The sequence below is a fragment of the Amblyomma americanum genome, chromosome 7 (assembly GCF_052857255.1).
Source record: "Amblyomma americanum isolate KBUSLIRL-KWMA chromosome 7, ASM5285725v1, whole genome shotgun sequence".
NCBI classification, from domain to species: Eukaryota; Metazoa; Arthropoda; class Arachnida; order Ixodida; family Ixodidae; genus Amblyomma; species Amblyomma americanum.
The window spans coordinates 97191051-97262872 of record NC_135503.1 but is presented as its reverse complement, the minus strand read 5'-3'; the positions used below and the strand labels follow the sequence as shown (position 1 = coordinate 97262872).

The window sequence follows — 71822 nt, the reverse complement described above, 5'->3', positions numbered from 1 at the left end:
CGAGGATACACCTCCCGCTTGCATCGAGGATATGGACGCGGTTGAACTGCGGACCGAATTGAAAGCTGCTGGCATTTCAACGAAAGTAAAATCAGTTCCCAAACTGCGTGAAATGCTTCGCAAAGAAAGAGAAAAACGATGTTTTCAGCAGTCGACTTGACTTCTATTAGCAAAAATTGCCTGCAATTAGCAATTGCCTGCTTGCGATGTTCCACAAGTCTGTATGCCTCAGCTTTTATCATTTCTTACTTTTTTAATGAAATATTCATCAAAAATTTTTGTAGTGCAGTATGTGCACACTTGCAGCTTGAACGGTTTACTATATATGTCTCTTCACTCAATGCTAAAACTCGCATTCTCGCTGGTACGACTAAACGAGAGTGAAATGCTTTGTTTGTGCTTGTGGCGACTTAGATGTGCAGTAAATGTTCTTCGTTCTTCGCCATATTTGTGATAATTTTCCTTGATGTGCAATATTTACACGCTGTATCTGTATTCATGTATGATATGTTTATATTTTTTGTATCGCGCCACGCTGTGTTGTTTTGTGTTTTTTGGGTTTCATCAAGATTAGGCCAATTGTGTTTTATAATTACTGCAGTGCACGCTTGAAATGCCTTCGCAGTGCACCTCTGGCTGCCTATGTTCCCTGCGAAACGGCGCGGTTCATGTGGCTGACCTCATTGTAGCGCGAATGTTGCACCTCTCCTTTCCTCACAACCAGCCTAGTGATGTGTGGCGGTTGCAAGTGGTACACGTCTATGCAGAAAGTGTAAAGTTTTGCCATACTTAATATTTACTACCGACACTTTCTCAAGCTGGTTCTGTGCATAAGTGCATTGTATATTTCTAGCAAACTGTCGAAATGTATAGTTTAGACTTTTTCTGCGCCATGATGTGATGCGATAATAAATGTATTCTGTCATGTCAAGTAAACTGCCGCTTTGATTTTTTGTACGAGTTTTTGTAGCGATTATTACGGCAGCATTTTGAGCCTTCAACGTGGCGGCGCCGTGGTGGTGGCGGCACCGCCACCCTGTGGCTGCGTTGACACCCTGTAGATGCGCCGCCACCCTGTCACGTGGTTGGTCACGTGGTGCGGCTGATCACGTTGTTGGTCACGTGTTTGGTCACGTGACCAAGTTCCACTCGGGCAGCTGTAGCTATCGCGTCACTCCAGGTTTAACCAAAGCTAAACCACCCTTATTTTTTTTTGCAACTTGCACAAAAGGACAGGAGCAAAGAATTGAGCAAAACACTCAACAGGGTAGGAAATTCGGTAGGCTGAAGAAGTTAAACTGAATGTACGCATTGCTACATTTAATTTTCGCTATTTTCAACTTCACTCCTGAACCTAATATGGCCTCCTTTTGGAGATTCTCATTTGCGATGGCATGTTCTATCTGCGGCCGCCTCAGCATTCAGAGTTGACGGCGAGGGAACCGAATTCCCGGGGGTATTCAGCGTCGGTCGTAATCGAGTCACGTCACCATGCTGGTGAGTAACGTCATGTATATCCGGGCGTCAGGGTACGTTAGTAAATTTCAGCTTTAACATAAGTGATATGTCTCCACTTGGATCCCAATTTAGATCAGTTACGAAAAACAACAGAAGGAACAAAGAGGACCGGGTGGGACGCATTGCTGCCGTTATATGATCTCTAATCGTCTTTGAAACATTTGTCAGGCAGTGCTTTCAAATACGTGAAAAGGTATGTTTGGCGCATCACAGCTCCAGCTGCCGCTGAGCGAGTTCTTACAACGTGAAAAAGCAATGCTTGCTTTCCGATCCCTCATAGTTATGTCACACCCAAAAATAATTGTGGAATCTCCTTCATCACGCTTTTCCATAAGCCGTATAATATTTCCATGCGTTTTGGTTTATGGTTTATCGTCCCAAAGCGACTCAGGCTATGAAGAACGCCGTAGTGAAAGACTCCGGAAATTTCGACCAGCTGAGGTTCTTTAACATGTACTGAAATCGAACAGTACACGGACCACTAGCATTTCGCCTACATCAAAATCCAAGCGCTCCATAACTATCGCAAAGTACAACATTGATGACTTGACTACACAACTCCTCATTGCGGCAGCACTATGAGCAGTACTTGTGAACAAAGAAAAGAAATCGCGCTGAAATTAAGAAACTTGGGGAACACTTAGCTCCGCCTTGTTGGTATGATGCTATAGCATTAACAGGTCTTTTCTGCGGCTTGGTGTCCTCTGCATATTTTGTATTCGAAATTTCAGGCTATTTCGCATGGTCTCATGACGTAACATTTAGCCCGGCGAGCAATGAGCACTCGACCGTATAACCAGCCAACAGCCACCCGCTAGTGCACCTCCCATCTCGGACATGTGACGGCGCTTGGTCATGTCACCAGGTATCGTAATCTAATATCTTAACCCCGCTCAGCCACAGCGTTTAATGCCGGGATGCATGAGGCGTTTTTACGGCGTGAGGCCGGCGATTTTCACCCGATGGTGAGCGCCGCCACCAATGTGGACCTACCAGATAATTTTTGCACGTCGTCCGACGACGGTTGATGAGGCGGCGGCTGACGCGAGCGAATAGGTGCGCAGAAAGCCCGCTCTTTTCCGATATGACTGCTTGCGCACGTCGCCGTCGACGAGGCCGCCATGGCCGACGAGCACGTGGCGACTTGGGGGGCGGGCATGGAAACGTGACTGTCTTGAAGATAAACGATTCATCAAGCATAGCATGTCTTTTTTTTTTATGGGGACATGAATTACTGTCGTATGAAAATGGGCGCGCGCGTTTCCTCAAGGCCGGTGGAAGAAAACCACGCGCGCAAAAAGCCTGTGTTGTCTCGAGCGTGTGGTTCTCGATATCTGGACATGTTCATGCGGAGTAATGTGATGAAAAAAAAAATCCGAGGGATCTGGTTGCATGTTACATTCTCGAATTTCCTGTTTACATTATCCCTACGTCATAAGACAGGCCGGTGATCCGCCATGGAACTTAAAAGCTTCACATCCTGAGCCGGCCCTCGCCCTCCTAACCAAGCCAAACTTGCGACAAGCCAAGTGGGAGCTCCGCGTTTTTGCGCCACTGCATGCAATGGACTCTACCGTGGCGCGCGCGCGCACACCCACACACTCAGCCCAACACACACACACACACTCACACACACACACACACACACACACACACACACACACACACACACACACACACACACACACACACACACACACACACACACACACACACACACACACACATGCAGAAAAAGGCAGTGAACTAGGGCGCCAGAAAGTCACGTGCATGCAGGTACAATTCCTATACAAGCGCATCCCGAAAATGGTTACACGTTTAAATGGTATTATTCAATAATTTGTACGCTGAGCAACCTGTCACCATACTTGTGTATAAATGCAGGAAACACATGTTGTGTGCAAGCAGCCTAGGTAAAATGATCAGCGCCGATCGTAAGTAGAAGGCAGCATATTTTCATTTTTGCGAAAGCATAGCAGCTCATAAGGAGGAAAATCAGGCGTTGTCCTCCCCAGAGGTTTGGAAAAACCACGTGACCTAATCAGAAAAAGAAAAATTAAGTTTCGTAAATAAAATAATTTCCGAAGTGGGTTCCGCACCCAGGAAGGGAACCCGCCGCATTGGCTCAGTGGATAGGGCGCGATGTCAGTGCACGCTAAAGATCCCCAGGTGGTCTAAATTATTCCAGAACCCTCCACTACGGCACCTTTTTCTTCTTTTTTTTTCACTCCCTCCATTTTCCCTTTACGGCGCGGTTCAGGTGTCAGCCGATATGAAAGACAGATACTGCGCCATTTCCTTTCTCAAAAAACCAATTTTCAATTTTTACTTTCAAGGTTAGATTCTAAAATTGGTTTTGAGGAAAGGAAATGGCGCAGTAACTGTCTCACATATATCGGTGGACGCTCGAACCACGCCGTTAGAGGACTGACCCCTGGCCCAATTGAAGGTCAAAACCGTAAGCACCGCGAAATCGTTACGAGGTAGCATAGTGAAGCTTTCGCATCAAAAGTGAAGGAAAATAATGTTGCCGGCCGTGGCAATTGCTATCTAATATCTTAACCACCCGAGCTGCAGCCGGCGGAGGAGAAAGGGAAATGATATCAAGGAGAAATATAAAGGGGAGCGATAGCAAGGAAGCACAGGATCGAGTATTCGGGTGTGGCTCAATCCCCGGTCCGCTTTCGAAGGGGGATGCCATTCACATACCTGGCTTAATATCTCATATGGGCCCTTGAGGCTTGGGTGTTACGCATATTTTTGAAAGTATAGCGGAGTGCTTGGCGTAACGCACTCTGGCACAGGTCAGCCCGGTATTGCACTGCCTCCGGGATTGGCCCGTGGCCTACGGGCTATTGCGCGCGCTTTTCTTCTGTCTCTTTACTCCCATCTTTCACCTCCTACTATCAGCACGCAGGCAGCTGGGCGTGGCTCCGCATTGAGCCAGTAAGCAAGCCCGTGCTTTTCCTTTCGTCCTTCTGTCGACAACTCAACTCAACTCGAAAAAAGGAAGCACAGGGGCTCGAGCTGGGTTTGGGTATCGTCGCCTTCATCAACTTCCATTCGGGCGGCGTGAACTGATCAGATTGGCTGGCCATTGCATTAGAGCAGCACGCCATCGCCGCAGCCGAACACCACGCTGCAAGCTTTCTCCTTCACAGCTCGTCAGTAGACTTAATTGTTGTCCGTAATTTTTTTCCCCGTTGCGAAAAAACTTGACAATTATGGTGAGTCAGGTTATAACTGCAACCTCTTTTGAAAAAATAAAAACACTGACGTGTAAACAAATGCTCAACACAAGGTTCTTACTGATGCTTATATGGCCGCTAGTTCTGTTCTGTCACCAGTCATCAGATTTTCTGTACAGCAAAACACCATTTACCATGAAGACACAGACCGCCCACGGGGAGAAGTTGGGTGCAGCGCTAAAAAAATTCTATTCCACGCATTATGCTCTGGACTCACTGAGTGATAGCTCGGCCTTGGCACAATTCTGGAACGTTTAGCCATATCTTGTGTGATGTGCATATATACCGCCAGTAGTTTTTGACAAATGGCCCCTCAAAGTCGGACAAAGACGGGGCGTGTACACCGCTTCAACCCCAACCCGACTTCTTTCTTTTCTTGCGCCGCTGTAAAGAAACAGACTAGGGGAGCCGCACAGTCAGCCCGTTTCGAACACGCTGGGTGAAAAAAAAAACAGAAACGCGAAGGGTGCCCCCCTCCCGAGGAGCTTGGCTTGAGGGGAGGACACACAAAGCGGACAATGGGCGAAGCTTACTAGCGTCTCTCTCTCAAACCGGGAGGAAGAATGTAAGAGAAGGAGGAGGAGCTCAACTTCATGCGGCCCGTGGTGGCGGCGTTGTGAACTAGGAGCGGATGGACCAGAATCCTGGCCATGGCTTATCACGATGATCCTACAGCTCGTCACCTTGGCTACAGCCGAACACTTCCACGTATTCTAGAAAAGTATTATTCGCCGCAACTTCCTAAGTACCTCCGTCAGTACGTAAAAACTTGTCGAGAGTGCTAAAGGCGGAAAAAGACCTTCTACTCGACCAGCTGGACTTCTCCAGCCGCTCGATCCACTGCATGCTCCGTTCCACACAATCGGAAGGAATTTTCTTTGCCCATTTCCAACGTCGAAGTCGGGTAACAGGTACATTATCATAGCGACCGACTACCTAACCAGATACGCCGAGTCCCGAGCACTTCCGTCAGCGACGGCTGCTGTGGCAGCTCAGTTTTTTATTGAGTGTATTGTGCTGCGTTATGGTGCCCCTGCCATTTCGGTCACTGACCGGGGTGCCGCGTTTCTGGCACAGCTCACACAGGAGACCCTGCGTCTCAGCTGCACCAGCCTCCGCCGAACTACGGCGTACCACCCGCAAACCAATAGGCTGACGGAGAGGCTGAACAAGACGATTGCTGACATGATCGTCATGTATGTGGACGTCGCCCATCGCAGTTGGGACGAGTTACAGCCCTATGTTACGTTCGCGTATAATACCGCTGTCCAGGAGACGACAGGTATGTCCCCTTTCCAACTGGTGCATGGCAGACAGGTCACCACGATGCTTTACGCTATGTTGCCACACGAGCCCTCTATCGACGTAGTCGATGACGCCCGTCTAGTCGGCGAGCGTGCGGAGGAAGCTCGGCAAATCGCTCGACTCCGCCTCCAGAACCAACAGCATACAGACGCTCGTCGGTACAATCTCCGTCGACGTGACGTCCATTTTTACCCTGGGAACAACGTCTGGGTGTGGACGCCGGTACGCCGTCGAGGTGTCTCCGAGAAACTCATGAAGCGCTACTTTTGCCCGTATACGGTTCTTCGCCGCATCGGTGACCTGAACTACGAGGTGCTGCCCGAAGGAATGCGACCGTCATCTCGTCGTTCCCCTCGCCCTGAAATTGTGCACGTTGCCCGGTTTAAGCCGTATTACGCGCGATAATCGCCTGCATTTCCCACTGCCTTCTACATCGGCCAGCAAGATTTCTGGGCCCCTGTGTGGTTTTCCACCAAGTGTTTCTTTTTCTCGGGTTAGCATCGGGACGATGCTTCATTATAGGGGGAGGTAGCGTAGCGACGAGAAAGTTGAAGCGCGATTGCCGCGTGCCGACGACGACGCTGCTGCTGGCGGACCTGTGTTCTGGTTCGTGTGTTCTTGTGCTCCGGCTGTCATCACCTGTGCTCCCCGACGGCCTCTACGCCAAGCAAGCCGTGATAATATTAAAAGGTAATGGTGTGGAAATATTCCGACGAGTAGAAAATATCTTTTTAAACTTTGTCGTCCGCTCGCATCCAGTGTCAAGGCTGTCTCAGAAAAGCTATAGGGAACGTTTTAGACGAAAGCGAAAAAGTTGATACCAAAAGCTAAAAGCCTGCCGAAGAGAGATCTCTGGATGTCTTGATTCTTATATTGGAATCTTACGATATGTGAAAAAATTACGCTCATCAACAATTCGCTGTTCAAAAGTGCGCTTGTTCTGGGTTTCGTCGGGTGGTCAGATCCTAATTCTTAACGAAGCTCTTTTTGAAAATGGAATGAAAGAGGCGGAGGAATTTCATAAGATGAAAATGCAAAAAGAATATATTTAGATCACCAATTTAACAAAGAACACGGCCTTCCGCACGAAAATAAAAACATTGAAAATTGTTAGAAAGAATAAATGATTCCGGGCCGTCAGGTTTCATCATCATCATCATCACCCTGACTACGCCTGCTGCAGGGCAAAGGCCATGTCTTTCCAATTAATCCTGTCCTTTGCCAGCTGTGGCTACCGTGTCCCCGCAGACTTTTTAATCTCAGCCGCCCACCTAACTTTCTCCCGCCCCCTGCAACGCTTGCCTTCTCTCGGAATCCACTATCTTACCCTTAAGGACCAGCGGTTATCTAATTTCCTTCACAATTCATGCCCTGCCCAAGCCGATTTCTTCCTTCTTGATTTCGACTAGGATGTTGTTTACCCGCGTTTCTTCTCTCACCCACTCTGCCCGATTCCGGTCTCTCAACATTACACCTATCATTTTCCTTTCTATAGCTCGCTGCGTTGTCCTTAACTTAATCTGACCCTTTTTGTTAGCCTCAACGTTTCTACCTCATAGTTGAGTACCGGTAAGATTCAGCTATTGTATATTTTTCACTTGAGAGATATTGGTAAACTGCCATTCATGATTTAAGAGTACCTGCCATATGAGCTCCAGCCCATTCTTGGGCTTCTATTTATTTCCCTCGCATGATCCGGATCAGCGGCTCCTACCTCCCCTTGGTAGATGCATTCCTTTACCACTTCCAGCACCTGGCTACCATATGTGAACTCCTATTCCCTTGCGAGACAGTGGAACATTACTTTCGTTCTCTGCATGTTAATTTTAAGACCCAGCGTTTTGCTCTGGCTGTTTAACGTAAAGGAAATACACAGGCGCTAGTTTAACAAAATACCCACCTTGATTCTAAAAGAAATACTTTTTTTGTGGCAGAGGTAACATTCTCTAACTGCACAAAGTTAATCTCGAAGGAGAAGAACAATTTTAATGGATAAATTCACTATGGATTGTTGATATGGAATTACCAAATGCCTTCAGAAGTTTCGGTGGGGAGCTGAAAATGGTCTGCATATGCTGGTTCTGAAGAGAATGTGCACTAAGAGAGACCTCCATTCTGTGGTTACTCCAGCAAAGAAAATAAGCCTCTCCATGCCATCTTTGTACCGACACTAGCTGCATCACGCCCGAGTGCGGTTTGTGGCCCGCGAATCTGGTCATACAGCAGGTTGTGGAGCTAGGTGCATGCCTCTACCCAATGGCTCTTCGGGTTCACCTGCACCTTCGCCTTCTACTTTATATAGTTCCAATTTTGTAAATGCGCATTCATGAGCTATTATTTTTATTAGCCAGGCTCTTAAGGTCGCATTTACTGAACAATTACTCTCACGCATTCTCATTATAATGCGGTGACCAGCGCGGCCATTCCCGATTTTGAGATTCGTGCATTTGTAATGCGAGCACTGTGACTAAATCCTGATACTCGCACCACCAGGATGGCGCCAGGAGTTGCTCTGTAATATGCCTGGTATGGTAAAGAGCGTACTGTTTCGAGAACAGGGAAATCAGGATATGGTGCCGGATAGGGGAAGCAGGTGGGGTACTACGCACGGGGGCCAGCGTACTGGGTGTCGCGGACCCTAACGACGCCACTGTTTGCAAACAAGTTTCTCATATCGCTGGCTTCGGTTGACCAGTGACACTGTGCAATAGTTTCACTTTCAACGCTGCCCTTGCCTCGTGCAAACCATGTACGCTCCTTGTACCACGATGCTTTGCACATCAAGCATTCACCCGCGCACAGTCGCGAGCAATGTTGTTGTTGTTGTTGAAAACTTTTATTGTCCAACAGAGAAAGACCACACCACCTGGGCCGCTCTGTCGCACCCCCCTTTACAGGGGAGAGGACTTAGGAGCGGCCCAGCCGCACGGGATGATCGCATTCGATGCTGGCCGGGTTGGTTTCGCCGGCGGCCTCTTCTGCCAGTTGGACGGCGGTGAATTGGAGCTCAGGGTCCGAGCTCCGCAACAAGGTTTCCCAGGCTTCCCTACTGCTAATGTTTTGCGCCCTGACTGGGAAGTAAGCGCACTTCCAAATTATATGGTCGAGGGTTCCTCTCGCTCCACACTTTTTACATTTATCGTCCTCGCAGTCCGATCGGATATGTTTGTTTAGTACTGGGTTTGAGTATACTCCAGTCTGCAGGCGTCTCCACGCCGTCGCCTGACTCCTATTTAACGCCGTGTTTGGTGGGGGAAAACACCTCCGGCATTGCTTGTAGTGTTCTGTAATCTCTTGATACGAGATTAATCGCCCTTCTCTATCATGTTCGGCGTGAGCCGACCCATCCTCTACAGCACGGAGGTAGAGATCTCGAGCTGCACTGTGGGCCGCCTCGTTACCGCTGACAGATTCGTGCGCCCGGGTCCAGATGATGTTGATCGTCCTATCAATCACTCCTTGTGTTAAAATTTTGGTGGTGAGGGGGTTTATCCTCCCTCTGCTGAAATTTTGGATTGCAGTCTTACTGTCGCTAATAATATATCTAGCTTTGGTGCCAGCGCAAGCGATCGCTATCGCGGCTTCCTCCGTTATCTCGGTTTCTTTCTCTAGTGTGGTGGCCGCCGTGATGAGAGTGCCCTCCCCATCTACCGCCACTATGGTCATGTATCGACTGTGTCTGTCCTCTGCCGCATCTACGTAGGCGACTTCATTTCGGGGTTTACCCCGATATATTCTTTCTATCGCTTCCGCCCTTTTCTGTCTCCTTTCCTTATTAAACTCAGGGTGCATATTCTTGGGTAGGGGAGGGATTCTTAGGTGCGCCCTGATTTCCCTGTCAATGTCGACCCTTTCCTTTTGCCCCCTGTCTGTGGCCATTCCAAGATTACTTAGCGTAGCTCTTCCCACTCGCGTCGTGCTCAGTCTTTCAAGTTGCGAGGTTTTAATTGCTTCCGCGATTTCTGCAATCGTAATATGCAGTCCTAGGGCCAGTAGCTTCTCCGTCGATGTACAGATTGGGAGCCCTAGGGCCTTTTTTACGCATTTCCTGATGAGCGCGTCTATCTTGCTCCTCTCATCTGCCTTTAGGTTCAGATATGGCGTGGCGTAGCCCACTCTACTAATGATGAAGGCCTGTACCAATCTTAGGAGGTTTTTTCCTTGAGGCCGCCTCCCTTACGTGAGACCCTCCTAATGAGGTTTAATGTCTGGGTCGCGTGATTTTCTAATTTGTTAATTGTGATCGTGTTCCTCCCGTGTGTTTGTAAGTGGAGGCCCAATATTCGTATTGTCTCTACCTTTGGTATTTCCCTTCCTTCCACGTACACCTGTGGGTCAGAGGGAGGTTTGTTCCTGAGTGCCTTGTCATTATACACGAAGATTTCTGATTTTTCAGGCGAACATTTAAGTTCTCTGTCCTCCGCGTACTTTGAGATGACGTCTGCTGCCGCCTGCAGCGTTTGATTGATCTCTGCGTCGCTCCCTCTGTTGATCCAGAGGTTGATGTCGTCCGCGTACAGGCTGTAGTTTAAGTTGTAGTTCCCAATTTTTCGCTATTCCTTCGGGAGCCCTCTCATGGCCATGTTGAAAAGAGTGGGTGACAGTACCGATCCCTGAGGTGTCCCCCTGTTACCCAGCCTGATCACGCCGGATTGTATTTCCTGGAACGTTATAACCGCCGTGCGGTTATAACGGACCGCCGTGCGGTCCGTTAAAAAATTTCTGATATAACGATAGGTTTAGAGCCCTATTCCTGCCTGCTGGAGCCCCTCCAGAATGGCTTCGTGCTTGACGTTGTCGAAAGCCTTTTTTAGGTCTAGTCCCATAAAGACTTTCGCGTCTTTGGTTCTGGAATGAATTATGTCTTGCTGCAGCCGCAGCATGACGTCCTGTGTGCTCAGATGGGGCCTGAAGCCATACATCTCGTCTGGCCATTTCTCTGTTTCCTCCATATAATTTGAAATTCTGGTCTGAATGATGTGTTCCATTAACTTTCCGACACACGACGTGAGTGATATAGGCCGGAGGTTTTCCAGCTGCGGTTGCTTCCCGGGTTTTGGAATCAGGATCACGGTAGCCTCTTTCCACAGCGGTGGGATCTCCCCTTTTTCCCAGCAATCCTGCATGTAGCTGGTAAGGGCCTCTATCGAGTTGTCATCTAAGTTCCTGAGCATCTTATTCGTGACTCCATCTGGCCCTGGAGCCGGCTTGGTTTTGAGTTTCGCTATCTCCGCCCTTACTTCAGCTCTCGTGATGGGCGCGTCTAACTTCTCATTTGGAATCCCGTGGTAGACGGGTAGCTCTCTAATTTCCGTGTCGCCTATGTATGTCTCGACGAGTTTTTTTCATGAATATGTCGTCGTCCTGTTCTTCGCATGCGTGTCTAACCTTAGCCATTTTGACTCGTGCTTGTGTTTTGGACGTGTCAGGGTCTAATAAATGTCTTAGGATATTCCACGTCTGGGGGAGATTCATATTCCTTTCCATGTCAATACATTTGTTAGTCCAATTTTGTTCACACAGCTTAAAGGCGTAATCTTCTATTTCTTTGTTATGACGCGCCAGCCTTCTTCTGAGGTTTTTGTTGTTTCTACCTTGCCTTTTAAGTCGACGTTCCATGCCCTGTTTGGCCTCCCACATGTGTAAGATTCGGGCATCCGCTATTTCCGGAGCTTTTTCTAATTCTAGAGTCTTAGTTGTTTTCCTGGTGTCTTTCTTTACCGCTTCGCACCAGTCCTCTATATTTCCTATCTTTGTTATGTCTCTGTTCCCCCTAATCTCTCTAAATCGGTCCCAGTCTGTGATTTTCGTCCGGAAACACTTTTTTCCTTTGACATTACTCCTGATTTCAACCTTGGTTTCCACTATTGAGTGGTCGCTCCCCAGATTGAGTTCCGTATTTATCCATTGCGTCATTTCTACATTTTTAATCAGGGTCAGGTCCGGTGAGGTATCGGCGGTATAATGCTGTTCCCCGCCCGCGTGGGGTGTAACGGGTCAGTCAGCAATGTTATCCCCAGGTTATGCGTGTCCTCCCACAACTGTCTCCCCTTTGCGTCTTCCTTAGTGAACCCGGGTGATGGGCGTTAAAATCCCCTACTATAATTAGCGGCTGGTTCCCCGCTATTTTAAGTGCCTTGTTCATTATCGCCCTGAAGCGGACCTTCCGTTGTCGCGGTGGGCTGTAAATATTGAGTAGGAAAGCGTTTGATTCCTCCTTTTTACCTGTGAGAATTTCTACAAAGACGTTTTCTATGACGTTGTCTTCTAATTCGTGTTCGATCGTTGCTGCGTTTCTCTGCACCAGTGTTGTAACTCTCGATTTGTCCCCTTTCCCACTGTGGAAGGCGCGATACCCTTGTAATTTGGCCGGGCCACCGGTCTCCTGCCACGCTATAGCAAGGGGGGCTCATTCGCGGAGCGACAGCGTGCTCTGCAATACCGGTCGCTTGCGCCGATACCCGCGACAGTTCCACTGCCAAATTTGGATGTTATTGGGCGGTCTGTCCATTATTCAACTTTGTCATGTTCTCCTCAAGTAGAGTCACTCTCGCATTTAGGTTGGCGGTTTCCCCCATTAATTGCTGGAGCGCCTCCGTCATGAGGTGAAAGTGATTTTGCATCTGTATCTGCATTTGTTGAATCTGATTGGCTAAGTCCTCAAGTTTACTGTCTCTTTCCTTAGCAAAATTCTTAAAACTTCTCTCCAGTTTCGCATTTAATTTCTCTAGCTTTTCATCCACTGTCAGGTCTGAGTAGTTTTCCTCCCTGACTTTGCGTTTAGATGGGGGTGGAGAGTTACCCTCGACCATCATATTAATCTCCGCACCCTTGCTGTCGGCTTGAGCGCTAAGAGGGTCGCCTTCGATTTTTTTGGGCGCCGCTATTTTAGATCCGCCTGCTTTTGTTTGAGATTGAGGCGTCACTGTATTGCGTTCTGTTTTTAAATTTTGTATGTCCTCCTTTAAACTTAGGATCGTTGCATTCATGCTCTTAGTAATGTTTGTCAATTTTTCTATTTCCTCGTCTTTTTTGTCCTTAATATTTCCGCCCTGGGTAGCCGTGCTTGCGAAGCTCACGCCTTTGCTCTCACCATTATGGGTTGTTGATTCGCCTCGGGCTCGACTGGGGGCCCTGGCTCTCGAGCTCGACAGTCCCCTGGATTGGCTCCTTCCCCTGGATTGGTTCCTCCCTCTGGAAGAGCTTCGTCCCCTGGAGGCTGTCCGCTGCTCCTCTCCTAGTCTAGGGAAGGAACTCGTCCTGGGCTTGTATCCTTCCTTCTCCCCGTCTGCTCTGGCCCTTGGGCGGCTCTGGTGTTCTTGGGTTTTTGCGATGCGGTTGGTTGCTCGCCCCGTGTCCGCTTCTTCCTTCATCTTCTTTTCCCAGTGTCTCTTTTTGATTTCGTACGGTGTACGATGGATCAGCTTGCATTTGCTGTCCCCCAGCATGTGAGCTTTCCCGCAGAGTTGGCACTTCAGCTTGCAGGTGTGGTCCTCTGGTGGATTTTCCTGTCCGCAACCACGGAATTTGATGTTTGCCGGGTTTGGACACACGTCGATTCTATGGCCAAGTCTTCCGCATGCCTTGCATACCTCGTATTTCTTCTTATACAGGTAGCATCTGTGCGGGGCTCCCCCAAGGATGACTGTCCTCGGTACTCTCTCCTCCTTGAAGAGTATTAATATAGTCGTGGAATCTTTCCCGAGTCTTCTTACCCGATAATCTCCGGGTTTGCCTTGTGCCTTAGCATCTGCATGATCTCCTCTTGGGTGAAAATCCTATCCACCCCGTGCACCACTCCCTTGCCGCAGCCGTCCGGAATGGCCACGTAGGCGAAGACTGGCACCTCTTCTTCCTCCCCTAGCTTGATTAGGTTTATGCTCACGTATTGCATCTTCCTTTCCCCACTTGTGGTAGCGATGAGGATGGAATGTTGTTTCGTGTTGGGTATCACGATGTCTTCCTCTTCCGTTTCTTGAATATTCACGCCCGCCGACGCCTTGATCATTCTTGTTAAGTATGCAGGTCCACGTTTAAGGAGTCTATCTAGTCCACCTTTGGGTCGGAGAATAATCTTGTCCGCTCCCTCCGGTATTTGTGCCTCCTGTTTCTCTACTTAAAATGCTGCCAGTTTTCTTCCGGCCTGCCGGAGCCTGAACTGCTCGGCCTCGATTTCCCTGCTGCTCTTCTCGAGCGGGACAACCTTCTTCCCTCTGCACTGGAACCACTGTCCCGGCGCCGTGAACTCCAGCGGGTCCACTTCGTCACCTTCAACCACCTCCATGATGGCTGCCCTCGTTTCAAATTTCCCGCGCGCTTCGTGCCGCACGCCCTGGCGCTGCTGCTCCTCACGCTAGGGGCGCCGCTGCGCCGCTCCTGCTCCCTCGGCTCCCCCGCCGGGGCTCCGACCATGTATCGCCCGGGTTAGGCTTAGCTCGCTGCGCCTCAAAAATCCTGGATTTTTCGAAAAATCGGACACACTTGGTGGAAAACTTGGTATCCTTGTATTCCCGGCGGGTTCCGACATCCGATTCTTCACTTCTCAAGCAAAAACGATTAGCACAATGACGTCACCGGTGCGGTGCGGCGCGTGCTTTCCGAGCACACGTGACACTTTTGTCATCGGCGTGTTCGTAACCATAGCGCCGAGCGTTGCTAACTGCCGCTCCTGTGGCACATCACTAGTGCTAATCTTTTTTACTTGCGACTGTGCGCAGGCCTTGAAGCCCCTCGGCACTCGCTCAGTCAGTATTTGTCTAGTTTTTAATGCATCCTTTTTAATGTATTCGTCGGGCTGCCACGTTATTTAAGCGAGTGAGGGTATAAAGTGTGCCTGGGAGGCACTCTCCGATATCCGCGTACATGCGACAAAAGCAAATTTACGGCCCCTCGTCGTCCGTTCTAACCGAGTGATGCGGCCACAGTTCGTTGTATCTGAGACGCAGGGCCATTGCTCCAATGCCTATTTTGACGATAGCACCGCCCTCGTTCGTAATAAACGAGCGTTCGTTATAATTGTGGCAAATATAAGTGGGCCCGAGGTATATGCTTTCAGAGCTAGACATGACCCTTCTGGATCCGGCCCGTCGTATTCACGTTATGGTGGATTCTTGGGAATGCAGAGACTGCTAGAAATGAATTGTGTAATCAGCTCGTCGCTGGGATTTTTGAGCGGCTCCAGCGGCTCACTGGTCCAGTCCATCACTGTGCAACGAAGGCATGCCGATTCATAAAATTTATAAAAGCACACTTAATATAACTACAAGAATATATATACTGCTTCCACTGCGGCCCTCTACCGATCTCTTGCACTGTCCTGTCGCTCTTCGGTCCGTTCAGTTCCTTCAGTCGCTCCCTCATACAATGTCATCTCCAAACATACCTGGCCGCGAAGAGGATCAGCTAGGCATTGTGTGGCAAGTGAAGCACATTTTGAACTCTTTATCTGTGTTCAGCAAGAATGGCTTCTGCTATTTCTAATGAAAACACGCATACAAATTGGAGGGGCCACATCAGCTCCGCGTTAAGGGTATGACGCTACAGCGTAATGGGCTAATTGATGCCCATATAGCCGAAATTGGTTATTTTCTGCGTTACGTACATAGATTCCTTGCATTCGCTATACCCCTCCTCGCACATTGGTGCAGCGGTTAAGCTATGCTCCACTGCCCAGCGATGGCACGTGCTGCCACCGTTGGGGCTTGTGCGACCCTGGAAGCTCTTCCTGGATGACCAGTAAAAAATGGCCGCCTGCCGTTGCGGTTAGTTTGTTCACAATCGGGTAAGCAGGTTGTCATGACGACACAAGGTCACATGACCTAGGTGGCCCACCTGGTTGATTCTCCGGGGATTTCTCGCTCACAACGCCGACGACGAGGCCGGATGTTCTGCTGAACGAAAGCCTTAACGCTGTCGCGTTAAAAATTGACAGGACGGTTGGCTATAAGTGTGTAAGGCGAGATTCAGTCGCCGTTAAGTAATTTATATTTTGCGATATGTTGTAATAGAGAATATGACAGCGACTTCATAGCTGCATTGCTCTCCTTTCCTTTCCGCCGCTCTGTAGGCGCTTTCGATAACCCCCCCTCGGGCAGCGCGTTTTGCAGCAGCTGCGGCAGACGAACTGCACTACATTCCCCCTGCCAAGCCATACTCTTCCTCCCCCTTCCACGGAAAAATTTAATAATAATAATAATTATTGGTTTGGGGAGAAAGGAAATGGCGCAGTATCTGTCTCATACATCGTTGGACACCTGAACCGCGCCGTAAGGGAAGGGATAAAGGAGGGACTGAGAGAATAAAGGAAAAAGAGGTGCCCTAGTGGAGGACTCCGGAATAATTTCAATCGCCTCGGGATCTTTATCGTGCACTGACATCGCACAACACACGGGCGCCTTTTCGTTTCGCCTCCATCATTTCGTTTCGCCTCCATCTCCGGAGTCCCCGGGTTCGAACCCGACCGCGGCGACTGCGTTTTTATGGAGGAAAAACGCTAAGGCGCCCGTGTGCTGTGCGATGTCAGTGCACGTTAAAGATCCCCAGGTGGTCGAAATTATTCCGGAGCCCTCCACTACGGCACCTCCTTCTTCCCTTCTTCTTTCACTCCCTCCCTTGTCCCTTCCCTTACGGCGCGGTTCAGGTGTCCAACGATATATGAGACAGATACTGCGCCATTTCCTTTCCCCAAAAAACCAATTATTATTAAAGAAATTCGCCTCCATCGAAAATCTGCCGCCGCGGTCGTGTTCGAACCCGGGTACTCCGGATCAGTAGCCGATCGCTTTAACCACTGAACCACCGCGGCGGGTCTTTCCACGGTAACCACCTTACGGTTACATATTCCAGCGCACTCGCCATGTCGTCCTCCTTTCACAGTAGCCCTATTCTTCCCAGTCTATGTACCATCAGTGCGGTTCCTGTGGCAACCACCCTCCACGTGCGCCTTACGCTCTCGCCAAAGCATCCTCCTTCTACGGTAACCACACCCCGGTTGAAGTTTCCTGTATTGTTGTTGCAGTACCCTCCTCCTTCTGCATTAACCATCCTCCGTTTGGAGACGCCGCCGCTCTCACCCCGTCCTCCACCTTCCACGGTAACCACACCACCTTCCGGACGGTTCCCGTGGTAGCCGCCATCAGGTTACGCCTTCCAACGCACTCGCGATACTCTCCGCCATTGGTAACCCCCTGCTTTCTCCAGGGTAACTACGACGGGGGGTGGAGGTGTAAATGTACAAGCGGGATAAGCCTTACAATGACCGGTCGGCAGTCGCTCCCCTTGAGTAATTAATTTAAGTGGTTGAGTCTCTACCACTGTTCCATAAGGCCGCTGTCCTCTAAAAACTGCAAGAGTGATTGTGACACTAATTAGCCCTCAGTTCCGGAGCCCTCAGGAAACACGATGCGAGAGACGTCTTCCAAGGGAACTTTCAGCCTCCTCAAGCTTCCTGGGAATTCCTCACGCTGGGCTTTATAAAAAATACGGGCATGCTAAATAGAAATGGTTCACATCACTCTCAACTTCATAGTGTACACACATAGGTGAGGTGCTGCGGCGAACCCTCTGCATCCATCCGGCGTATATCCTGAGCTCGTGCGCAGTCGATAGAACAGAGCCGCTCGGTCGTGCGACAAGCCTCGCGTAACGCAAGCGAGGTGCAAAGGTGGCCAGAGTGCAGAAAAGTAATGAACCAATAGCCTCCTATAGCGAAGGTCTCGCCACCTCGCTCCCCGTGCGCGGCTCCCGATAGCGGCTGACGATAAGATCTTGCATGCGGTTACCTTTTAGATGGTGTTGCCTCAAATGATCTCACAACTTGATTCCTACCAGCGTTTTTTTTGTTGCTTTTTAAAGAATGAAATGCTGCAGGAACAGTCTCACTTCTCGCTGGCCGACGTAAGGTAAGAGAGGTAGGTGGGAGTGAAGCAAGAAAGAGAGAAAGAGGTGCCGTAGTAAAGGGCTACGGAATAATTTCTACCACCTGGGGATATTTAACATGTACTTGCATCCCAAAGCATACGGGCGCCTTTTATGTTTCGTCTGCATCGAAACACTGGCGCCGCTGCCAGGTTCGATCCAGGGTATTCCGGTCAGGCTAGAAGAGCGCTAACCACTGAGCTACCGTGCTGGGTACAGGCCGCTGAAGGACCCGCTGGCACTATCGCGCCATAATATTAGAGCGGGGCTTACGCGTCACCTCAACGTTTATTTTTTTTTAACAGCCTGCATTATACTGAAGATATATAATACATCGGCTGAGGTGCTCCTTAACACGATCCAATCAACGAAATGATGTTCCCCGAGGCGCCGTTCCCGCTACTGTTAAAAATACAGAGCACGCTGTTTATCCGTTAGCGCACACATTTTTTTGGGATGACTCTGTTACAGGTGCGGCCAACGTGGAAATCTTGGCCAGATGCTTAGCCCTCCCGCGTCCGATACACGTCAACATCATCGAACATAATAAAAATAATTGGTTTTGGGGGAAAGTAATTGGCGCAGTATCTGTCTCATATATCGTTGGGCACCTGAACCGCGCAGTAAGGGAATAAAGGGGGAAGTGAAAGAAGAAAGTGGTGCCGTAGTGGATGGCTCCTGAATAATTTCGACCACCTGGGGATATTTAACGTGCACTGACATCGCATAGCGCACGGGCGCCTTAGCGTTTTTCCTCCGTAAAAAAGCAGCCGCCACGGTCGGGTTCGAACCCGGGAAATCCGAATCAGCAGTCGAGCGACCTAACAACTGAGCCACCGCGGCGGGCCTCATCAAACATCACCATTCTGAACATCAGCGCAAGCGACCAGATTCCTGAACTAAGCAGTCAGCCCATCTTATTCGCCCAACCTTTAAAAAGCTTATAAACTTTTATCTTTCTCTTTCTTTCTGACATACGTAGCGTTCATCTTAGCTCCGCGTTCCGCCTCACGTACTGCAGCTGGATTTTGCCGCGGCTGACACTCCTTACGCTGATCAGTACGCCGAATCTAGGCTGCTCACTGAAGATGATTCGATGCTCCAACGGCTGCCACGGCGCATCACGCCGGACCTCCAGTCTGAGACACAAAGACGACGAAGAGGCCACGGGCACGTGAAGTGCGCTCGGCATAGCCTCGTGGTCTTTGTGCAACGCCGCCGCTAGACCTACACTACAGCCACTGCACCTTGCCCCCCCCCCCGTTCGTATGTGTCACCCCGTTCGTATGTGTCATGTTTTAGGAGAAAAAGAAGAAGATGAGCAGCGTTCTTGCTGCGTTATCTGGGGCGTTTCCATGGCTATACGCTGAGGCCTTGCTCGGGCTAGGCCTCCTGTATGAGCTCTTATGGGTAAAATTAATAGTTCATAATTGCTACCACCGCTGACTTTAGCGCAAGTAATTTTGACAAGAACGAAAAAGAAAAGGAAGAAAAGGAATGTAACCAGTGTCTACCGCGCGGTGTCCTTCCGCGTTTGCGGTTTGAAAGCACATCTAATCACAGGTTCTTCAGAATGCTTTCCGAAAGAAGAAATAGTTCCTCTTCCATTTCACATACCCTTTCTTTTTCGTTAGCTACGTCAAAGAAAATTTCCCAACATCGTTAAACTCCGATGAAAAGAGCTGAAGTGTTTTTTTTCCTTCAGTAGCAACAAAATTTCAACTTCACCGAATGCGAACAGAAATGAGGAAGAGGTGCGGCGGCGCGCGCCTATAAATATTCCAGCTCCTTCTCGCAGGCCTCACTCTGCGTTCGGGGAGCTTGCGTTTTGTGTGGCGTGGTATTCCAAGTACACAATGAGGGAGATCGTCCACGTCCAAGCGGGCCAGTGCGGCAACCAAATCGGCGCCAAAGTAAGTGACCGCTTTACGATGCATAATATTTGATGACACATTGCTTTCCCGATGCCCACAGCAGTATTCCACTCTGTGTTTTGTGCTCACGTTTTGCGTTGTGTACTTGGCAGCATTTTCGAGATTCTCGTTGCAGGCTACGCGCTTACGTAAGTAATGATCTTTGCGCAAGAGTCAATTGCGGGCAGTCGCAGTTCTCCCCTCCTTAGTCGCGGCTTCTTCTAGCGAGAATGTTAGGCCCAACCACACATCTGACCTTCGGGGCTTGGCCGCCGTTTCCTATGCTTTTGTTTGAAGGCTGCTTTCACTGGCTCAGATTTACGATAGGAGAATTCCACAAGCTTCCGATTGAGTTTTTCGCTGTACAACTAAAGCTGTGGCAATATTCCGAGAGGGGCGAGCTTCTTAGCTGGTGCGTCCGAGCTGGTTGAGCTAGCGTTCCCTCCTTGACTGCGGCACCCGGCAGCAGCCATATTATGTCTGAAACGTGTTTTCGCACCATATCGTGTTTTGCATGAATTCTGGGCTTTAAGTGGTTTGGGGGTCATGGCTGTTTGATGTGACCTCACGCCAGTTATGACACCTTTCCTGCTCGCAGTTTTGGGAAGTCATATCGGACGAGCATGGAATCGATCCTTTTGGCGCCTATCATGGAGACTCTGACGTTCAGATAGAGCGTATAAATGTATATTACAACGAAGCGTCTGGTAAGTACCTGTCTGCATTTCGGCTGATACTTTCAGTGTAGAGTTGTCGCGTCTTTGAATGTCCTACTGCTTTTTCAAGCTGCTAAGACCCCGAACTAGGCTTGCTGATTTTGAACACGCGCAGTGCGTAGACAGCCCCCTTATGAGATGTAAAAGACTGTAGGGGACGCTCTAGGTCCTCCCCAAGGGTATGACGTGTTAATGTAAATAGGTCAATGCCCTTATACGCGTAATTAGGCATTCTCTACATTCACAGATCCCTGGGCGCAGTGGTGTAGCGGTTAAGCGATGCGCCACTGCCCTGCGATGGCCGGTGCTGTCACCGGTGGGGCTTGTGAGACGCGGGTTCCTGCTACCTGCCAAGGTTGGGCAGCTCGCTCACAATGCGGTTTCTTTCTAGTGATGACGCCACAGGGCCACGTCACAACGTCAGCACCGACGATGACGCCGGCTTTTCTGCAATAGGAGAACCTTAACGCCATCACATTAAAATTCTTGAGTCATGTGCCCCACGATAGTCAATTAAATTCAAAAACCTCCTCCGTTGTCCGCCCAGCAGAGAGAAAAAGGGCACCACGTGACGCTTACGGACCAGAGAATGTCGTCGGTCGATCACGGTGTTGACAGGTGAAGCTGTTCCCTGGCGTCTGGTCGTTTGCAGCAGGTGACCACGTTCTTTCCAGGCGTCTGCCATTTTCAATCGTGAAGGAGCGAACGCACAATGGACACCATGTTCGCTTATCCGGCCCAATGACGCGTGGTCAAATCGCGACCGCGGCAGACGTGTTTCGCAGGAGGCGGAACGATCAAGGCGTCCGTGTTTTCTAATGTCAATGCATGTTAAACGACCTCCAAGCAAACGAAAAAATTCGGCATACTTAAATTACCCGCCGCGGTGGCTCAGTGGTTAACGCGCTCTCTACTGAGCCAGAGTACCCGGGCTCGTACCCGACTGCGGCGGCCTCGCAAAAGGCACCCGTGTGCTGTGCGATGAAAGATCCCCAAGGTGTCGAAATAATTCCGGAGCCCTCCACTGCGGCCCCACTCTCACTCCCTCATTTCTCCTTTCCCTGACTGCACAGTTCGTATGTCCACAGAGATACGCGAGAGAGTTACTGCGCCATTTCCTTTCCTTAAAACCAGCTTTAAGGCAACCACGTGACGAATGCAAGACGTGGGCGTTTGGATGCGGTTTGCAAACTTTATTTCAGGCGATCATTTTTTTTCTCGAAGTATGGCACTACCCACAAACACGCGCGCATATGACACAACCCGCGCATATGACATCATCCGGAACGCAATACGAAGAATTCTTTAATCATACTTTTGATGCAAAATTCTACAACGCATGCAGTTCAATATGCGTGTCATCGATATACAACAGTTGTATGTTACAGGTAGTCACCTACGAGGCAGAAACGCGAAGGCTAACGAAAAAGGTTCAGCTCAAGTTAAGGACAGCGCAGCCAGCTATGGAAATATAAATGATAGCTGTAACGATAAGGGATCAGAGGCCGGCAAGTTAGCTGAGGAAAAAAAACGTCGTGGGTTAGTGACCTCCTAGTCGAAATCAGGATAATAATAATAATAATTCGTTTTTGGGGTAAAGGAAATGGCGCAGTATCTGTCTCATATATCGCTGGACACCTGAACCGCGCCGTAAGGGAAGGGATAAGAGAGGGAGTGAAAGAAGAAAGGAAGTAATAGGCGCCGTAGTGGAGGGCTCCGGAATAATTTCGACCACCTGGGGATCTTTAACGTGCACTGACATCGCACAGCACACGGGCGCCTTAGCGTTTTTCCTCCATAAAAACGCAGCCGCCGCGGTCGGGTTCGAACCCGGGAACTCCGGATCAGTAGTCGAGCGCCCTAACCCCTGAGCCACCACGGCGGGTCGAAATCAGGAAGAAATCGGCGTGGTCACGCAAGAGAAGGTATGCGTAGCTGGGGGCGGCAGAAAGTTAGTTGGGCGTATGAGATAGTTTGCAGGCATACCGTGGGTGCAGCTGAAAAAGGAAAGGTTTAATTGGAGACATGGGAGAGGTCTTTGCCCTGCAGTGGGCCTAGTCAGGGTGATGATGATGATGTCGTTGGTTGAAAGCCCCTGTCGCAAACTTGCCTGCGGTTTGACTTGCATGTGTAAGTTATATGGAACTAGAAATGATATAACTCCCGGAACGCTGTTAGACAAACGGTTGCGTCGCAACTTTGATACGAATGTCGGGAAAAGTGGCGCCACATGTAGGTCGGCCAGTGCCGAGCGCCACATGTAGGTCGGCCAGTGGCGAGTATATATATACAAATGAAATGCGCATGTGTGTGTGTGAAGTGGTGAGTTTCGACTTGCTGTCTGCGTTATACGGCCTCTGGATGGTGCCACTCTTTTTGCTCGCCATCGTTCCTATATCCTCTAGTGGTAATCTCGAGCGCGCACGCAAGCAGGCGCGCACACGCATGTACCCGCACGTGTAAGAGACACTGCGCCTTCCTCAAAAATCAGTTTTGAAGCTTGAGAGCACGCCGCAGTCAACGCCGACTTTGGCATTCGTTGGCTCAGTGGTTAGGGCGCTCGAGTACTGGTCTGGAGTTCCCGGGTTCGAACCCGACCGCGGCGGCTGCGTTTTTATGGAGGAAAAACGCTAAGGCGCCCGTGTGCTGTGCGATGTCAGTGCACGTTAAAGATCCCCAGGTGGTCGAAATTATTCCGGAGCCCTTCACTACGGCACCCCTTCTTCCTTTCTTCTTTCACTCCCTCCTTTATCTCTTCCCTTACGGCGCGGTTCAGGCGTCCAACGATATATGAGACAGATACTGCGCCATTTCCTTTCCCCCCCAAAATCAATTATTATTATTATTATTATTCGTTGCGTTTAATAGTATCCTTCGTTGCCACTTTTGATTATTTGCGGCGTCTATGGGGAACATGTACTATCCAACTGCTGCAGCGACTGTTCAACTGTGGAACCAAAAAGTGGCTCCGAGAGCTTTTGGGTCGGAGCAAAACCGAGACCAATTCTATAAGCGAAAAGCAGTACGCCAGCGTTTCGAGCCGTCATCGGGGCCTCAAGTTAGACTTCGTATATAGCTACAGGTCACGGTGGCCGCAAGTTTCACCTTGAATGTAGGTAGAAGTCAAACGATGAGCATAACTGGTGGTAGTCAGATTCGACACACGACCAGCAGCGACACCAGCGGTTGTTACACCGTCTCGACTTTGACATTTGACCTTGACCTTTGATTTTGACCTTGATCTTGACCTCCATTCAAGCGGGAAAGCGTCTTCCGGCATCGCATGCGCAGGTCTTGAAAGTGGGTTGTGCATAAAACGCCGGTGAACTTTGATGCATTCAGCGGTACGCTAGGTGTGATTGATGCGGCGCCTGCCGTGGAGACCGATACCCGAACCGCGCCGTATGGAAAGGAAAGTGAAATGAAAGTTGGTTTTAAGGAAAACAAATTACGCATCTCTCGCATATCTCGGTGGACACACGAACCGCGCAGTAAGCGAAGGAAATGAAAGTTTGAAAGCGCCAGTCGCTGGACCGTAAACGTAGCCAGGGAGATGCATCTTTTCGGTTCCGACCAGGATTAACTTGTGCTAAACCACCAGCAATATTTTTAAGCAAAAGCTTCATACGCTAGGTAAAACAGATTTCGCCGTGCGTTGCCCGTTCACCTTCAAGTGAGCGAGAGGTCAAGTGTGGCTGCAGGCCTTAACATATGTGGTCCACCATGGTGTCGCAGCACTTGACCTTTGACCTTTCGATTCACCGGTAGAGGGCGGTAGAATGGGCCGCAGCGTTCATTGGGTGACCAACCTCTCGCGATGAACCGTTGACTGCCACCTGCCAGGGTGGCAGGCTGGGCGCGCTGTATATCCAGTGTGCGGAACGCACTCAACGTTTTGCAGACGCCTAGCCGCGTCTGCTTGCCCGATACACCATAGCTATCGCTCTCTAACCAGGTTCAGCAGTAGTTAAACCGCAGCTATTTTTTCCGATTAGAGACGCGTGGCCGATTGATGGCGTACATCGTTTTGGGGCTCCATTAAGCGGCCTCACGACGCAGATGCCCTCTGTGCCTTTGGTAGAGACCGGGGGCTCGAAATGCGGTCGGACATGAGGCGTCGTGAGAGCGCTGCAACGATCATTTATCCTAGGCACACTACGTTCCTCCGCTCACCAGCCTCTTTGTGTTAAGAGCCTTATGATCTCCAAGGAAAGCGGCGCAGCTTCCCTGATGTGTTTTCGTATGTTAACTCCTTTCAATTGTGTCTTTTTTGCAGCGATTGTTGCCAAATTATCGTCGAAATATTACCGTTGTACTGCGTCACACTCTATTCACAGCGAAGGCATGGGCATCCTCCCTCGGACGTAGCCCAGTATGCGCGCGTCTGTTTGGGGTTTGCAAACACTGAAAATTAAGGAAAGGCGAGGTAGCAGTCTTACAGGGGCTGAACACTTGATCAAAGAACGTATGAAAAGTGCGGCGATTTAAAAAATAAAACGAAGTTTTATTTATGGAGGAAAAATGCTAAGGCGCCCGTATGCTATGCGATGTCAGTGCACGTTAAATATCCCCAGGTGGTCGAAATTATTCCGGAGCCCTCCACTACGGCACCTCTTTCTTCCTTTCTTCTTTCGCATTTCGTTTCCCCAAAAACCAATTATTATTATTAGTTCAAGCTGCAAGCGTAAACATTGTCATTTTTTTATTTTCTGCAGCAGTATCGTAACTTGCTTTGCGTGGTCCCCGTAGTGCGTGCATTAAATCCACCGTTGTGGACTGCTCGCGCCCTGCATTGCAGCTGTAATAATCATGTTTTAGTGTACAGCGCAACGCGGAGTAGTAAATAATTGTGAGTTGCTGCGTCCAGCTAGCTGGTGTCGGCGTACGCCTGCCACGATGCAGACAGTTGTGATTTTCACTTCTGACGCTGCTTGACGCCGATATGTATACGTGTGGAGGAAGGAAACAATGCGGTTATGGCGAAAGGAACGGTGCAGTACACCATACGGGAAGGTACGAAGGATGAAGTGCAAGATGAAAAAAATTAGCCGCGGTTTAACTATACTGCTGCACGTCGTTAGAGAGCGAAAGCTGTGGCTTATCGGGCAACTAGACGCGGCTTGGCGCATACAACGGTTAGTGCCTTCTGCACAGTGGACACGCAGCGCGCTCATCCAGGCAGGCGTCGATGGTTGATCGCGAGAGGTGGCTCCCCCATCGAACGCAGTGCCGCGTGTGTCCGCCGCAACGTTGCCAGCGCCAAAGAATGCACCCCACACCTCTCTCTCGCCACCACCACCTAGTACCTCAAAGCGAGAATGAGGCATCCACTGACCCAGAGAGCCAGTTATGCGCCCTTCCTTTCCTCAAAATCGGACTCCAGAACGTTGTCAACGCCAAGGCTAATGAACGAAATGAACGCCGGCCGCCTATCGCTCAGTGCCGCGTTTCTGCCACAGCGTTGTCGATGCTAACGCACGCTGCGCGCAACTGTCAGTATAGCGTCACGTAGCTTAAATGTTCCGCTCTTTATCGGTTTCGGCGCAGCTCCGGAACTACTGAAGGTCGCCTAAAGACCAAGCGACGGAGTCAACGAAACTCGCAGAACATGACGTAACGAAGTTTTCGCTTTAAAAGAGAAAGCGGTGCCGCATTAAAAAGCTCCTGGTTAATTTCACCATGATGAAAGTCTTTTAGGTGCAGTCGTTCGCAGTCATAACAGACCCGAGAAGTGAAGACGCTACTAAGCAACCAAATAAAAAATGGCAGCCTATCCTGCGATGAGATGCAACATATCGATTACATTTATCGCTTTCCCATTTCGTATTTGAGTTTGGGTTCGACGCCGCTTTCATGTTTCATTGCCACGTATTCTTCGAGAGGAAGAATTCTCCTGTCTGTAGCATTCTCTATAACAGCACCCGCCAGGAGATTAAGTTATTAGTAATAAGCGTACGGCATCTTTTCTTGCACTGTGTGTGACTGAGTTTTCTTTTCATGAAGGAGGTAAATATGTGCCTCGGGCCATCCTGGTTGACCTGGAACCGGGAACCATGGACTCTGTGCGCTCGGGACCCTTTGGGCAGCTCTTCCGTCCGGACAACTTTGTGTTCGGTAAGCTGCTGCTCCTCGTTGTCGGAAGGAACTTCTGCGCTTTTGCGTTTTTCATTCTTGAACGCGGAAAACCAGCGGGACTAAAGCGCGCACTCAAGTGAGCGCATTGTCCACTGCCATGTTTCAGCCGTTTCAGTCGCTGCGTAACGTCAGTGTGAAATCAAACTAAACAAAATAACTGAAGCGCCAACACAAGAAAACAGAATAGCGGCTGAAGATTTCAGGTCATGTAACCATTCCACCCAGCAGTCTTCGAGCCCTCCAAGAATATACGAAATGCTCTAAAGGCTCTGGGGATACGGTATTTGGACTGTTGAGGTCTAACAACTCGCTGAGAAGCACTAGACATTTTTTGTACAGATTAAGCGTCTACCGGTAGACTACGTGTTTAGCGCATATGGCGGTGATCGGCCCGTTTTTGCAGGCTTAAAACTTCAGGCCAACCAATCCACCTGTTTATTGTGGAAGTTTACTAATTTCCACTCCCTGGTTTCAGGAGTTTAGGCAGTTTTCAAGCAGTGCGAAGGGACACCTCTTTTATTCCTCAGATGACATTCATGGATACGCAGTTGTGTCAGCTGGATATCTGAGGCACTGACCAGCTTCCGTGGATGTCACTTAACCGCGTGGCTGAAAAGTTCATTGAATCTCGCGACGTTTTCTATCGCATTTGTCAACAAACTCGCCTCGCTCTTTCGTCCTTCTCTGTCTCAAAAAAAAAAAAAGCGAAGACGCGTGTATTGAAGGGCGTTAATTTTTGCTCTCTTTCTTGTTTACTGTTTTGTTTGCGTTTTTCCTGTCTTCAGGAGCTCACGCATAATTGTACCTTTCGATAAAGCGCGTTCCCCTGTTCGTTCGAGCTACACTCCGCGCTCATTGTGTGCGCACCTCTTTGTAAGGTAAATTGTCACCTTGAATTTTCATGATGTTTTTATACTTGCAGTACGCCAGCTCTTTACTCAATGTTCGTAACGGCCGTTGCCTCAAGTGTTTAATAGCAACACCTATATACGCCATTATATACTGCCATAGCCGAAAACCACTAAGTTTCCCTTGTAGCCGTGAGACTGTTAATGAGTTTCACCAGTAGTACAAGAGAGCATGCTGCCGGGCTAGTTGCTGCCGCATGGTGTGAAGAAACCGGCACGAAAGCGAGACGAATGACACAAGAAAAGACACACAAGGCATAAGCATTGGTGACTGTCTTATGTATCTTTTGTGTGTCCTTCGTCTGCTTTTCTCACAGATTTCACATTTTGGCCATTACATTCGCTCTCAGCAGCTCTTCTAGGTTCCATTACGTCCTCTCAATCGCCGTGACGGGGAAAAGAAGGGTGCATGTGTCCTCACTTCTGGGACATTTGAAATATTTCCATTCATTCGTTTCAGCATTTAATCATTTGATTGCTTCACAAGACACACTGCATGTAAGGTTAACTCTGCATCTAAGGTTAACATTAAGCTATTAAGAGTGCTGGGGCCTGAGAAAGACTCCTGTTGCCAGGAGGCAGCAAAAGCAGCCTTAATTAGAGCGTTTTATCTGCAGAAAATAAGTCAGTGAGTTCTTTTCTGGCGCCCTTGTGACTGCTGTCAGCAGTAGGTTTAGTTTTTGCCCACATCTGAGCGTTGATTCCCCGTCTGAATCATTTCGTCAAAAGTATACGCCTTTCACTATCTGCCCTTTCAGGACAGAGCGGGGCTGGCAACAACTGGGCCAAGGGCCACTACACGGAGGGCGCCGAACTGGTGGACTCGGTGCTCGACGTCGTCCGCAAGGAAGCCGAAGACTGCGATTGCTTGCAGGGTTTCCAGCTCACGCATTCCCTGGGCGGCGGCACTGGATCTGGCATGGGAACACTGCTGATCTCGAAGATCCGGGAAGAGTACCCCGATCGCATTATCAACACATTCAGCGTTGTTCCATCCCCCAAGGTTTGTGACTATTCTGAAGTCTGATGACCTTGTTGTACATTGGTGGCATTTTTGCCTTCCTTTAAGCTGACTGCACTGGCTTTCCCTGATGCCTCGCGTGTGTGGTTCTGATTGTCTTTCTGCCCTTTTCTGTAGGTTTCGGACACCGTCGTCGAGCCTTACAATGCCACCCTCTCAGTTCACCAGCTTGTGGAAAACACAGACGAAACCTTCTGCATCGACAACGAGGCGCTCTATGACATCTGCTTCCGAACGCTTAAGCTCACAACCCCAACCTATGGAGACCTCAACCACTTGGTTTCTGCGACAATGTCGGGTGTCACTACATGTCTCAGGTGGGTGACGGACTTCCGTCTGTACTTTTGCAGCAAAACTGGTATGCAAATGGAACCTGAGTCCGAAATGCGATTTAAAACTTAAATATCTGCTCACAGCACAGGGATTTTCGATGGGAACATCCCGACAGTTCGGGCAGGTGTGCATGAGCGTAGGATACTTACTTGGTGGAGGGCGGCAGGACGAGGAAGCAGCAAACTAGCGCCGAGAAAGCCGACAATCTAGCGCGCTCAAAAACTCTGCATATGACAGTAACGTGCACGTTCCAGACGGCCGATAATGACGATAGTCTTTTGGCCACGCAGGATTATAACGCTACTCTGTGCTTCTTCGTGAAAAGTTCGAAAGCAGTTCAACCTTGCTTGAAGTTAATCGTACTTCGGTTCGTGAATCTCCTGCTCATGATCCTGACCGCTCAGCCTGATATAATTGCAGTTGCCATGAAGGAATGGCACCAGAAGGAGTGGCACCAGAGTATACACGAACTATTAGCCTTTCTCGCGCATTGGCATCCACATTCACGAAGGCTCTTCAATTCTCTTTCAGGTTTCCAGGACAGCTGAACGCCGATCTTCGCAAACTGGCCGTGAACATGGTGCCCTTCCCGCGCCTCCACTTCTTCATGCCTGGCTTCGCTCCACTCACTTCCCGCGGAAGCCAGCAGTACCGGGCTCTGACGGTGCCGGAACTGACACAACAGATGTTCGACGCCAAAAACATGATGGCTGCTTGCGACCCCCGCCAAGGCCGTTACCTGACGGTGGCTGCTGTGTTCAGGGGCCGAATGAGTATGCGCGAAGTGGATGAACAGATGCTCAACGTCCAGAACAAACACTCGGGCCAGTTCGTCGAGTGGATCCCGAACAACGTAAAGACTGCCGTGTGCGACATCCCACCTCGCGGTCTCAAGATGTCTGCTACCTTCATTGGTAACAGCACAGCCATTCAGGAGTTGTTCAAGCGGATCTCTGAGCAGTTCACTGGTAAGTACTGCTTGTTCTAGAACTGCCTATTTGACACTGTGCGGGGCAGCTGGAAACATGTGTACCCCTTGCTTCATGTGTTGGAAAACTGGGAATGGTGCCCCTCCGTAGAATATTTTTTCCGTGGTGAATACTACCGAACTATCACAGAAACCGTTTAGCGTGATTTTAGTGTGCTATATTCGGATACCACAAAGCGGCAAATTCCCATCGAAGGAAACTCCAGCCCATGACGTCGACCAATTCTTCCTCTTGGCCGATTCTGCCCCTCTCCCCCTTGACAGATCCCCTTGGTAGGCTGGCGTGAAGTCTCAGGGGGTGGTCGATAAATGGGGAATAACCATAGCTTAATTGGATTAACCACGGCGTCATGTACATACATTGACGACCTTGGCTGAAGGCCCTTCATTGGTAGCCATTTGCCGCTTCGTTCTTGAGTTGTATCCGACTATAACACTAGATGCCTAGCTAGCCAAACAAAAACGCCGTCTGCGGATGAAGCGTCCGCCTGCCAGCTGCCACGGTTGGTAGATGGCAGTGTAGACAGTGGAAATGTCCCTCACCACTTTGAACGAAGAGGAAACTGCTAGTGGGAGAGCGAAAAAAAAGTGAAGGTGTCAGGTGACGGGTTTCGGGTGGCAAAGTGGAGAGAGGGAAATCTTCCTTTCCTTTCCGTGCGCTAGCACTAGCACTCGTTGTGTCTTTACTTTCATACCCGTCCTTATTCGCGCTGTTGTTTCATAATGGCCCGATACCAACTCGCCCAACTCACTCTTCTACTAGCAATAGGGTTGGTCACCAGCAAGATAGTCATGTGTCGTGAAGCGAGGTGGTGTCCTGGTGAAGGAGACACCGGTTTCGTGACAGCTGCATTCACGTGGAAGAGACAGAACCGATGCATACCAGCTGCAGACTAGTGAAGAGGAGGCCAACCGGTTTCGCAGCCAACAGGAAAGTCTGAAAGGCGTCGCGTCAGCATGCCGCCTACAATGTGTGTAAAACCTTCATAGGTAACCTATGCAAAGGGTTCGTACATTTACTGCTAGCTTAACTATTCCACATTTAGTTTAACGAATTAAATCAGGGGATAATGTTTTTTTACATTTCTCTGATAGGCCTGCTTTTATCAGCGCAGGTCTACAGTCGAGGACGCCGTTTAGCGGTGATAAATGAGGACTGGTTGAGCTTTTGCCGAGGCTAAAGAAAAAGGATTAACTTAAAATGAGGACAACCCAGAGGCATATATGGAAAGCAAAGTGATAGATGTAACGTTAAGACTCAGGAAGGGAGCAGAGCGGGCAAAGGAACACATGCGGGTTGATTAAATCATTAAATCCTAGTAGAAACCGAAAAGAAATGTGCTTGGGCATGGCACATAATGCGACGGCAAGGCGGTAGTTAATGGTAACTGACTGGATTCAAAGAGAAGGCAAGCCTAGCGGGAGGCAGCAGAAAGTTAAATGAGCGGATGACATTACGAAGTTAACTGGGGGTAAGGGGGTCACGGATTGCACAGGATAGGCTTCATTTGAGAGATACGAGGAAAACCTTTGTCCTGCAGTCAGGCTGATGATGATGACCTTTCGAGCCTTCTTGATCTATCAACTGGCTTACAGTATTTCTTGAAGCGATTCCCAATTATATACAAGCAATGTTACAAAACTGGCAGACTGAACGAATACGTACTCATGTGAGGGTTTTTTACGAAGTCATTAGTAGAACTGTGTTCTCTCTTTTTCTGAAAAACCGGTGGTCGAAGTTGCTTAAAAATCATGTCATTCAATTCCATGAGCCATCATAAGTGCAATTTTATTATTTGTATGCACATGAAGCATGAGCTACGGCTTACAAAGGGTTAAAAAGCGTGCCTCCACTTCCTGAACAGCGTATGGTAAGCTATACACTCGCAGGCAAAATATTTACGGGATGCGGATTTGCGGAAATTAATTTATTTCATCGTCATCGTCGAATCGCTAGCCAGTCAGCTTATACTGGTTCCAGCGGATGAAGGACTCGTGTCCCCTCACTGTTCAGTGCTTTTCTCTGACCTCTTATGCTTGTTTTTTCGGCTACCCGTATCCCGCACACTTCTGTTCATGACTGTACTTGTGAGCCATGTTTTGTGATGACGTTATTTACATTTTCGCAGCCATGTTCCGTCGCAAGGCGTTTTTGCACTGGTATACCGGGGAGGGAATGGACGAAATGGAGTTCACCGAGGCAGAGTCCAACATGAACGACCTGGTTTCAGAGTACCAGCAGTACCAGGAGGCCACGGTTGACGACGAGGGAGAGTTCGACGCGACACTGGCAGAGGATTTGTGACTGAAACATTTCTTTTTCTTTGCTTTCACTTTTCAATAAAGGTGTGTTTCCTGTGTTGGCCCTCGTACAGCCGCAATCGATATTCCGCTCAGCCTTTCCTCAGGTTGACAGAGGAATGTATTCCTGAGAATCATAATTACAACAGGCTAGCATCTAGCAAATATTACATTAATCTGCGGTACGGCTCAGCAGGCGTCGCCAACAATAACGCTTATCTGATCTTGCGCCGTGTACAGGCTCACATTCATCCCGAACAAGTGCAACTGTGGACTACTTGAGTACCCTCGCATTTCATTATAGAATAACAGCCCTATCACCCGAGCAAGCAACAAATTTGGTGTTCAGTAAAAATTGGTTTGGATTTGGACTGGTTGGGCTTCGCGGGGTTTGAAGTTCCAAAGCAACTCAGACTATGAGGGACGCCGTAGTGGAGGGCTCCTGGAATTTCGATCAAGTATGGGGGGGGGGGTGCACTGGTATCGCACAGTACACGGGCCGTGTACGGTGCTCGCACTGTGAGGAAGTGGCTGATACCTGTCATATGGTGTTGGCCTGCCGGCCTAACACAGCCCTTTCGCCATACCGCCACCTTGCCCTAGAGGACTGGGAGGCGGCCCTGCTTTGGCTGCTCGGACCTCCAGGCCCAGCGGATCTTGGTCCAGAGGGCCAGGACGGCTGCTTCTGCCAATGGGGTCCCAGACTAGGGACTCCACCTGGTATGTAAGGAGGCTTCCCACTAAGGGATGCCCCCGAATACCTCTTTCTGTATAGGTATTATATATCGAATAAATGCTTTTCACCGCCACCACCATTTCCTTCGGTTTAACTACTGCTGAACTTGGTCAGAGAGCGAAAGCTGTGGTGTACGTATCGGGCAACTACACGCGGCTTGGAGTCTCCAATGTTGAGTGCGTTTCGCACACTGGATAGGCAGCGCGCCCAGCCTGCCACCCTGAGAGGTTGCAGTTAATGGTTGATCGCGAGAGGTTGGTCACCCAATGAACGCTGCGGCTTATATATTGATGATTATGATGATTTTAACAACTTCAATATTCCACCAGATAAGTAGGCCCCCTACTCCCCGACCCCGGCACGTAGGCCTTGAGGACGGGGGCGGGGACCTCCGCGATCACAAGCAGGCAAAGAGGTCTTGACTCTTCGCGGCTTCGGTCGCCGGGCGGATGGCTTGTTGCTGTTGAGCAGAGACCTCGCGCCGCAGCAGGGCTTCCCAGGCTTCTGTACAATTTGTTTGCTTTAGCCCCTGGGGAGCTAGCGCATTCCCAGATTATGTGGTCGAGAGTCCCTCTCTCCCCACAATGCTTGCACTTATGGTTTATTCTATCACCAGTCTGATTATGATAAGCCCAGACCGGGTTTACGAAGTTCCCAGCTTGAAGGCGCCGCCATGCGACTGCTTCCCTATTGTTTAGATTTTTGTCCGGTGGTGGCACCAGTCTCCTGCATAACCTATAATTTTCAACAATCTCCGTGTAATTTTGCAGACGCTCGTCCATATTCCGGCAGTCGGGCGGCTCCACAGCCACCCGGAAGTAGAAAGCTCGGGCTAACTCGTGGGCCGCCTCGTTGCCAGAAACGGAGGCATGTGCGGGGGTCCAAATTAGACTGATTTTTCTGTTGAAGCGTCTACCGGCCAGAATCCTTGCCGCTTCCGGCGTGATCCTACCCTTTCCAAAATTCCACATGGCTGTTTTGCTATTGCTGATTATTAAATTGGCTTCCGTTCCAACGCAAGCGAGCGCTATCGCAACTTCTTCCGCAGTTTCCGTGTTTCGGCTTCTAATGGTGGCAGCCGATACGGGGGCACCTCGGCCGTCGACCACCGAGGCGACCGCCGCACCCGACTTGCCACTTGCCGGGTCCACGTACGCAACCGACTTGCTGTCCATCGAATCGAAGCGTCTGATTAGTGCTTCTGCTTCCTTCTCCCCCCTCCCCGTGTTGAATATGGGATGCATGTTACGAGGGAGGGGGGAAATGATTAGATTTGCTCGGCAGTCCTGCGGGATGCTCGATTTGCCTTGTAGTCCCCTATCTGCTTGCAGGCCAACCATTTCGAGGATAGCTCTGCCCGTGGTCGTTCGGCTTAATCTTTGGAGCTTCGAAATTCTGACATCCTCCGCTATTTCGTCCCAGGTATTGTGCACTCCCATAGAGAGGAGCTTCTCTGTGGGGGTGCTAATTGGTAATCCCAGGGCCCTCTTTATGCACCGCCGAATGACGGAGTCTTATTTCCTCCTTTCCTCCGACCTGATGTTTAAGTAAGGCGTGGCATAGCTCACGCGGCTTATTACGTATGCTTGGGTTAGCTTAAGCAAGCTTCTTTCCTTCAGACCTCGTCCTTTCAGCGCGACGCTTCTAAAAATGCAAGGGCTCGGGTGGCAAATCCCTCTAGCTTTTTGATTGCCCCATCATTATATCCATTCTTATGAATGAATAGTCCTAAGATTCTGATTTTATCTACCTCGAGAACTGGTTTCCCCTCTACTTTAATGTTATATCTCCAGCTGCGCTTGCATCGGAGCGATGTTCGGTTATAGACGAGTAATTCCGATTTTTGCGGAGAGCATGAGAGACCCCTACTGGCAGCATAGTCCACGACAGTGTCCGCCGCCGCCTTCAGGCGTTCCTCGATGCCCGCATCGCTCCCCTGGTTAATCCAGAGGTTGATGTCATCCGCATACATACTGAAATTTAGCCCCTCTATGCCCCTCAGGGCTTCGGGGAGGTTCCGCATCGCCACATTGAAGAGGAACGGGGAGAGAACCGAGCCCTGCAGCGTGCCCCTGCACCCTAAGTTCAGTGTGGGAGACTCAGTGTCTTGGAACCACACGCAGGCAATTCTGTCTGACAGAAAGTCTTTGATGTAGTCGTATGGTCGCGCGCCTACTCCGATATCCTGGAGACCGCGGAAGATCGCTTCGTGTGTAACATTATCAAAAGTCTTTGTCAAGTCCAAGCCGAGAATTACTTTGGCGTCTCTAGAACGAGAGTCGATTATGTCATGTTGGAGTCGGAGCATCACGTCCTGCGTGCACAAGCCCGGTCGGAAGCCGACCATCTCGTGCGACCACAGGCCGTTTTGATCCATAAAGCGCGTCAGTCTTGTCTGACTACGTGCTCCAACAATTTCCCCTTGCATGAGGTTAGGGAAATTGGTCTTAGATTTTCTAGTTTAGGAGGTTTGCCAGGCTTTGGAATTGAAATTACGTTTGCCGCCTTCCACTGCGGAGGCAAGTGGCCTTTGGCCAAAATTTCTTGCATATGCTCCGTCAGAGCGTTGATGGAGTCATTCTCCAGGTTTCTTAAAGTTTTGTCAGTTATCCCGTCAGGGCCCGGGGCCGATTTCGTTTTCAGTCCCAATATTTCAGCCCTGACCTCTGCCGCCGTGATGGGTGCGTCGAGCTCCTCGTTGGGAGTTCCGTCGTATGCTGGAAGGGGGGTACTATGGGTATCGCCAATGTACATGTTGATGAGTTTGTCCATAAATTCCTTGTCTGTACCATCAAACGCGTGCCTAGCTTTTGATAATCTAATTTCTGATTGCGTTTTCGAGTTGGTCGCGCCTAATAGGTGTCTCAGCAGACCCCACGTTTTGGAAAGGCTCATGCCCCCTTCTTCTCGTCGCATCTGCTGCACCAATTCTGTGCGCATAATTTGATCGCATAATTTTCAATTTCTTTGTTGTGTCTAGCGATCCACCATCTAAGATTTCGGTTCCATTTTTGCTTCTTCTGTCTGCGCTTCATACCGTGCTTTGCCTCCCACATGTGAAGTAGTCTGCTATCGACTATCTCCGGGGCGTCGTCCCCTTCAAGCGTCTTTGTTGCCTCTCCAACGTGACGCCTGAGGGCCTCCGTCCATTTCTCTATGTTTGTGATCCTCCCTGTGGCAGCTTTCTCTCGCTTCTCCCTAAATAATTCCCATTCCGCAACCCTCGGTTGACGCGCACGACGCGTCTTCACTCCTTTTTTAAGGATCGAGGCCAGAATTAAATGATCGCTGCCCAAATTTTGTTCCGAATTTTGCCAATTCAGATCTGTCACATTTTTGGAGAAGGTCAGGTCAGGAGAGGTGTCTGTGCAGACGCTGTTACCCACCCTGGATGGACTACTAGGGTCCGTGTGTAGGGTGAGTCCCAGCTCGTGCGCGTCCTCCCATAGCTGCCTGCCTTTAGGGTCTTGTTTAGAGTAACACCATTCTGGGTGCGCTGCATTAGTCACCGACTATTAGCAAGGGGTTAATTCCGGCTGCCTTCATAGCTTTGCGAAAGAGGGCCCTGAACCTCACCTTTCTCTGCTTAGGGGTACTGGACAAATTTAATAGGAACACGCTCGGTTCCTCTTTTCGCCCCGTAAGAATTTCCAATAGCACTGCCTCAATTTCTCTCGAGTTGATTTCGTGCTCGATTGCCACAATGTTCCTCTTAATCAACGTTGTGACGCGAGATTTCTCACCTCTGTCACTTGGAAAAGCTTGGTACCCCGATAGTTTTGCTGCTTTGCCCATCTCCTTCAAGGCTATAGCTAAAGGTTTCTCATCTAATAGCGTCAAGTATTGTTGCACTAACGCCCGCTTGCGCTGGAAGCAGCGACAGTTCCACTGCCAGATTATAGTCTCACTTGGTGCGCCTGTGGCCATTTTGGAGCTGGTTGATATTTTCCTCAGCTTTTTGTTGCCATTCAGCGATGGCAACTAATTCTGCCCTTTGTCTTTGTACTTCGCCCGTAAGGGCTTGGATCTGGCTCTGAGTCTGATTTATTGCGCCCATAATTCGGGCCATGAGAGAATCGAATTTAGCTTCGATTTTGGCTTCTAATCTTTTCTCTAGTGCCACCAGCGGATCAGCGTCTTCTCCTTTGCGTTTCATTGGGGGCGGTCTAGCCAATTCTACAATCATCTTTTCCTCCTCCGGTGCCGCAGGCTGCGTGGGAATCGCAGCCCTAGGGGCCGGGGGGATTGGTTTCGATGCCAAGTTTGGTTGCGCAGTGTGGCGAGAGGGGGACCCCGTACGCGCCTGCACTTTTGGTGTATGTAGCTCTTGAGTGAGCTTATTACTTATCTCTTTAAGCTCCCTAACCTATTTCCTTAATTTATCGATCTCCTCGTCTTTCTTATCTTTTGCCTGGGAAACGCCACTGCCAAAGCTTACACTTTTTCGATCCCCGCTTGGATTCCGCCTGTGAGTCCGCGGCGTATATATTCCCCCCAGACTGACGTCACAACGGCAGTTTTCATCGCGTGAGATCACGCGATTGTCACGCGACTATTCTACCGCCCTCTACCGGCAAATCGAAAGATCAGAGGTCAAGTGGTGCACACCATGGTGGACCACATAGGTAAGGCCTATAGCCACACTCTTGACCTCTGACTCAATTGAAGGTCAACCCGCAAGGCACGGCGAAAACTGCTTTACCTAGAATATTGAAGCTTTCGTTTCAAAAGCATCGCACGCTGTGAGGAGTTCGCTGAGGTGCAAGCCGCTGTTCTATGCCAGAACTTCGTTGTCCGGAGCGGTAACAGGATCCGTCAATGCTGGTGCAAACCTGAACGAACCGATGGTAGCGACGGCTGGTAAAGGCTTAGACCTCCACGCGGAGATTCGGCTGCTGCTATAGGCTGCATCGTTCGTAGCCATTGATCATGGAGTCCACGTTTACATCAGTTCACATCACTTCTCGTCTATTTCGTTATCGGAGAGTAAGGAGTTTGAATCAGAACGGCGGGAAAAAGCTTTTCAATTATCATCTTAGCAATAAATTCATCTTTCGCCGCCAGACAAGCAGCTTCAAATCCCCGAAATGCCGAAGTATCGGATTTTGACAAAAGAAAAATGTATAGCATTGGCGCAAGTGTACCTTTTACGCGCGTGGGGGTACAGCCCCATAAAGCTGCCTTGAGCCCTTGGCGCTCGGCCACCTCCGTGGCTCTTGTCACGATCCCTAATTGGACATTCGGCGCCACACAGGCGACATTCGGGTGCATATATCCAGGGTAAATCGGGGCGTATAGGGCAGTGTTAAGAAAGGTGTGGATTTGTAGTTGCCGCCAACCGTCTTTGTGTGCCTTAGTAATTAGGGAGATGTGGGGTCAGACTATCAGGCCTGCGTGTGCTTGAAAGCGCGCAGGCTCGTGCTTTAAGAGTATGCTTGGGTTTGCCATGTAAAACTTCTACATGGGGCACATTTTATGAGGCCCGCGCCTGCCCAGCACGAATTTATTTTCAACAGGAGCCACTTCGTGTGCATTTGCGGCATCTGACCAGGCATCGTCATCACCCCCTGACTAACATTAGTGCGGTGCGTCCAGGTGCAGCCTTTTCCAGAGCCCTTTGGATGCAGCGCAATGCGCTGCCTTCGAACTACGCGCCACACCAGATTGCGGAGGTGCCACTTTGGGCAGTTCCAAAACCATCTATACGGACAACAATCCCAGGGATAACAAAGAAAACGCACATTCCAACAGTCGGACTGAAACAGCTGGCGCTGTCATACATTACATCTATGTATACTAACACCCAGCATGTTTTCGTGGACGGATCCGTTACGACCACTTCTTCAGCTGCAGCGGTGATAGTGCCAGGAAATGCCTCATGTCACCGTTTCAGGCTCATGCACAAAACGTCCTCTACGGCAACCGAATTGGCAGCCATACGAGAAGCCGTCCTTTATATTGGTCACCAGCCAGCGCAGCAATGGACTATATTCTGCGACTCGAGATCGGCATTACAGGTCGTACAAACTTATCTAAAACCAAGAGCATGCAAGCAGCTGGTTCAACAGATTGTGCTTTTGTTAGCCGAGGCTTTCCACCGCGGCCATATCATAAAGTTTCAATGGATACCGAGCCATTGCGGCATAGCGGGAAACGAGCGTGCTGACGCCGAGGCTCGGATGGCACATAGTGATGGTGCTTTCATTGAGATAGCCTTTTCAAGATCAGACATTGGAGCCTTGTTGGCGCATTTAATGCAGGCGGCAATGCAGTCGCACTGGCATGATCCGAGTCATCAACAGGACCGCGTGTGTAAGCTTGACGCTGGCTCACGATTACATTTCCCATCTGTGGTGGTGCGACGTCATGGGACTTTACTCCACCGGCTACGGCTTGGCGTTGCCTACACCAAACACTATCTTCACAAGATCGGCATCGAAAGTAACCCAAATTGCGTACAGTGCAACACACCAGAGACTACTGGACACCTTCTTTGCGCGTGCCCGAAGTATACTTCTGAAAGAACAACATTGGAGGCGACCGTGAAAAACCTGGACTCTCGCCCTCTCTCTGAGGAAACTCTTCTGGGCGCAAGGACGAGACGTTCTGATTGGTGGCGTGTGACAAAAGCCCTGCTCAACTTTTTGTGTGAAACAGGCCTGGATACTCGTTTGTGACCGCCTGTGCACAACCTACATGGTTAATGACATGTGTCGGTGTTGTGTTGCAGACACCAGTTTTGAGTTTTATGTGTGTCCAGTAACCGCGATGCGAGCGCCAGCCAGTGTTGTGTGTGTGTGTGTGTGCGTGTGCATAGACATCACCCGTGAAACTCATTGTATTATGCCATCATCAGCCTTCATTCACACTTTCCTTTTCCTCCTCTTCCCTTTCCCCTGTGTGGAGTAGCAGGCCAGGGCCCTGTTACCACCGGCCGACCTCTCCGCCTTTCTTTCATTAAAATTCCCTTTCTTCTTCTTCGTGGGCCGGAGGGTATCGATATTTTCACACTACTAACTGCTCTAGTGGCACCGTATCGTGGCTAAACTGTGTTATCTGGAAGTCGGCAAGCCTTGAGCCATCTTGGGGCTAGATGATTTGTCTTCATCTCTCGGGCTGCCTGCTGCGTTGCGAGTCCCAACAGCGTCTTGCGCGTATAAGTCAAGCAAATAAACCTGCCCTGCGTACACCAACCGTTTCTCGGTGACATATTTGGTGGAGCCGCTGGGTAACGGCCCATGTACGCTGACCTCGAAGACACACTTTGCGTCAGATTTCAACGCGTGTCTACAGCACCAGTCCACAAGGCGAGCCGCCGCCTGCGAGGCCTACAACCGGAGTTCGGCCAACTCACATAATTGGCAAGGACCATGACGTCTACTACGGCTAGCGAGACTAGCCAGCATTCCTGGAATACCCGACAATTCCTCCTTCACGCACCTCGGTCGGCCCCATCGTTCCATGGTGAGAGGTTCGAGGATGTCGAGATTGGTTGGCCAGCTTTCACCGTGTGGCGGGCATCAACGAGTGGGACGGCGAGCGCAAATTGCGAACGTGTACTTCGCACCACAGGACTCGGTCAAGACGTGGTATGAGAAGCACGAAGCTTCCTTCACTAACTGGGAGGTTTTTCGCCGAGAGCTCTTAGCCACTTTCATTACCAGCGAAAGGAAGGAGAAGACTGAAATCGCCTTGCAACCTGGGTCGCAGCAGCCGAACGAGAGCGTCGCCATGTTCATAGAGGACGTGACGCGACTCTTCAATCGCGCTGATCCTACTAAGCCCGATGACAAGAATGTACGCCACTTAATGCGTGGCTTAAAAGATCAATTGTTTGCCGGACTGGTTCGTGACCCGCCAAGAACAGTGGCCGATTTTGCCAAGGAGGCAACAAGCATGGAGCGTTCTCTGCAGGAACGGGCCACGCACTGCGGTCGTCAAGCTAGTGTAACAGCGCTCACCACTGTACGCCTACATCGCTGCACACTAAGGAGCTTCGAGAGCTTGTGAGGAGCCTGGTGCGTGAAGAACTCGAGAAACTTCGCTTCGAAGCTCCACTGGCCATCGTCGAGGCCATACCGGACGTGGTCCGAGATGAAGTCCGGCGAGTTGTGAACACCTGATACTCGGTTTGGATTTCCTTCGGGAGTACGGTGCCGTCATCAACCTTCAGGAGCTAGAAGTGTCATTTTCCACTCAACCCCTTGTTGACGGCAATCCCGAGCCACGCAGGACTAAATTGCGCGTCTGTGACGACCACGTATTGATCCCTTCAAGCGCCAGCATGTTTGTTACCGTAGATTGCGATAACAGCACACGAATTCGTGGCATCGCTGAAATTAACATGTCGCTGCTCCTTGGTCAGCAAGTCTGTGTTGCTCGCGGAATTGTTGAACTGGACAACGACCGAACCGAACTGTTGGTGTCCAATTTTGGCTGTGAACATCATTGTTTGCCTGGCAGAACAGCTATTGCGTATTTCGAAGAACTCGACGAATTCACGGGACAACACGCTTTGTCCGGAGACCCAGCATCAGTGGAGGCACCGACCACTCCCATAAAAACTGACGTAATACCGAACCTCCCGTCTAATCAGAACCGCTGCCTGGAAAGTGTTATCAAGTATTTCTGCGACTCCTTTGCCTCGGCCTCCAAGGTTAGGCAGTGTTACAACTCTGCTGGGGGCACGTTGTTTGACCCCTCGTGAACCCCACGAAAAGAAAAAAAGATGTCTCGGGGAAACCACCTGTGTAATCTTTCCCCCGCACGCTCCCCTGGAGTCGGACCGCGAGACGCGACCCGCGATGGACAAGACGACGAAAGAAAGCGGGCAAAAGTGTATTTCCGAAACCACCTTGACTGACTGCTTCGGACGAAGTAGCAGCGTACCTCCGTATCCTCCCCGCCCATTCCTATGGGGCTCAGCGTGCTTGTGCGGTGACTCTTCCATTCTGTGAATCGTGCGGTGAAAGAGGCGGAGCCCAAGTGTATTTAACAAGCGTCCGGAGTACGAACGATCGCTCTGGGCCTTGGCGACAAGACTCATTGAGTCGCTCGACGCAATGAGCTTTTAATTCTTGCCTGTTTGCTCTTTCTGTTTCCTTCTAAATTATGTAATCAAGTTTCTTGAAAAGTGCCAGTAAACCAGTTTGTTTTTTTAGTTTTCACAAGCTTCAAGTTCCATATTTCTTCAACCCGAAGGCTCGGACACGCTACCTAATAGAGCCCGGGTTAGAGTGAACCCCTGCGCCACGACAACTGGTGGCAGCTGTGGGATCGGAACCTTCAATCAGCAGCAACGGTCGGTCAGCGAGAGAGCAGCTGTCTCTGGACATGATCACATTTGTGGGTGAGTGATTGGCTTTCCTCTGATGTCGACCACATTCTAAAAGAGGGTTAAAATATAGAACTGGTAGAGACCTATGCCTAAATCTTAGATGTTTGGCATTTTTGCATAGTTGTTTTGAAGATAGCCTAGACTCAGGACTATCATGAACCTATAGAAGCTGCACAAGCCGGACCTGTCGCTGTTGTGAGAGGAAGTGGGGATCGATACAAAGGGTTTGGCACGAAAACCCGTGATTATTTAGACAATCACTGATTTGGGGGAAATTGTGAGCGCAGTGAGGCGTGGAGCCTGATAGGACCAAAAAAAGAAGAGCAGATCAGACAGCACTCAAGGCGTGAGATGAAGGTGAGAAAGAAGCAAAAAACATACTGCAGCGGGCCTTAGAACTCCGTAAGTTAGAAGTGAAGTTGAGCAAGAGGTCGGGCAATTGTCCCCAACAAATGGTACCTCTTCTCAACAAGGAGGCAGAGTTCAAGATGTCTAGGCACATGCAACCATATGTGGTATCAGGGGACATCGGTCTGTATCTGGCAAATTTTGAACGAACATGCGAGAAGCTGTCCTGCAGTCGAGACACTTCGCCTCAGAGGCTACTGACAGTTCTGCCCTGCGAGGCAGCGGAGGTTATCGCGCGGCTCAGCAAGGAGGACGCGGAACACAACGAGGAGGTCAAGGCTTGCCTCCGACGAAAATACAGAGTTAGCGCCGAGGCGTTCAGGCAGCGATTTTGGGGAGCTAAGGAGTCGAGGGACGAGAGCTATCCCGATGGATTGTCCAAGTTGCAAGTGAACTTGATCGAACGGTTAAAGAGCAGAGGGTCCTATAGTGACCGGGGCGCTGTAGTGGAGAGGATTTTGTTGGAGCAGTTTTGCAACTGCCTTCCTGAAGAGAAAAAAAAATTGGCTACAGGACCGGGACAACGTGACGTCTGCGCCAAAAGCGGCCGAACTCATTGAGGAGTGCGCTTCGTGCCGGCAGTTTATCAACAACACTAGTGTTGATTGGCCCCGCCATTTTGCTATAAGTGGGAATTATCGTCACGAGAGGCACTTTGGCAGCTCTATAGTCGAGAAAGACGATAGAAAGGTTTCTTCCGATAAACCTCAAAGAAAGGAAGACAATGAGAAGGGTGCGAAATTGGTCAAAACGCAGAAAGTGAAAGTCGTGTTTGAGGCTTGCGTTCTCATATGTCAGTAACTGCGATGAAAACATGAAGCTGTTGGGACCCTACATGCATGACCTGGTAGTGAACGGAAAGCAAGGAAAGGCGCTGTGCGACTCAGCCGCAACGATGGATGTTTTCCATCCGTCTGATGTGTCGCCGTCCGATTACACAGGCCAATGTGCATGGATCTGACAGGTGATGGAGGAACAAAGCGTGTGCTTGCCAATAGCAACAGTGGTAATTGGGGGCCCTTTGGGTACGCTTATAACCGAAGCCGCAGTGTCAGCAAAGCTACCCAAATGCTGTCCGTATTTGTTCTCCAACATATCTCATACGTTATTACGAGAGAAAGGGATCCCTTTTGGAGACAGAGTTGTGCAGGCCTTGACCCGTTCCGAGGCGCGGGAGCTTGCAACACAGCTTACTCCTGAGAATTGCACTGCGGAGAAAACAGCCATTAAACTTGGGGCAGAGATGAATGAACAAGGTTCAGACAATCGCGCTAACGAGGCACCTGAGGCCGGTCAGCCTAGCAGTAAGCATGAAGAACCGCGGAACGAGGAAATCCTAGAGAGCGGTTTTTTTGCCGGCAGTGTCAAGCAGTTTCACGACGCTGCTAAGTGCGAGCCGTGAAGAGCTAGGTATGGGACAAGCAAATCACCCGACGATACAGGATATCAGAAAGCTCCACTGAAAAAGTGAGGGAAAAAGAGAATATTGCTTCACAGTGATAGGCGGTGTGCTTTAGCACTTATACAAGGATAAGCGTGGAGTGGAGCGAGACCAATTAGTCGTTCCCCAGAAGTACCGACAAGACTTACTGTGACTTTCCAATGGCAATTCTTGGTCATGGCACCTGGGAATCAAAAAAACAAAGCAGAGGCTTTTACAAGAATACTACTGGCCTGAATGTTTTAAGGACATGGAGCGTTTTGTAAGGTCGTGCGACACACGTCAGCGGGTCGGAAAGGCGCGAGGTAAGTGGAAAGCGCCGATGGTTTCAGTACCGAACATTATTGAGCCGTTTCACCGGTTGGTGATAGATGTAGTTGGGCCACTCCACGTAATAGAGTCAGGGTGTCGTTATATCCTCACCATGTTATGCCCTGCCACGAAGTTTCCCGGTGCTCGCGCGCTGCGCGAGGTGGCGTCAGAGAGTGTGGTGAATTCCCTGTTACCAGTATTTGACCGAGTTGGATTCTCTTCGGAGATCCTAAGTGATCAGGGTAGTGTATTCACGAGTAGCCTCACCACCTGATTTCTAGAGCGATGCGACATTAAGATAGTGCACAGCTCAATCCATCATCCCCAGAGGAACAGCGTAGAAAGGTGGCATTCTGTTCTAAAGCCCGTACATAGGGAATTGTGCTATGAAAACAAGCGCGACTGGGACGCATGCGTACCTGCAGCACTTTTCGCTTTGCGGTCCGTGCCGCATGAATCCACTGGATTTATCCCCACCGAGTTGGTGTACGGAAGGCTTGCGCTCACCTCTGCGAATGGCACGCGAAGCCTGGCAAGGACGCGGAGAGGACCCTACAGTAGTGGAGTTCGTGTTGACTCTGCTGGATCGTCTTCATAAGACTAAAGAACTCGTGGAGGCCAGCATGAAGTCAGCTCAGGCTCGTTCTAAGGTCTACTATGATCGGACAGCCCGTCAACGGACGTTTTTTTATCGGTGACAAGGTAATGTTGCTGAGAGCTTCAAGGCAGAATAGACTCGAAGTACAGCGGGAACGGCCTGCTGAAGTAACTTCCAAGTTCTCTAACACCAACTACGTGGTGAAAACACCGGAAAGGCGTAAAGAAGCGCACATTTACCATTGCAACTTAATGAAGCCTTACGTGCAGAGAGAAGCCGCGATAAATCTAACGCGGAGCCTTCCTGGGGAGATGGAAGACAACCTTATCTGCCTAGACGGAGAGGAAAGATGCGCGAAGGAACTCCTCACGAAAACTGAGCGGAGAGAACTAAAAGAATCTCAGTTGTCTGATCTCTGCGAACTGATAGCAGAGTGTGAAGACTGCTTGGTAGACAGGCCGGGCAGAACTTATTTGATTGAGCATGACATTAAGCTAACTTCGGAGAAGCCAGTGCGGTCAATGTGCTATCGACTCTCTTCAAGGCAGAGAGATATCCTTGATAGGGAGGTAAAGAGCATGCTGGAATTAGGAGCAATCAAGCACTCCGCAAGCGAATACGCTTCGCCTATGATCTTGGTGGAAGCTCCGGGTAAAGACCCAAGGTATGTAGTAGATTACCGGAAGTTGAATGCTGTGACCAAGGATCAAGTGCACCCTATTCCCAATATCGGGGAGAGAGTGCAACAGGCCAGTCGGGCAACCTTACTATAGGGTACTGGAAAGTGCCGCTTAATGAACGCGCCAGCAGATACGCAGCTTTCGTCACTCCGACTGGAAGCTATCAGTCAACAATGAAGAGCTTCGGGCTCAAAAATGCTCCGTTTTTTTTTCTCTCGCCTAACGGACAGCGTTCTACAGGGCCCTGAAGCATTTGCGGTGCCCTACTTGGACGACATTGCTGCATCTGAAAGCAGTGCTGAGCCGTTTGCGTGAAGCTGGGATCACTGTATGGGCCGAGAAATGTTGCCTGGCGAGGGCAACCGTCGACTATTTGGGCCACAACGTAGGCCAAGATTTGAGGAAACCCAATGAGGTTATGATATCAGCGGGAGCAGACCACCCGCGGCCAAGAACAAATGCGGACATTAGGGTATCCTTAGGGCTTACGGGATATAACAACCACTATATCCGTGATTATTCCAATTTGGCAAGCCCCCTGTCCGGTGCTCTCCGCAGGACACAGCCGAAAAATGTCTGGGACAAGAAGAAGGAAGCGAACCCTGAAGGCGGTACTGGTTATCCGCACGATTTTGCGAGCTATAACGTAACACTCGGCGCTATAACCTCCGCCACCGAAATGTGCGTTACCATCCGGGCGAACAAGTGTGGGTGTGGAGCCAAGTCCGCATGCGAGGGCGCTCTGAGAAGCTTCTGCGCAGATACTTTGGTCCCTACGAGGTGCTCCGCGCCAGATCAGTGGTCACCTGCGAAATTTTCTCCCAGGGAATAGTTTGTTCTAGACGGCCAACCTCCGAAGTTGTCCACGTCGCCCGTATGAAGCTGTACCACGCCCGCTAGCACCTCGCGCGTGGCGACACCGCACGCCAGACACATGCGACTACCATTGTTGTCCTGCCTCCCATTGCTATCGCACCGAGTCGGTGTCTTTCAGAGAGGGGGAGTAGTGCCACACTACTAAATCCTCTAGACGCGCCGTATCGCGGCTAAACTCTGTTACCTGGAAGTTAACAAGCCTTGAGCCATCTTGGGGCTACGACTTTGTCGTCTTCATCTCTCGTGCTGCCACTTGCTTTACGCGTCCCAAGAGCGTCTTGCGCGTATAAGTCAAGCAAGTAAACCTGCCCTGTGTGCAGCAACCGTTTCTCGGTGACAATATCGATAGTTGCGGTAGTGCATGCTGAGGTCGTGGTACGTCACTAAGCGATTCCTCACATAAACAACAGAAAGGCGCCGTCGTAATAGTGGCATACTCCGGAATAATTTCGAGCAATTGGGGCTCTTTAAGGTGCGCTGACATCGCACACCACATCAGGCAACAACAAACCCTCTATTAGTATATTTTCTCTGAGGGAAGACGTGGAAAAAGTTTACTGAATATGAAGTGTCTTCCGCCTTGAGTGCAGCGCCCCATTTTGCCTACACGATCCTGTAGTTCTGGTAATCAGCCGTCGCTCTTCTTTGGGATCAGCACCCCAAGAAGGAGGTGTAAGATAAGGTGCAATGTGCAAAGCATTTTGATAGAACTAACGGTAGGCTGAAACTTTCGTCAGACCTCAACCAGTTCTCCGAGGGAAATGGGTTAGTAGACTTCCACATTCACGTTTTGAGTGCGTGGCGTTTGGTGCCGGTCGAAAGCTTTGATAGTGATAGTGGCTCGAAGGTGACCACGATATCTGGAAATTTTTATTGCGAAAATTCACCCTTTGGCACAATTAATCGTCGATTAAGGCCAGCTGGGCTCGATGCTGAGTCCCGTGCGTCCACGTTCCGCGTGTGTCTGGCGGCCGGCTCGGGTCATAGCACTGGCTGCGAAGATGATCGTTCGCGCGCAGTCCGAAGTCTGGGGCAAGTTCTAAAGAAGCAATCCAGCGTTTACTCCGTAGCAAGAGCGGGGCAGAAGGGAGATGTCAGTATAAGTGTACCCGACCTAGGGAGCCTTGTACATGTAGGCTCCCTAACCAGACCTGCACTCTAAGAAGAGAAGGAGTGGTCTTAGACCTTTGAGGGGGTAAATCCACTGACGCTGTGGCGACCCCCTTTTGGTGTAACGTTACACCTTCGTCGGGGGACTAAGTGCGCACAGTGTAATGTTTAGGCTGTTATCGGGGTAATGTTATTCCGTCTGGCCAAGTGAAAGTATAACCCCTTGTTGACTAACTTTACCCCTCCTCAGAAAGACTAACGCTTAGGCCATGAAAGTGTAAACATATGCTTCACTTTCTGGTGCATGTTTGCGCCCACTCGGAATAAGCTTATGCTCAATCCCAGGGTGCAAACTTATACTTGCAAGGGCTACAGTTAATCCTGTCTAATGAGCTTACTACAACCCTTCTACAGAGCAACTTTGCACCTTATCAATGGGCGTAAAATTGCTCTGCAAGAGCATATGGGTTCCTCTTTTAGGTGCACCTTTACGCCATGTTAGGAAGGGTAACGTAAGCGTAAGCTTACCCTCGCAGGGACTATAGTTACCTAATGAGTTTTTTACAACGCTTCTATGGTGCAACTTTGCACCACGTCAGTGGGCATAACATTGCTCTGAATGTGTGTATGTTTTGCTCTTTTAGGTGCATCCTTACGTCTCTTTTGGACGGGTAACGTTACCGTCCAGAGGAATGTATCCCATATTACAGTGTATTGTTACAACTTCTCGAATGTAAGGCACAGACACGTTCGCTGTGATACTAGGCATCCATTCTTATTAAAGTAAGTAAGATCGTTTTTGGGCCTGTAAAGAAAACCACTTCACTTTGTAGGTGTCAGTAATGGTGCATCTATTTAATGTATTACACACATCGAAACCAAACGCAGCATTACAATACACCTACAGAACAAAGCTGCTTGCTGAAAAGGCATGATAAGCACCTCACTGCCATCAAGTTCACAGATGTTTTTTTCTTCCACATTCCTGGTTATGTTCGTGTTAGTGTGATAAGATTGTGGCGTGCCGTGCTGCACTTCAGAGTGCAGTTTCGGACTCCAGTGATGGTACACCAGTATGCACGACAGGGTTTATTTCTTACTGAATTTAAAATGGCAACATAACTCAGCAGTCTTCTGTCAACGTCATGATGGCATCCATTCTCCAAGCGAACCTGCGTGACAAAAAGAAATCCTTGAAACATGACGGGCAGTACACACATTTAACGCATAAATTGTAATTATAAGATCAAAATTTAATCTGCGACAATTTGGTCTGAAGCGCGAAGGCGTATGTGTCGTGTTTTCAAAGCGAGCATGCTGTACAGGCCAAGAAATAAGTAAAAGAATGAACAACACGAGCTCTGGATACCAAATCATGATACTGATTGAAGAACATGCATGCCCCACCTGCTAGACCAAACAAGAAGGCTCCTACATTTGGTGTGCAGTACACATATCTCACATGCAGTGGAAGTATAGAGCGCAGCTCCCACTTCCGTAAATGGGCTAGTTTTTTTTTAATTACAGCGTTCTTTCGGCGTTGATTCAAAGGGGCCCAATTTTGCAGCTGAAATCTGCAAGACATAAGAAACCGTACCGCAGTATATTTGACGCTTGTAAAATGATAAGCAGGGCGTCTTCACTCACCCCGTTGCTGTCGTGCATGCAGTGGTGCTACCATCTAGTTATAGTCAGTGTATGACCATGGAACATTTTTTACAAACAAAAATGACCTGAAGTGAGCTCTTGTTCAGCTGTTGTCCAGTTATGCTTTTGGCGCTAGCTAGCAAAATTGTGGCTGAATTTTTGCCGCCTGCGCGCAACAAAAGTGTATGTGCACTGAGATAGTGCGTTTCCTTCTGCAACAACTTGCAATATTATATAAGTCAGCTTCATCAAAAGGATGTTTTCCGACCAAAAGTACTCGTTTACAGACAGCAGTCTCGCATTTTCAGAAAAAGGTTGGATTCCCCTTAATCTACTTCGGGACCGACTAACCCATCTCCCCTTTCGTGCCAAGAACAGGGAGTGATAACGAAGACGGTGGTAAATGTCTCGAACCCAGAGGACACTCACATTCTTCGAGCGAATGAAAACTCCGGATGGCCGCCCACTGCCTGCAGCAGAGCGTAGGCAGAAAAAGGAGGGATACCGTCATTCGTCACAGAGCAGTGGGGAGTGGGTTGTTCCTTGTTCTGGCTAGGAGTGCGCGGGGGAGGGGGAAAGGGAAGGAAGTTAGCGCGACGGTGTTGTTCAGTAGAAAAGTTTTAGAAAGTTAAGCGTGAGGTAGCTCACTACTTCCGGCGCACAAGAACAAAGGCCCATTGCCTTCTATTCCCTGCCTAGCCTCTACTGCAGTGCTACCGAAGGTTGACTGCATGAGTACAATTGTACTCTTGATGGCCCTCTCCAGGCCACTTTGAAGTAAACTGGCGACATTCCTGAGTTTACTAAGAAAAAGGAACTTCACTCTTTTCGTTTCCACAAAAAAATGCGAGAGTGTCGTCCGGGAACGAGACCTTTTGGTTGGAAAACAAGCCTTGCGGAGAAGCTGGCTTACACATTTCTGCAAATGGTCTATTTTGCGAGTTGTCAACTCTCGTGAGGATTAAGTGACTTGAAATAGCGATAGAAAAATGTTTGCGGGTGAAGGTTAAGCAGGGCCATAGCAGCAGGGAGCTAATGCTCGAGTTCAGGGGAAAAAAACAGACCCTTTTTCTGCATTAAAAAGAAGAGAAAATCCTGACCGCGCCACTCAGCTGCGTCTGGAAAAAAGATGAAATATGGCTTTGTGCCTCATCATAAAAAAGGTTTGTACTCCAGTTTAATTAATTTCTAAACTTCAACCACTCAGAGCAATCAGCAAGGTTCTGAAAGAAAGTAGGACTCACCCTCTGAAGCTCAAAGACCACATTAGCTGCACTCATGCTTGAGGTTACATGCATTTTGCAACGTACACCCGCCGCCAAGAGTTCAAGAAAGGTGACTGTGTCGAAAACATCTAATTGCTTCGTATCTAAAACTTATTACTGGAGATTCAACGGTGCATTGCACAATTTGTACCATGACAATTAATAAGTATGCTAAGATCCATGAACTGGCGAGGGCGAAATTGAGTTGTTTTACAAAAAGTGAACATGAGCGTAATTCCCCACCACCACCCGCCCTCTACAAAATATAAGCAGATAAACATTCGACCGTACTTACCAGGACTGATATGGCGTCATCGCAAAGTTAGCCTGTTGGCAGGCTATCGAGACGCGTGATTCGCTCGGTGACTGCACACCACAGGTACAGATAGCTAGACAGGCACTGTCCAGAGACGCAAAGTGCAAACTGCGCCCTGCAGCAGCTTCCAGTACTAGGTAGTGACACGACCGGTAGCGCTGTATTCGCGAAGGGCGAATGAGCGAACCCACCCGTCATCTGCACCCTTTCTTTCCCGCCCCTCACCCTTTCCTCCTTTTGTGGGCAGATTTTTTCTTTTCCTCTTTTCGTTCGGATTCCGCGTGTCCCCCGCGTGTGCTTTCTTGGTGGAGGGATTTAGCATACCGGAGACATACTACCGGCTTTAGGTACGCCTGTTGTGCACGTGTGGTGGCCCTTCCCGGCCGGGTGCTTGCTTCTGCGCATATGTAAAAAAATTCTTTGGTTAACTGTCGGCATTAAAAGTCGCCTGTTTTCTTGAGGGCTGAATACTGAAAAAAAGTGTGCGGTAGGAAATATGCCGAATGTACATAACCTCTGTTCTTCTCGCCTCTAAAATGGCAGCCACTATGAAGGTGGTGCAAGCGTGCTTTAATATAAGTTATTTGAAATATTGCGTATAAGTTAGAAAATGAGCAGGTGCACGCATTTGTGCGGAAAAAGCCTGTTTTCGGATTCTGTTCCTGCTAATTCTTACATGTATGACAAATTGCTACTACTATTGTTAGAAAGAAAACTAAAAGTTGACAAAGCTCCGTTATATATCATTCTTCAACACCTTACAGAAAATAAGTAACCGAGTACAATTGAAATGACTCCATCAGAAATGTATATGAATACCGGGGTGAATTACAGTCTCAGGAAAGTAACGTAACAATTACAGAAAACTAGGCTGTTACTCTTCCGTTACTTTCCTCCCAACATTTATAGTTCCATGACACAAATTTACTCAGACTGCAGTGAACTGCAGTAGCTTGCTTGATGATTTGTTCTTTTAATAAACTGCACATCTCCAACCAAAATTTTTAATTTTACCCAACGTTTCCAGGCTGACTCGGCTCCTTCAACAGGGGTGACTGAGGGCTGTAGCTAGTGTCTTTTAAGTATAGAGGGAGGAGGGGGTCAAAGGAATGACAGCTGTGATGCGAAAGGCATGGTGGAGGGAGAGAGGGCGTTAAGGCTGTTAGTCACGTTGTCGCACTGTGGGGATGCGGTCAATGGCGACATTTTTTTTTTTTTTTGTTGAGTTGAAGAGCGAAGACCCTGGGCATATACTGGGGGCAGGTTTCCTTTTGTGCGGTTGATGTTGTTCGGGGTGGTTTGAATGTGCCAGGATTCCAGAAGGAGCCTTTTGTGGTAATTTGTTTCAGTTCCCAGGATGCGGGTTCCTTCGAAGTTGATTCTATGGTCGGAGTCCTCGGAATGTTCCAACCAAAAATTAAAATTTTTGTTTGGAGAAGGGCAGTTTATTACATGTCTTCAAACCCAACCAGACAGACAAATCTGTCAAAATGTTTAGTTTGCAATGATTTGTTCTACGCTGTTAATTTCCGAGGGCAATTGTTTTTCGAAGCTGCGGTCAAAAACATTCCTACGTTTACTCGCGAAGCGATCAGTGGCTGCACTGATCACTTTTAGAACACCTTGTGTCGATTTTGGGTGTAATGAGAGGTGAGCTGCGGCGCCATCTGAAAAGACTGCGGGGGGGGGGGGGGGGGGGGCTACAGAGCGGTCACGTGATACCTCTCGGGAGGAGAACTCCCATAGAAGACGGCGTTCACCCGGTTGTGGTGCGTACATGATCGTGCGCGATGCTTCTCGGCAACCGGTCTGTTGTCGCTCGGTCACAAAGAAAACTGCTTGCCGTCAGGAAAGCTGTACCTTTGGTTCCAGCTTTTTTTTTTTTTGAAAGTAGGAACTGGTTACCTGTAATCAGCTACAGAAAAAGTAATTGAATTGCCTGGAACTTTGCCGTATGAAAAAAAAGTAATAGATTAATCACAAAATTGCAAGAAAGTGCAGCTGATTACAAGTAATCAATTACATGTAATGCGTTACGTACAACTCTGGTACGTATCGTCATATCTTCTATACTTTGAAGCCGCCGCGGTGGTTCAGTCGTTATGGTGCTCAGCTGTTGACCCGAAAGACGCGGGTTCGATCCCGGCCGCGGCGGTCGAATTTGTGTGGATGCGAAGTTCCACAGGCCATGTACTGTGCGCTGTCAGTGGACGTTAAAGATCCCCAGGTGGTCGAAATTTCCGGAGCACTTCACTACGGCATCCTTCACAGCCTGAGTCGCTTCGGGATGCTAAACCCTCATAAACCATGCATGAACCATCCATACTTTGAAAGATCTTCCAAGCGTTATTATTAAATAACGGCCAAGACAATGTGCCAGATATCAAAATCAAGCAAATGCCAGCTTGTAGTTGTCACAGGAGAGCAAATCAAGCCAATGTATACTAAAAATACAGGTACTAGTTTACTCATATTTAACGAAGCCTTAGGCACACACACACATATATAATTGATAAAATGTGCATGTAGAGATGGTCCACAAGATGTGGGACACAAATTTGTGCGCTGACTTGAACGTAGTGAAATTTGCTCAGTCAAAAAGCATACTTAATAAAAAATAAGTTTCACAACGCTCTTGCAGTGTTCACACGTGTGTCTAGGATTCACGCTCACTTGCGCTCGCATTAGCAAATCAGTCAAAAAGCTTCTAATACGGGATAACTTAAAACCCTTGAGTGTACTCCTGTGAGCAGGAAGTCAGCGCTGTGCATAGACAGCAAGGACAGCATGGTGAGGGTTTAGCGTGGCTTCCGAGCTGCGCGTCCGCTGCTCTATCCCGCCTACGGTTAGTCATCCGCCGGGTCACTGAACGTAGACCCTGAGAGGACAAGTATTCCTAGGGAGTGTTAACATTGCCCCGCGTCTGAATGATGATTCAAGTCAGAGCTTTCTGCGCAGGTGCACAATAGCGCTCGGCGTCGTACATCGGCGAGACCAGGAACTTCGCCGAAAGGATGAAGCAGCACAAAGCGGATTAAAAATCTGGAGAAGTGGACTCGCGACAAAAACTTTTTGGACTAATTGCTGCAGTGACACGTGGCCAAAGGCGCCTTCCTTTTCCCATTTCCTGTCCAGCCCTTGCTACAGGGAATTTGCGAGTGTGCCATGAGAAATGTGAGCTATAACAAAGTTTGAGCACTCTTTTATTGATTACACCATAATTATTTATGACAAGCACGTTTTCCGCTTTCTGTTGTTCTCTTGGCGTAGAGCATTCAGAAGTCATTTTCACATTTAATTGAGAAATAAACAAAAAATTTCATTGCCAGGGAGGAGGAGAAAGCGTCAGAGGACCCAAGACTCCTTCCCACAAATCAGTAGGTTCATCTGCGTATGCACCACTCAGCATTTCGCTATTTCTTTCTGCTCATTTGTAAATGATTACCTTGGGCTCACCCCCAGCCCTGTTAACGGCAAGGCTGTCAAGGGCAAATTGCATTTGCGTTATCACTCGTAACATAAAATGAAGTATTATGTAAAGCACGAATGTCCTACAGACGAGCGTGAGCATATGGTGCAAGTTTAATCATGACACTACATCAGGGCCCGCCGATGTTGCCATTACGTGCAGCTGAGCGCGAGGAGGAAATATGCACTGCTTGAAACGGACACAGATTAAATGCGCATAGAACGTGAACGTTGGAGCTGATCGCCGCATCATGTCAAATTAAAGCATGGAATGTTTTTAGTCGTACTAGAAACAGTCTATATGGAAAAAAGATGTAAGCATTTGAATTCCGTTTTGAGCGTAGACTGCTAAGCTTAATCTTTTTACTTGATGTATTTGCCACACAAGAGAAATCAACCATTATATAAATTCTTTCCCGCCCCTCTATGAAGTCGGCATGCGCATCGAGGCACTTCACACAAAATTCTCCACGAGCACCCCATCGCGGCATGCGAGCAAAGTATAATCACCCCGCTGTTTTGGGGGCAAGAAAGGACGCGCAATTATCAACACTGGTAGAGAGCGTAAGTAGAATGTAAGTTTTCTAAAAGGGGGTAAATGATCAGTAGCGCGCTTTTAACGGGTGCAAAGTTATTCCTAGAGTCCTCTAATTTACCCCTTTCTCACACCCTTTTTTCTTATAGTGTGTATGCTAAGGACGTCCTGATGCCAGGAGTCAGCACAGCACCCATTCAAATTCTCCGCAGCGCGACTTCCCCACGGCGAGATTGACCGCTGGGAAGGTTAGATCCACGTACAAAGGATATGTGAAGTGCCGTATAGATTTCTAATGCGAAAGCATTCCTAGGCTATGTCGAAGGGGTCATGTCCGCAAAACGTGTCATTAGGAGGTGTCCGCAGCAGTTATGAGGAACTCATAAAAAATAGTGAAAAAAGAATGGTTGCGATCGGTAGAGGACAACGTGAGGTTGATGTCGCAAAAAAATTTTTTTAATCGGATGAGTAGTCCATTAGAGCCAACAATGTCCAGAACATGGGCGGGGCCGGAGAAAAAGGCGCTAGATTTGAAAACACCGGAAGTGTGGCGCCTAATTTGAAAACGAAGCGTGGTGCCAAGTTAGAAAATTCAAAATGGGCAATTGATGGAACTTGATAAAGAAAGTAATTAATTGTGAATTTTGAGAAATTGGATGAATTGACATCGATTCTTTCAATCAGAGAGGCGACGAGTTAAGCAAAAAGAGGTGAAGAGGGGCGAGGAGGCGGCAATGGTTTCGCATTCCTCCAGTGCGGATTACCGCAGTGATCTCGAACGGGTTTTTGTTGAAGGGCTGTGCCTCCTGCGGAAAGCTGCAGCTAAGGGGTATGTCTGATCTAATGGATGAGAGGCATTAGCAGCTTCTATAAAATTGGTCGCTGCGCGCCAAGCCCTCACAACGCGGACAGGTAGGGAAATGATTCCACCACCGATGTGGCAAAAATCACCAGGAACGGCGCCAGGAAATTTGAAGTGGGCTGGCAGCAGGAGCTAGGGGATTGGAGGGATTAAATTTTAGGCGGACATGATGTCTTTGGTGCGGATCAGGTAACAGCGGATCTGTTTAACGGAGGAGAGATTGCTCTAGAAAAACTAGCAACCCTGTATACGCAATGCCTTATGACCTCGACCGTACCAGAAGCTTGGAAGAACGCGAACATTATCTTAATTCATAAGATTGGAGACGCCAAGGACTTGAAAAATTATAGACCGATCAGCTTACTGACCATTTCCTACACGGTATTTACTAAGGCAATCAATAATAGAGCGAGGACAACCTTAGGCTTTAATCAACCAAATGATCAGCCAGGCTTTCGTAAAGGATATTCAACAATAGATCATATTCACACTATTAATCAGATGATATAGAAATGCGCAGCATATAACCAAACCCTATATATAGCCTTCATTGATTACGAGAAAGCATTTTACTCAGTGGAAACCTCAGCAGTCATAGAGGAAATGCGGGATCACGGTGTAGAAGAGCCTTATGTCAAAATACTGGAAGACATCTATAGGAACTGCAACGCTGCCATAGTCTTCCACAAATAATAATAATAATAATAATAATAATAATAATAATAATAATAATAATAATAATAATAATATTAATTGGATTTGGGGAATGGCATGGGGCAGTACCTGTCTCATATATCGTTGGACACCTCAACCGCGCCGTAAGCGAACGGATAAAGGAGGGAGTGAAAGAACGGAAGAAAGTGGTGCCGTAGTGGAGGACTCTGGAATAATTTCGACCACCTGGGGATCTTTAACGTGCACTGGCATCGCACAGCACACGGGCGCCTTAGCGTTTTGCCTCCATAAAAACGCAGCCGCGGTCGGGTTCGAAGCCGGGAACTCCGTATTAGTAGCCGATCGCCCTAACCGCTGAGCCACCGCGGCGGGTATCACTAAAAGTACTGAGTTTGTTTCTATTCGTCCTCCTTCCTGTCCCTCCCCGTCTTTTCCTTTTTTTTTAGGTTTTCAGTACGCTACACAAACTATGCTCACAAGTGGCACAGCAACAAGCAAAGCTTAGCTACTATGCAGACATCCGGGAATGAGTTTATCCCCCACCCCCCTTTACCCCAATAAGGACACCACGTCGGTATAGATGCCCGCCGAGTCAGCCTTTCTGGTGAAAACACTACTAGAGAACCTAGGTCAGGGTACCCTTATAAAAATTTGTCTATAAAATCTATAGACTCTCTATAGACAAAACCTAGAAAACAGTCTATAGGTAATACAAATCTAGACAGTCTACAGACAATCTATAGATTTATGTCCATGGACGTTTAGTAGACTTTCGTCTATAGACATTCGACTGACTATGAATAGACAATAAGAAATATCTATAGGAACGCAATTGAGTTCATAAAAAAGTCTATAGACTGTCTATAATTTTAGAAAAATTTGCTGAACTCTATTTTACGAATGAAGACTACTTAAATTGCGTGACTGCACCCACCAGGAGTGACCTTTATATCCGCTCCTGACCTACAGGGTGTCGGAGTGCCCGGGATCGAACCCCACCGCGGCGGCAGGTTTTCGATGGAGGCGAAACGCTAAGGTGCCCGTGTGCTGTGCGGTGACCGTGCACGTTAAAGGTCCCCAGATAGTCAAAATTATTCTGGAGCCCTCCAATACAGCATCTCTTTCTTCCTTTCTTCTTTCACTCCCTCCTTTATCTCTTCTCTTACGGCGTGCTTCAGGTGTCCGCCGATATGTGAGACAGATATTGCACCATTTCTTTTCCTCAACAACCAATTTTCATTTTTTTTACATATGTGAGACAATTACTGCGCCAATTCCTTTACTCACATACCAATTAGCATGATTTTTTTTCAAACTCTGAACAAGTGAGACGCAGGCGGAGGAAGAAAAGGAACACGGCTTCACTCGCGGCCGCTCTCCTCGAGCCCTCGTGACCCCGGAACACGGGCTCCTCAGAAGAAGCTGAACACCTGGCCGATTAAGGCGTTTTCTACGCCGACCCCCGAGTTCCCTGAAGCGACGCCAGGCCACAACCTTTGAAGATGGTCGCCCCTTCCGGCAGCTTCGGCGGAGTGCCTCTGCGTAAGGTCATCGGTAGCACCGGCCGAGGCCGTGGCTTCGCAAGGCTTCGGGCGGACTCTCCTGCCCGGGGCCTGCATCGACGCTGCCCGGCCGGTACACCACGCCCTGCAGTTCCGCGGCAAAGGAGTCCCCGCAGACGGCAAGGACATTGCGGGCGCCGCTGCTTTCCACGGGGCATCGGGCTGGGCCTCGGCCACCGTGGGGATCCCGCCATCCAACGTGCCGCGTCCAGCTCGGCAGTACGCGGTGTTCGGATGCCCACCTTCGACCCACCGAGCAGCGGTACCGCGGCGTTCGTTGGCTTCCGTTGCTGAGGAACATCGAAGCCCGCCGCCCATGCTGGCGTGCCGCTAGCGACATCGATGCCGAGCCGCACCACATCTGTGGACTTTCCGGCCTTGCTTTGCTTTGGCGGGTGCATAGCTAATTCCGAAATATTGCGCACCGTGCCAGTGCTCAGTGCTTTCTACTGACTTCTGCCATGCTCATTAAAAGATTAGATTCACCCTGAATGACGTTGATCCCACTACTCTCCTGAGTGACAGACGCACGCAACGAAGCAAACATTTGGAGAGGTTTAACTCTTCTAAACCTATTTATACAGAGCAACAGCTCCGTTTCGTCGCTTTGCGAGACAAGCTTCTCGTTGCTCCTGCATGTCTTTCAGCTGATCGTTTAGATCGCGTCCTCTGCAGTACACCACCTCTGCGAGCTATATCGCCTATCAGACGTGGCTTGACGGTGACTCCTTAGACATCTGGTCCGGCGCGCCTCATCCGTAGTGGTGGTGGTGGAGCTAGAAAGTTATTGTGACAATGGTGTTTGAGGCACACAGGCTCCTGGGCCCCCGAACGAACCCACTGCACTCAAACGTTCATGTTCCTACGGTTTATGGCGTTGCCAACCAGCACCGTGGCGTTCTTCTGCCGGACCGGGTTCTTCGACCGTAGCAGCGTTTCCCAGGCCTCGCCAGCAGGGCGGCAGCGTGATGCTCGGGCATCGCGCGGCCGATTATTTTTAATGCTAAAGCATTTCTAGGCTCATCAAAACGTGTCGGCAGCAGCTCTGACGCTCTCAGAAGAGGTAGCATCAAACGAGTGGTTTTAAACGAAAAAGGATGATGTGAGGATGATGCGCAAAAAAGTTTCAAAATTGGATGATTATTTAATTAGAGCCAAAAATGCCTAAAAAAGTGGGCTAGGCGGGAGCAAAAGTGGCGCCAAATTTAAAAACACCGGTAGCGGGTGGAGCCAAAACGCGCCGCTAAATGTGAACAACCGGAAGTGGGCCCGGAGCCAAGCGTGGCGCAAAATTTGAAAGCTCAAAAGAAGAGAGTGATGTGGTTGTGGCGGTGGCGGTGGTTATAACTTTATTGCCACAAAATGGAAGCGATTAGTTCGGGCTGGGGCGAGTCCAGGGTGGCCTCCAGTCGGGGGCGACCTCTTGAGCTCGCGCGATGAGGGCCAGTTGCGTTGTTTTTCTGGAACTGGTAAACAACTTGACCCATTCCCCCGCCGAGGGAGCTGGCAAGAGTTTCATCGGGAGGGGTTTGCTAGCGCATTCCCAAAAAATATGGTCTTGGGTGGCGTTCGTTCCGTCACCGCAGCGCGGGCATGCAGGGTCATATTCACCGTTTGGGATTAAACACAATTGGTAGGGGCTAAGGATTGCATTTGTTTCTAGGCGTCTGAGGGTCGTGGCTTGTGCCCTGTCCAGGTCGGGGTAAGCGGCGGGATACGTGCATCTTAGCTCGCGATAAAATTTTGTAATCTCCGCATACGATCGAGGCGTCTCGGCGGGGGTGTTCGTTTCCGACAGGTCTCCCGGCCCCCGGTTGGTTAAACCTCGGTCTAGACGGTCGATCCCCTTGTTTCCGGAGTTACGAGCGTGAGCCAGAACCTCTACGAGATTGATGTTGGGATCGAGAGTTCGGTTGCGGAGAATTCGCATTGCGAGCATGCTTACCGAGTGTGGGCAAAATTTTGAACAGCGCTCTTAATTGGGGCCGCTTAGAATAGTTTCGGTGCGGGGATCCGAGATAGCCAGTACGATAGCTACTTCCTCTGCCTCGCGTATAGATCCAGCGTGAAAGGTTGTGGCCTTAACGAGGGCTGACTTTGGAGTGGCAATGCATGCCACGTATGTTCCACCTTTGATATGTGTTGAGCAGCGTCCACGTAGACTGCTCGTGGTTCGTTCTCGTACTGTTTCTCAAGGGTCTGTGCCCTTGCTTTCCTGGGGGCGTCGTGTCTGCCTGGCAGCATGTTCTTGGCTACTGGTTTAACTAGTCTACTAGTAATGTCGACTGATAAATGTTATGTTGCACATACCTCCTCAGAAGGGTAAAAGAGGAGCTTGTCGAGGTGAAAGGGGTGTAATCAGAGGAAACCGATATTCAATCAATTATATGATGTGTAATTAATCTGTATAATGCGCAATTAATCAAAAGGGTGATTAAATAATCAAATATCGAATTAATTCGTAATAAGCAATGAATTAATTGTCAGTACATATGTTATCTAAAGATTAATGAATACCTGAGGTAATTATGTTATTTAGGTTCATCAAGTAAAATGTGAGGCAGTTGGAACGAAAGTTTGAAATGCAGTGGCGTTTAGACAATGCGGTTACCATGGTAACCTAATGTGACGTTGGTGTCACGTGACTGGGTGGCAGAGGAACGCGCCCGTCGCGGCATCTCGGTGAGTCAGTGCGTCAAGGTGGCTTCCATCGAGACAACTGGTGCGCATGCCCGAGGTGCGAGGAGGCGTCAATGATTCCGCCTTCCTCCAATGAAGGTTACCCCACTCATCTCGAATGTTTTGATGTCATTATGTAACACCTCGGTTACCATGGCAACCAATGGGTTACGATTTGTTTTATAACGCATAACGCTGAGAACGGAAACGCGGGAAGCTAAGCTTAGCGCTCTACTACAGTGTTGTTGCTGTAAAGGTCGCCATCTTGAATTTTATACATGGAATCAGCATAACTCGGAGGCTCGAAACGCGACCAGAGGAGCTAACGCCCAAAATCTCCGGAGAACGTTTACTAAATTGGAATCAGTGCGAAAGCACGGATTTGTGCTAAGTATTAGTAGTAGTAGTAGTAGTAGTAGAAAACATTTATTCCAAAAAGGTAGGATAGAAAGACGAAAATACAGATTTTGGGTGGAGTCCTTATTTCAGGACCCCAATTTCCGACGCATTTGCTCTCGCTTGGGATATCAGCTTTCGCTGCGTCGCCAAGTCAGAGCTGAGCAGGGCAGACTCCCACTGTTCCTCGGAGTGATGTTTGTCGAGTTCGGGGGTCCTGGGACCGAAGCAGCCCCATGTTACATGGTATGTAGCTGGAGTTCCGCCGCAACAGCCGACTACGTTGAGCAGCGAGTTAAGCCCCACAGAGCGCTCGCGCTGCGCCTGAAAATTGAATAATAATTGTTTTTTGGGGGAAAGGAAATGGCGCAGTATCTGTCTCATATATCATTGGACACCTGAACCGCGCCGTAAGGGAAGGGATAAGGGAGGGATCAATGTCGAGAACAATGTGCCGACGGACTACGACTGCAGCTTGAGTCCCGCGCGTTCGGCAAGGCGTCTGGCAGCGCTTCTATGTGGTTTGCCGCTCCGCGCGTCCGTTTCACCGTTTGCAGCATCAGCAGCATCAGGTCCACACGGCGTCGAAAGCGTTGGCCGTGAGCGAAAAACCCGCAAGTATTAATCAAAAAAAGAGTAGCAAGTTGGTCTACGTAGGGAATCCATAACTCCATTCCATTCCAAAAACCTTTATTTCCACCAGAGAAGAGGCTCCCCTACTCCCCATGTCTGGCACGCAGGCCTAGGGGTGGGGGCCGGGAGCCTCGCATCTAAAGGCAGGCATAGAGTTCTTGGTCTCTTGCGGCCTCCAGTGCCAGGTGAATGACTTTTTTTTGCACGGCGGGGTCCGCGCTTTGCAGAAGGGTTTCCCAGGCTTCCTTGCTATTTATTCCTTCTTTAATCCCTGGGGAGTGTGTACATTCCCAAATGAATCCATAACCCATTACGCTGTCGCGTCATACCCTCAAGGCGGAGCTTGAGTGTCCCCTCCAATTTTTTTTAATTTCAGCATACGAGTGAGGCGCCTCGCGTCTGCCACGTGTCTGCCACAACGTTGTCAGCGCTAATACATGCAGCCCACATCTCTCTTTCTCTACCGCCACGTATTTCAAGGTTTGTTTGTTTGTTTGTTTGTTTGTTTGTTTGTTTGTTTGTTTGTTTGTCTTTATATGTAATACTTGGTTTCTGTGGGAAGGAAAATGGCGCAGTATCTGTCTCATATATCGGTGGACACCTGAACCACGCCGTAAGGGAATTGATAAAGGACGGAGTGAAAGAAGAGGTGCCGTATTGGAGGGCTCCGGAATAATTTAGGCCACCTGGGGATCTTTAACGTGCACTGACATCGCACAGCACAGGGGTGCCTTAGCGTTTTTCCTCCATCGAAACGCGGCCGCCGCGGTCGGATTCGAATCCGGGTACTCCGGATCATTAGTCGAGCGCTCTAACCACTGAGCCACCGCGGCAGGTTTCCTTTCCCCCAAAACCAATTTTCATTTTTCCAGAATGTTGCGAGGATTCTTCGGCGGGCGCTCGAAACGAGCGGACGTGTTTTTTATCTCTCTGCTCCTTCGGACGCTGGGCCTAAGGCTTCGCGGCGCTGCGGGGTCTCCCCATGGAGGCCACAGACACCGTGAATGAGCGAAGGCCTGTGTTCGGCGGTGACAATGAGCAACGCAGGGCAGGACGCTCACGCTCACGATCACGGAGACGAACGCCATCCAGAGGAAGGTCGTTCAGCACCATTCAGCGAATGCAGGCCGAGATCGCTGATCTGCGGCACACGGTGAGGTGCCTGATGGCGGCGCTCATCACCACCTCGGAGAACCTCGAATCCGTCATTGGGACCTTGGACGTGTCGCCGGCGGACCCAAGCGTTCTAGCCTTGAGGGACGCCATGGCGCTCGCTCACCAGACGCAGAACTCCATGGCGGCTCCCTCCCCGCCTCTGGCCACCCCTGCGCTTCCTGCCGCCATTGCTACACCTGGGGAACCGGCTGTGATGCCCTCTCCCCCTGATGCTGCTGCTGCGGGCTCACCGCGGACACCTGCAGCCGAGGAGAGCATGTGCACTCCAATGGACGAGTCTGCTCTCCGGAAACGGCGTCGCTCAACGGGTTCAAAGGAGGACAGGGACTCGGAAACCAAAAGGGACATCGCGGTGGCCAAGCGGGAAGCTCGAAGCCCCCTCACCGTCACTGTTCCCTCTCCCTCCACTCTCGAAGGAGCAGGGCCTTCCCAGCACGAGCCCCATGGACCCCACCTCCAGCCTGCTGCTGCTGTTGCTGCTGTTGCTGCTGGGGCGATGGCTTCCGGAAGAAAACCGGGTGCGACCTCACCAAATCCCGCCGCACGAGACCAGGCTGCGGCTGGGGCTTCGTCTGCTGGCAGCGAGCGCGCCCAACTCCGCGGCGCGCCGCAGCAATGCGCCGCAGACAGCGGCGACGCTGATGCCGGGGCCAGCCTGGTTCCGTGGCGCACCATCACCACCAATGCGCAGCGGCGTCGGAGAGTTGCCCTGGAGTGAGCCGCAGCTGCCGTGGAGGTCCCGTCCAGCCTGGTGGGGGTGGTGCTGTTTCGGCCGGCGAACCGGGGTACCGCCTTCACCAGGGAACAGGGCTGGGAGTTGGCCGAGGAGATCGGATCCCGCTCGGGCGTCCTCGCCGTCCGGGTTAACATGCGGCGGAATGTGGTGGCAGTGGACGCGGGGAGCAGCGATGCTCTCCAGGCCCTGCTAGCCACAGCCGACATCCGCGGCGTGCCGGCCTGCGCAAAGGAGCCTCCTCCTCGGAATCAAAGTTCCGGCCTGGTCTTCAGTATGGACGGGCGCAGGACGGCGGAGGAGCTGCTAGCGGCGGCGGAGTCAACGGTACCGATGGTGTCGGCGTCTCTGTCGGGCAGCACACTCGCTCTCCGTTTTGCGGCGCCGACACCCCCAGCGTTCATCACCATATTCAAGCGCAGGCTTGCGGTCCGCCCCTGCCGTCCCTGGCCGCTCCAGTGTGTCAAGTGCGCCAGCCTGGGGCATGCCACTGAGATGTGTCGTGCTCCTGCCCGATGCACGCGCTGCGGCGGGACGCACGAGCCTGGTACCTGCGCGAGCAAGCCCCGCTGCATTAATTGCGGGGGGCGGCACGCAGCCATTCACCCAGCGTGCCCGCACTGGCAGCGAGAGCGTCACGTGGCCACTTTAATGGCCACATCCATGGCACCGATGTCCAGGCGGGTTGTCCGAGCCGTCGTCCAGGCTGAAACAGCGGCCCCAGCCCAGCAACATCAGCAGACGCCACACGCGCTTTCTTATGCGCAAGCCGTCAGGGGAACACCCCAGCAGCAGCAGCAGCCACCGAAGCAACGGCAGCGCCGGTAGCGACAGCGGCGATCGGGTTGCCCGGCGTCCCGTACAGCGCGGCAAGAGCCTGCGGCCGCTTCTCATGGCCAGCCCCCTGACGCACGGGACGCGGAGATCGCGCGCCTAAAGCTGGCGTCGCGCGCCCTCAGCGCACTTTTCCCGGCGGGCACCGATGGACACCGGGCTTGCTTAGAAGCAGCGGGTGCTCCCGCACAGATAGGCCAGCATGATGGCTAGCCGCAGGACTCCCTCCCGCATACCATCCATCCTGCAGTTGAACGTGCGCTCACTTGCGGCGCGGTACGCCGAAATGCGAGTTCGCATCGCACAGGAGTCGCCGGAAGTTATAGCGCTGCAGGAGACGTACGTACGTTCACATTACGGGGAGCCCCAGATGCGGCTACCTGGTTACATTGGCTACCACTCAGCCACCACGTGCGAGGAACCCACCTGTGCCGCAGTGCCCTGTTGTGTCACATCTCATCGCCCCGGGAAATCAAGGTGCGCGATATACGTGCGGCAGGACGTCCAGCACACCCTCGTCGGCAAAGCGGCGGCGACATCTGATGCCCAGGAGTGTGTGGTGGTGACAGTGCGCGTCGGTGATGTTGACACGTCGGTGGCCAGTGTTTAAGTGCGTCCAGCTGTCAGGTGAAACGCGCTGTGTTTTCGTGCTGTGCCTTCGTGCTGTGCCCCGCGCCAAATCATCTGTGGTGATTTTAACGCCCACCATAGTGCGTGGGGCAGTGCGCGCCACTCCGCGCGTGGAGACGACCTGCACGACGCAGCAACGCAGCTGGGACTCACCCCCTTGAACACCGGCGAGCCCACCTTTCGACGACGCGGAACAACCGGCTCCTGCATCGACGTTGCCTTCGCATCCTGAGGCATCGAGGCGACATGGCGCCGATCACCATCTCTCTGTGGCTCGGATCATTACTCCATCCTAATCGAACCCACTGCGTTGGAGACGCGCCCCAAACGTGCCTACTCTATTACCAACTGGAGTGCGTTCAGGCGGGCGGTCGACGGGGCGGCGGCCACTGGCGCAGATTTCTTTTCAAGTCTAGTCCGAAGCGCTCTCGCAGCCACCCAACGATTAGAGGTAAGGGCAGGGCAGCCCACACCTGATATGAAGCTGCTCAATCTGCGCGAGAAGAGAGATCGCGCAGAGAGACGGGCGCGACGGACTGACAGAGCCACCGACTGGACTGTCTACAACCGCCTTGGACGCAGCAGCGCGCCGCCACGCCAACAAGCTATACCGCCGGCAGTGGGCTTCACTATGCCAAAGGATGGAGGAAGATGTCAGCTCGCGGAGGCTGTTTGAGACCCTGCGGCGCAGAGAGGTTGTGCCGTCCGTGCACAATGGGTGCCCGTTCACTGCTGCATCGCCGGCAACGAAGAAGCTGACGACCTCGCGACCTCTGCACACCAACTACCTGCCAGCGATCTGCCCCTTGCGCTGGAGGACGTGCGTGCGGTCATACACGACCATCTCCGAAAGCAGCACCCCCACCCACGCATCGCGGGAGGTGAGCGCATCGACAGTGTCACCGGCTGTCGCGCACTTACAATATCACAACGTGCAATGATCCTAAGCGCGCGCATTGGCTGCGTGTGGCCCGGGGAACGACGGGTGCGTCACGGAATAGCGACGACTGATGTGAGTGACGGATGCGGTGCAGTGGAAACACTAGAATACCTGCTCCTTGGCTGTGCCGCGTTCGCCGATGCTTGTCGCGATATGCTCGCGGCCTATAGGGCGCAAGGCATGCTACCAGACTCCATCAAGACGTTATTGTGGCCGCAGGGCAGTGCGCGCACTCGTGAGCGAACTTTGGTGAGCCTCTGTGCATTCCTCGAACACACAGGCTTGACGTCCCGTCTGTTCTCCGTCAGGTAGTTACACGCAGTGACTGAACGCTCCGCGAGTTCTACCTTGAACGATTAATAACTGGGCGCCCCACTCCAGTTGTAACCATCACAGTGCTGTGCGCGTGTGTGATTTAATTCCTCTAAAATGAACTAATCACGCGCACAACCTGGACACATTTCTTATTGTGTAAATAGTTTGTACATATTACTCCTCCCCCTGTCCTCTCTTCCTGTCCCCTCACCTCTTTCATATCATTTCTCCATTCTGCATGCTATCCTTTATTTCCGCTGCCCCAGCTCAGGTGCTTCAGTATCGATAGCAGATGCCGTGGCTAGCAAAAATCTTTTCCTTCCTTTTTACTATTATTTTTAATAAAACCACAACCACCACCAGAATATTGTCAACACAACGCCAATGAGCACATCAAGCGCAGATAGCTTTCGTTTTGTATATCCTGGATCAGCCGAGCTAATTCACATTCATTTTTTCTTTTACTTGCCTTGTTTTCCCTACTAATTTTTTATCGTTTAGATTCTTTTCATTTAGATTTTTTAAATTGTTTTTTGGGGGAAAGGAAATGGGGCAGTATCTGTCTCATCGTTGGACACCTGAACCGCGCCGTAAGGGAACGGATAAAGGAGGGAGTGAAAAAAGAAAGGAAGAAGAGGTGTAGTGGAGGGCTCCGGAATGATTTCGACCACCTGGGGATCTTTAACGTGCACTGACATAGCAGAGCACACGGGCGCCTTAGCGTTTTTCCTCCACACAAACGCAGCCGCCGCGATCGGGTTCGAGCCCGGGAACTCCGGATCAGTAGCCAAGCGCCCTAACCACTGAGCCACCGCGAGGGGTGGCGTTTTATGCAGAACCCGCTTTCATAACCTGCGCATGCAATGCCAACAGACGCTTTCCCGCGTGACCGGAGGTCCAGGCCAAAGGTCAAAGGTCGAGATAGTTGGTGTAACAGCCGCTGGTGTCGCTGCTGTAGCTGACTTCATGTGTCGAACCTGACCCCTACCAGCGGAAACGCTACCCAGTTCATGGTAGTGGTCAAGTTCGACACATGACGTCAGCTACAACAGCGACACCAGCGACGGAAACGCTGCCCAGCCCCACACAAAAGGCTATCCAAGGAGGAGCCGGAAGACTGGCGCAGACTACAAACCGGTACCTAGCCACAACTGCACAAAGGCTACACAAGATTCTCCCTACACAATATGCAGACGAATGTCGGTGGTGCCAGGGCAAACCTACACTACATCATGTCACATGGACCTGCCCTAAGGCAGACTTAGAGCCTAAAATAGACCACCCGAGTGTGACGCAGTGGGAGCACTTGCTGGCCAGCCAGGACGAGGAAGCGCAACGATTCCTCGCACGCCGATCCGCGCTGGCAGCTGTCAAGTGCGGCATCCTGGACCGAGGATCGAACACGGCGCCAAGTGACCCGTAAGGGCTCATTCACACTTGAGAGTCGCAGAGGTCGCGCGACCAGCAGTCGCCTGCGACTACACCGAAGTTCGACAACACCGATCTTCACACTTGGAAAGGCGACCTGCGGGTCGCCTTCTCGTTCGATTCTCGTTTGAAATGAGAACTCTTGGGAATGACGCCGTTCGCGCGCTTTCGAGAGTTTCGTCTGCTTTGGCCGCGTCTCCTACGCTCGCGCTTGGCACTCGAAAGTGCTCTGGTCACTCGATATTAGCAATTGGCTGCGACGACCTGAGCGGAGAGGAGGATATAGCGGCAACGTGCACCGCGGCCGTACAAGCGGCCTGCCAGCCAGCCTGAATGCCGGCCGCTAGCATAAAAAAATGCGCTAGTATGTTGTTTGTTCGCGTTCATACCATGCTCTGGGAAGTCGAAATTCAAAAATGAATCAGTTTTGAAGGTCGTTGGCCAATACCGAGCTGCTAGATACAAGCAAATTTCTTCTCATAGCCGCTTTGCTGCTGTTGCCCAAAGCGGCTCGATCGCCTGGCGTCTGTTTCTCCGCTCCTGAAGGCGTCGCGGAAATCGAGCATATTTTTATATTATCATGAGACGGGGTTCACAATAAATCCGTAGCGAAAGTAGCATCTTGGTTACAGCGCTGGTCAGTTCCGAAACGCCCTCAGCTGCGGCATCGATGTGAAACCGGCTAGGCTTAGTGACGAATACGGCAGCTCGGCGCACCCGCGAGCGGCGTCGTTGCCGAAAGGTCGGATCGCTCGCTGATTGGTTCAGCGGTTTGCGACTCGCAGTCGCGAGGCTGAAAAATCGAGCAGCGAGCGACTGGCCCGCGACTGTCGCTTTTCGACCAACGCGACCGTTTGCGACTGTCGCATTTCGACCAAAACGGTCGCGCGACCTCTGCGACTCTCAAGTGTGAATGGGCCCTAAGAGTCAAGAACATTTCAAATTTGCCGCCAGTAAAGTTTTTTCCATCCATCCATGACCACTACCAGTTATGCTCATGGTTTGATTCCTGAGTACATTCAAGGTTAAACTTGCGGCCACCGTGACCTCTAGCTACATTCAAGGTTAAACTTGCGGCCCCGTTGACGGCTCGAGAAGGTAGCGTAGTGACGCTTTCCGTGCATTGACTGGGACCGTTCGCTTCACTACGGTGTCCGAAGATTGCATGTGAGTGCTGCCATGTTCTCGAGCTCCTTCTATGTGGGGACGTTGAATTAAGCCCCGGTCCCATTTCTAACAACGAGTTACTTACTACAAAGGATACTTGAATGTCAAAATTCGCTGCGCGAAGAGATACTTGACTTAAAATCAAAAACAGATGGCATGATAACGGGCATTCAAGCTCAGTTTTCTACTATTGAACCCCACATCTCTGAACTTAAAGCTCAGACCATGAAATCAGAAGATCTTTGAAACGCACTCCGTACATACCAAGCTTCTGTGGGCAATCAAGCTCGTATGCTCACAGATATAGAAGACAGAAGCAGGCGCTCTAACCTTATCCTTTATGGCATAACCGAAGAACCAAACGAAACTGAGTCCGATCTTAAGCGCAAAGTCATCACAGAAACCTTTGAGGAAAAACTTGGCGTAACATGTGTGCCAATTGGTCGCATTCACAGGCTGGGAAAGGGGACGTCAGCAAGACCAGTTATCTTTTTCCAGGATTTCAACTCAAAAGCATCTCTCTTCAATAGTTGCACCAATGTTAAAGGCTATAATAGATCTATCCAGAACGATTACTCGCAACCAACTTTAAAAAGACGGAAGATGTTGTGGCAGAGTGAAAAATCCGAGAAATTGCAAGGCCAGAAAGTGTTTCTTGTTCATGACAAGTTGCGCATCGACAGCGATATACTTATCTGGGACGAGACAAAACAAGAACGGCAGATAATTTCAACCCCCCTCCCCCAAGCACCTTCCACATGACCCTTTCAGGATAATAATGTTAGGCTTCTTAACACAAACGCCAGGAGTGTTGTAAATAAGGCTAGCCAACTTGAAGGAGCTCTTTTATTCTATGACCCACACATCACCGTCACTACTGAAACTTAGTTGGACAGTGCAGTCAGCAACGACAATCTTATTCCTCCAACGTTCAAAATTTATTGTAAAGGCAACCCACCAGGGGCGGTGGAGCAGCTGTAGCAAACAAATCGGACATAGAAACCGTTCGTCTACCTGACCAAGATGACGTAGAATGTTTATGCTTAAAGGAGAAGCTATTTGGGCATGTCCAGTTATTGTATGCAGTATATAGACCACCAGGGTCGACGCACGATCTTATAATAAAACAAAGGGATCATTTGGCAAATTAAAGCAAGTACAAGATGATAGTCGTTGAGGACTTCAACTTTCCGTGCATTGACTGGGACAGTTTGCTTTCCAGTGCCGGCTCTGCAATTGATTCCAATACTATGTTTGATTTCATGTTTCAGAATAATCTCGTTTAAATTGTCTGTAAGCCTACACGTTTAGGCAATTCCTCTAGTTCTATTAATTTAGTTTTTCTTCATCGTGCTTTTTATGATTATGAAGTGTCTCTGGATTCCAGCTTATCCGACCATAAAAGGGTATCTGTTTGCCGATCACTTGATCCCAAATCTGTAAAAAATGATGCAGTTGTTAAAACAGTGAAAGATTTTGAGCGTGCCGACGGTGATGCCATTTTAGATTACTTAGATTCCCAGTTTGCTGACTTCTCTGATTACACTGCTGCTGTTCTTTGGAACAAATTTAAGAATTTATGCCACTTTTGTTTGAGTAATTTTGTACCTGAAAAATTAACGAAAACGGCCAAACATACGACATGGATGAACAGGCATATAATACATTTAAAAGGGAAGGCCAAACGCCTACGCAAGGAAAGAACAGCATCACGTGCTTTCAGAAAAGCTCGCGCAGCTCCTTCCGAAGCCATTATACGTGCAAAGACTTTTTATTTTAACACTGCTCTCCCGAACTTCATTTCTGAGGATCCTCAAGGCTTCTGGAACTTTACGAAGGGAAGCAAAAGGCATGTCCAACAAACATCTCATAACGGTGCAGTAATCATTAATCCCAAGATTATTGCACAACACTTTAACCAATATTTTCACAGTGTTTTCTCCACGCCTGCTGAACCTTCACTTTCAACATTCCCGTCACATTTCCCGAATGTCACTGATTTGATTTCGCATGAAGGAGCGCTGAACATGCTGTTCAGACTTAAAGTTAGATCTTCACCGGAACCTGATGGTATACCAGGCGCATTCCTTCGCCGTTTCCCTGAAACACTGAGCAAATTTCTCGTAGTTATATTTCAAGCTTCCATTAGAGCTTTGTCCATACCTGACGATTGGAAGACTGCGCGTGTGGTGCCTGTCCTGAAGAAGGGTGACCCACTTTCTTTATCCAACTACAGGCCCATATCTATGTTAGGCTCTTCTTGTAAGTTCATGGAGCACAACGTGGCTAACCTCATTTAAAAATTTCTTCAAGGAAATAACATTCTATCGCAACACCAGCATGGCTATAGGAAAGGGTTTTCTACGATTACTCAGTCTCCATATTTCACATTATTGCTTCCGTCGAGGATAGCGCCGGCCAGGTAGACTTAATTTTCTTGGATTTCAGCAAGGCTTTCGACCTAGTACCACATAATAAAATAATTCAGAAACTTCAACGGTTAGGACTGCCAGATTTTATTATTGCTTGGGTATCGATGCATTTAACACAACGCAAACAGTATGCAACTATTAACGGAGATGGCTCTTGTGCTCTCCCGGTCACAACTGGTGTTCCTCAGGGCAGTGTGCTTGGGCCGCTACTGTTTTTGATGCAACGATATTGTAGATGTGGTTGATGAACCTGTACAGATTCGCATGTACGCTGATGACTGTATTATTTTCTATGAGATCCGGTCAGCGGACGATCAGGCAATACTAAA

At 49.9% G+C, this 71822-nt stretch overlaps 1 protein-coding gene across 1 annotated transcript; it reads left to right on the top strand.

The window, feature by feature from the left end:
• The first annotated feature begins 19714 nt into the window (after window positions 1–19714).
• LOC144099436 (tubulin beta-4B chain-like) lies at window positions 19715–32306 on the top strand. The gene is made up of 7 exons (XM_077632732.1): window positions 19715–19900; window positions 20499–20607; window positions 26620–26730; window positions 28418–28662; window positions 28798–28997; window positions 29545–29981; window positions 32131–32306. The coding sequence occupies exons 1-7, from the start codon at window positions 19844–19846 to the stop codon at window positions 32304–32306; spliced, it is 1335 nt and encodes a 444-aa protein (XP_077488858.1). The 5' UTR covers window positions 19715–19843.
• Window positions 32307–71822: the final 39516 nt, after the last annotated feature.

What these genes read in the sequence shown, in the direction of transcription:
- LOC144099436 (XM_077632732.1), top strand. Translation starts at nt 19,844, where the DNA reads ATGAGGGAGATCGTCCACGTCCAAGCGGGCCAGTGCGGCAACCAAATC. An exon ending in TCCGGACAACTTTGTGTTCG is followed by an intron (nt 26,731 to 28,417) that starts GTAAGCTGCTGC and finishes CTGCCCTTTCAG; the next exon opens with GACAGAGCGGGGCTGGCAAC. An exon ending in GCGTTGTTCCATCCCCCAAG is followed by an intron (nt 28,663 to 28,797) that starts GTTTGTGACTAT and finishes CCTTTTCTGTAG; the next exon opens with GTTTCGGACACCGTCGTCGA.